The following is a 71,912-nucleotide window of genomic DNA, read 5'->3' as shown; positions in this document are numbered from 1 at the left end:
CTTCCTGCAGTGAAGTCTGGTGGCACTTGGAGCAGTGACTGTTCAGCATCAGAAGGGAGAAGCTCTTCTGCCTGATCTCTGTGCAGTTGTCTGTGGGAAGACCCCCAACTCTCCCTGAGAAACACAGCAGTAGGCAGTCAGTTGAAAGTGGCTGGTTTTGGCAGTAGAACTAAGAGCAATCACACAGGGTTTTTAGGTTGGGATTTTTTACCTATTGAAGCTATGAAGCAGATTGTGTTGGGAATTGTGCTGCTTCTAAGGGAAGCTCAGCTACAGTGACAATAGAAGAGTAAATGTAGCAGCAAATTGTTACCTCAACAAGAGTGCCACAAGGTGACATTTTCACAGGGCCAATATTTTGATAAAATGTGACCTTTTAATGTTATGACACCCAGTGACTGGTTATTAAGGTACACGTTTAAGCAGTCATGCACAGTGTCTCTCGCTTGGAGACAGGTTTAAAAGTTGCTAGAGAAACCTTGCAGATTTGATGGTGGCTGCCCATAAACTGAAGCCAGGATCAGAGAGCACTTACTCCCAAGGTCCTTAAAGAAAAAGGATTAACATTGATTTCGGGTGTTTTGGCTTTTTCCACTAGTGCAAGGTCTCCTTAGCAGCATCTCTGTCTCGTCTCAGATGTTACTTACCTAAGCTGGTCAGGGTCAGCACTGCTTTCAAAGCAATTGATATGAATAATAAAGTAATGGGGCACAGCACTGGAGTGCAACCAACCTCCAGCCCCTGCTTTTCTCTTCTTTTTTTCAAGTAACACAGATAAAGAAGAATGTAGAAAATAATGACTTTACTGGCAGCGTAAGATCTGACTAGGGATAGCTCATCTGTTAGTTTAATATGTAAAGCTATAGCTATTCCTGCTGCTGACAAAGAGCCAGCCAAATATGATTTAGCCACTATGATATGTGACAGCTCTTACTAGGAATAGGAGGAAGTAACCAGAGTCCTGGTGGGGAGGCAGAAACACTGCAGGGAGCAGGTTTTATGGCTGTAGCAGCAGCCTTGCACTCTGACGTCAGTTTTCTGTCCCCGTCCATTTGACCTGTTAGGAGTTAAATGGGTTTTGTGCACAGGGGCTGTTTCTTCGTGCAGTGTTCCCTGGCAGAGAGGATTTTGATCTTAGAAGGGTTGGAGAGGTGAGAACGTGAGGTGCAAAGCACTGCTATATTCCAGCCTGATGTAATGACAGTCACTGTGTTCTTTAACATTAATTTAATGTAATAACTCTTTTCACATGAGGATCCATAGATGTTTTACAAACACTTAGTAACTTAATTTCATGCTGTACCATGGTGGAAGTTCATGAGGCTCGTTGTAACCATCATCAAAGCACAGCCTGTCCTAGGGAGGCATTTGTTAAGGGTGTAGAACAACTCTAGGCTGCTGAAAAGCAGAAAGCAAAGACACCACTTTGCTCAATGTGGTGCAGAGTGAAGGTAAGCAAATTGCTGTAATTACCCCACAGAAATCATAGATTTGTTTGAATGTGATATTGGTAGCTTTGAGGAATAGTTCACAGTATGGATTCAAAGCGAGCCTTTCTATGCCTTTCCTTATTCATTTACTTGAATAGTGATTCATGTAGATGTGTTTGTCACTTGTTAGTACAGCTACAGAAAAGCTATCCTGCTCTTTGGGCAGAGCTATGTATTCCTTTCCTTCTGATGTTTCCTTGTCCTTTACTCCACTGTAGTTACCGAGTAGGTGCTATTCCTTGAGTACACAGTGCAGAATCAAGCCTTAGGTGAAGTCTGTGCTGGCGTGATACAGCAAGGCTGTGCAGTGGGAAGGCGAGGAATATTGTTCAAAGCACACCAGAGGAATGATAAGATCCTAGGCTGGCTTCCAGCTTTAACATAAAGATATCAATTTGCCCTCATTTTCCCTAGGCTAGCTCAAAGCTTGTAGCTTTAGTAAATACAGGAGCGGTGCTGTTGTGTCTTTAGGCAGTTAACATTAGATTCGGGTAGCTCTGCACAAGCAAGAGAGCCTCCAATGCTGTACCAGCCCAGGCAGAAATTGCAAAACAGCTTTTTGTTGATGGTGACCAGTATCCACCGCATCCTCCAGCGTGTTCACTCCCTGGTTAGGCTGAAAACAACCTTGTGTCGCTGGATAATAACATTCCAGTGAGGAAAGGAGGTGTCAGGCACACGGGCAGATGTGCAGGGAGAGGCAGCTGTAGAAAACAGCCCTAAGAACAGAATGAAGTTATTTCAGGTGCCAGAGTTTTCTGGTTTGATCGTTTTGGCAGCTGCCTCTCTTCACTGGACACTGACTGCTTCTGTTTCACTAAGTTTTAATAAACTGAAATTGGACAAACCTGATTTAACTTTGAAGTTTGCCCTTCTTTGAGCCGGGGCTGGACTAGATAATCCCCGGAGGTCCCTTCCAATCTAATGTCTTTATGATTGCATGAAACACATGGTGTTGTTCCTGACTGATTTCCCAGCTGTGTGTGAGGATGCTCATGGATATTCTTTTATTCCTAAATATTTCTACCTGAGACTTAAGTGGCTTTCTGGAAATGTTTGCACAAGTAAACCCAAGTCCAATATCTACTTAGAGGGAATGAAGAACAAAAGGAGAAAGGGCAGGGGCAATGAAAAGTTAATTTAAACATGCAGACTAATATTTACAGAGCAGCTGTTGCACTGTTTACCCAGATTTACTAATTATGGGCCAGAACCTGCCCCTGTTGCTGACAGGGGATCGCTCTGTGCAGCTGTGTTGGTCTGATGGGTGGGATGCTGCCAGCTCCTGTGTTGAGCAAACTGCCTGCTATGGGCTTCAATGGGAGGTGAATGAGGATCCTCTGAGCTGTTCTCATTGACCAGCTCACACCTCTTATGAAGCCAGGTTGAGAGCTGGGTTGGCTCAGCCTGGAGAAGAGAAGACTCCTTAAAGGGAGACCTTAGAGCAGCTCCAGTGCCTGAAGGGGCTCCAGGAAACCTGGAGAGGGGCTTTGGACAAGGGCCTGTAGGGATGTAGGAATGGCTTTAACCTGCCAGAAGGAGACTGAGATGAGCTCTTAGGCAGAAGCTCTTCCCTGTGAGGGTGCTGAGGCGCTGGCACAGGGTGCCCAGAGAAGCTGTGGCTGCCCCATCCCTGGCAGTGTTCAAGGCCAGGTTGGACACAGGGGCTTGGAGCAAGCTGCTCCAGTGGAAGGGGTCCCTGCCTGTGGCAGGGGTTGGAGCTGGAGGAGCTTTAAGGTCCCTTCCAACCCCAACCAGTGTGTGACTCTGTGCTCCCTGTGCTGGATGTGATCCTATGTGTTCCTGGTGGTTTCCTTAAACAGTGATTCTCAAAGTACAACATTCTGGAAACTTCAGCACTTGCTTGAAAATCTGTCCCTGATTGTCACAAATGAGCAGTTGGACGCAGGGATCTGATCTTCTGTGGGAGTCCAAGTGGGTATGGGGGAGCTGGGTTTGCTCCCACTGACTGCATGCAAGGAAGGGCTGGAATCTGGCCCTTACGGGGAAATTCTCATCCTGAGGACTGAATGTGTGTTGCATACGTCGGAGCCCAGACGGTGGCCACCAGGCTCTGAATGGAGCTGTGTGTGTATTTCTGTGCCTAGAGCGTTGCACAGGACTTGTATGCTCATGAATAAATAACTAATAAATAGCAGAGGCATATGGGAGAGCTGGAGCTTGATGTTGAAGGAAAAAAATTGAAATATCAGAAGATAAAGATGGCAATGGGCCCCCTGCAGGGAAGCCTCTTTGTCTAATGACCTTTCCAGGTTTATGATAGCAAATACAATACCCAAACCTCATAAATCATAGTTCAGGAAAACATCCGGAGGGCACGCTTTGACACTGTTTGCATATTCAAATGTTACCCCACTCCTGAAAGAAAGACAAAATGGTTTTTTTTCTCAAAAATGTCAGCACAGGCTGGATTAGAAAAGATAATTCCGAAGTACTTCCAGAGAATAATTACCACTGTCACCTACTTGCAATGGAGTTAATGAATGGGAAGAGGGTTTTTTATTAGGGAAAAAATGATGATTATTAGAGTAATTAATCAGCTGCATGATGACAGCTTCCCTGAGAAAATAATCTCCAAAGGGCAAGTAGCTACAGTAGGGCATTTTGTTGATAAAGCACCAGAAGCACAAAACATTCTTCTACCATTAGATGTGAAAGTGCTTCTATGGGAGGAATTACATTATGTCCTGAGTGCCTCTGGATCTACTGCACTTTGTGAGCTGAAAGATTCATTATCTCATTGGTTAAATGTAAGAAAATTTCATAACCTTCTTGTCTCCCCAAAATAAATAACACTGCTTTTTCTTCCACCTCCATTCTCTTATCAGTTGAAGCCTCAGCCCAGGAAAGCAATTAAGGATCTATTTATGGCTGCAGATCTGTGCCCCATAGTGCAAAGGGATTTCTCCACTCTGGGAAGTGAAGGTGTAAAGGGACAGACCTGTGGCTCCTCTGAGCTGGTGAGCCGAGGAAACAGAAACCAGCCATCGGCATAGGCAGGGCAGGAGCTTCCTGAGGGCACTGAGATTTCCCAACCTTAGGAAGGCCAGAGCCCACTCTTCTTGGCTTCTCACTTTGAGACACTAAGGCAGCAAGCAGAAAATTAAAATGGAAAAAAGTGGAGCAGAATTTGGCTAAACTGCTGCAGTTCAACACAGGCACATTTTAGCTGCCAGCAGTTTGCATTCAGGCTTCAGTTACAGATGCTGAGCTCACATGCAGCAGCTTTAAGGTCCTGTCTCTAGCAAGGACATGCACAGCAGTGACAGTGCCCAAAGCCATCCCCTCTCTCCTGTCCCCCCTCGCAGAAGTCTTGTCCTGGTGCCAGGAGCCAGAGGAGACTTTCTTTTCCTCCTAAGAGACAGATGGAAATAGAAAAGGGCCTCCAAGGCAGGAGGCTCATGCTCAGGACTCCTCGTGCTTAGAGACTTTTCTTTGTACATCAGCATCCGAAGTAAATTCCCGGAGCAATGGTGCTGTGAGGGGTTTAGATGAATACTTGCATTTCTGCATGATAAGTGATGCTCTACCTCCTTTTCTATGGGCATAATTTCTGCAGGGCACAGTTTTAATGTCCAGGCATCTCATTTACCCCAAGTCGCATCATGCCCTGAAGGATCAGCTTCTTCACCTAAGACTCTGCTGCTGGTTCTCCCAGTCCCTGCTCTGTTAGATCCCCAGTCCCTCTCTTGGCTCAACTGTGCTCCCTTCCCATTGCTTGCACCCCTCAGTGCTCCCAGTCCCTGCAGGCAGCAAAGTTTGGAAGCCCCTAATGGGATCTGCGCTTAGGTGGCTGAAGGTATTGCAAGGAGCATGGTATGCAGCCACTCGATAAAATTCAGTGCAGGGCTCACTTAAATTCCCCTTCACCCTGTGGCAGCATCACTTCAGATTGTCAGGCTTCCCTGCATGTTGGAGAAATAAGGATTTCTGAAGGACACAAAGCGGTGCCCGCTCTGCACAGGTGCATTGCACGTGCTGCCAGTGCAGTGCTGGGTTAGGTTTGACCTCTGCTGCTCTCCAGTTTCTCTTTTCTCTCCTAATAGATTTTAAGTGGTACCTTCCAGGTGCAGTTGACAGTGAAGTGAGGAAGAACACCCGCAACTCCGAGCCGTTCAGGGGCTCTGTTTGCATCGTGGATATTTCTTCCAACTAAAACAACTGTGTGTTCACAGCAGACTAACTACTGCAGAGGATAATGTATGAACAAATGCCAAAGGCAACAGCTCACAGATATATTATTTACATATTTATTAGAAATTCAGTACTGCTTGTGAGAGCAAACTGCTTCTGCCTTCAATTCCAATAAGTAAACGACCCAATGGGCAAATAAAAGGGAAACATGCAGTGCCACAGTTTACACAAGCTAATACAGTAAAACAAAACATTCTGAACATGAAACCATTTTGCAAGATAGGATAAAACAAAATGCTACCTGTATTCTTCCTCTTGGTTAAGCACTCAGGAAGTAATAATTGCAAAATGATTTAATTATAGGTGAGATCAGTTCCCTCACAAGCTACCAGAAAGATAATGAATCCGTGTTTATCTAAACTACAGTGTGGTTCAGTTTAAGCTGCCCTGCAGCAATGAGCATCACTTCTGCTTTAACTGAACTTCTGCTGGCCTTTCCTTCACCCCTTTGGTTTTTTCCCTTCTATGGGTAGTTCAAGGGTGAAAAACTAACAATAGCTGCTAGCTGTGATCAGAGGAGGAGTCCTCTGACTGTGGGAGCAGCGAGAAATCCACGTGTGAGCCCTGCAGTAAGGCTGGGAAGGAAGGGTTTTATGCCCAGGTCTGTCATAGAATCTTGAAACCCCCCTCAAGAGTCGTTTCCAAAGCAGTGAAGCTGCCTCTTAAAGCCTTTATTTCACAGCCCCTCTCAGTAGTTTTGACCTGCAGGAAGAGATTTTTTAATGTAGGTATAAATTTAGTGCAGAAAGAAATGGGAAATTTCATGGAAAGTAGCCTCAAATTTTAGAATTTGAAAACCTCAAGAATTATTTTTAAGTTTTTAAACTCCCTCTCTAAAATAAAAGCTGAGAAGCTGAAGTTATCCGGATTTCATCATTTCCCATAAGTGAGAAAAAGCCAATCCATTGCCTGACCCTTAACCTGTTTAGGAAAGGGTTTGTATCTCAGATCTCTTGTTGAGAAAGAACATTTGATACTAACGGGATCAGGGACACAGGATAAAGATGTGTAGGCTTTCAGTGTCTTTTCCAAACGCTTGCTTGAAATAGTTCCAGGTAGATAGGGGTTATAAAACGATCAGGAAGAGGAACAAAGGTTTTGTAAAGGTTATAATAAATGTAAAAATGTTTGGAAGTGTTGGCAGTGCTAAACCCCATTATTTAAATTCATCAGATGTCACTTTGAAGGAAGCTTTCAGAAACAGGCTTTACATGTATTCTTTTCTAAGGGAAACTCATAAGTAATTGTCAAATAAAGAGCACCCCAGGCTGTAGCCCCTACTAAATGTCAACCCTTCCAGACTAATAATGCCCCGCGGCGTTTCAAAATGGAAAATGTAATGCAATAATAATATGGGACTCCCACCAGTATGGAAGCCCACAGCCCTGCTCCTGAAACGTGGCCATGCAGCCAAGGACATCAGAGCTTCCAGAGAAAAAGCTCCCAGGCTTTTCTTCTGGCAGCTGGATTCGGGCAGAGAAGTCATTGAAGCTCATTTAAAAGAGGCACTCGGTGTCAGCAGAGGGTTCTGCTGGGACTGCAGCTAACAACCTTTCGGGTATTGGGAAAAATGATTAACAGATGTGTCTTCCCATTTCCCAATATATCTCTTTTGAATTGCAAAGTGGCCTCCTGCTTATTTTGAAGTACAATATGTCTAACCTTCCAGGCATAGCTTATTGCTAATTTCCTATGCCACTCTGAAGCTATGATTTATTTAACAAATTTCCACCCAGCAAATAAAACAACATTTGTTCTACCTGGGGGGTAGTTTTCAAATATCACAGCACAGCCAGGCATGGCTGCAACAGTTGGCAAAAGAATGGTGGTCAAAATGATGAACAGTGTCTTATTTCAAGCAGGAAAAAGTAAAATCACCTCCCAAAATAAAGCACTGCATCTTCAGCTATGATTCTCTTGGGCAGATACAGCCATCCTGAAGCCATCACATTTTCAACCATATTAGTGTCATTTACATATATTGACTTAGGGTATGATACCAGATGTTTTCTGTACCAAAATGCTCACAAGGAGTTAGCTCTGATGTCAGCACTGAGAACAGGTTTGAGCTTCAAATTAGGCAGCCCCCTAATAGAACTGTACTTTCCCCACCCAAGTCTGAAAAGTTCTCATTCTTTGGAAGGGTTATTGATTTACTCCCTCTCTCCAATGCAGAATACAAATGCCCAGGTCCTTAGTTGGTTTGGACTTTCAGATTTTCCTCTTCTATACTGAATGCAGGATTGTCCATCGTTGCAGTGCTGGGATTGGGGCTGGACCCTCTGAAAGATGATGCTCTAAAGGTTTTTGTAATGGCAGGAGGTGTACGTCGTGGTGAGAGTGGTGGACTTCGTGGTGTTGTTATTACTACAGACAACTTAGTGAAATATGCCATGTCATGGTTTGGTAATGAGAGATGTGAGTTTATTGATCTGAGTGATATGACTGACTAACAAGTATAAATTAGGAACTAATTTAGACTCAGAGCCTGGCTTACATGAGGCAGCGTCAGGCAGCAGGTTGCCACCCAAGTGGTGCTTATCTCCACTATTTTACAGCTTTTTCCAAGCGTGTTTAGAGTAGCAGCACACAGGGTGTGGGGCAGCCTGCGCAGCTCCAGACCCTCGTGTCTTCTCCCTTTGATAAGGAATAGAAATCTCCAGGGATGAAAGCAATGCAGAAGGGCAGAACATGACTTTCTTTTCCAGTTAAGTTCAATTGCTGCCTTTTGAGATGTCACAGTGGGTAATAAAATACATTCCCTATTTTCAGAGCTGAAGAAAAAAGCTTCCCCAAAATAAACAGAACTGAAAGGAATTTTCTTTGGGTTTTATTTACTTTGGATTATTAAAGTGACAAGTCTGTGCTCTCCATGTGGTGCAGGGGATTAGAAGGCTCCAAGGACGGTGCTCAGGCCCCAGTGGGTGCTTAACTTCCACAACAAACAAACACATTTCTCTCCCTCTGTATCTCTCGTGTTTGCTTTGCAGCAAGCAGACATGCCGGGCAGGCTGAAAGCGAGGAGTCATGGTAGTGATTTCTGAGTGACATCTGAAGAACTGAAACGTTGCTCCCTGCCCAGGGATTAAAAAGGAGCTGGGCAAGAAAATCGTCATTGCTCTTTACAGGATTGTGGGTTTTTTTCTCTCTAAATAGTATTTTAAATTTATAAAATATTCAGCTTAGGCAAATGTAGTCAAATTGTAATAGACTTCACTAACTTGCAGGGGAAAGAGGCTGGTTGTTTACTCTCTGCTGTGTAAATAACTCATACAAAAAGTAAGAAAACATATATCCTCCTCCTCTCTTCCTTACATCCTCTTCCCAGTCAGCATAAAAGGCTTTTTAATAGACTAGATTGAAGGGAGCTTGTGATGGGGAAACACAATGAGGCCATGCCTGAAATCCACCCTTTCAGTGGAGCTGCAGACACATCTTAATGCCCTGGGCTCTCGCCATGGCTGGACGCCCGCTGCTGACTTTGAGACCATGCTTGCTCCATCTTCCTTATGTGGCTGAAATGACTTCTCAGAGCTTCATTTCTTTGCCCTTGCTTCATCGTCAACTGTGTGCCTGATTTTGTGAAAAATGTGAGAGCTGATGTGAGTCAGTTGTTCATGTCAGTGGGATGAGGCATTCATTATTGTTTGATTGTGTGCAGAGAAGGATTATGCACCATATTTATAAGATGATGACAGTGTGATTAGTCAGCCTCAAGAGAATTAAATGCATGTTTCATGGGCTAAATCTTGTATCAGTTTTTACACAAAGTTTTCCTTGTATTGGGTCTTGGGGTGCAGGAGGGGTGCAGGGCAGAAGGGAGGTGCCAGAGGACATGGGTTTTGTCATTGGACTCTGTCTTCCCATGGAGATGTCCTGGAGGAGGACAGTTCATGGCCTGCCGTGCTTTGGAATGCGGACCTGTCTTTTGAAACCCATCCAGAGCTAAATAGCTGCTAAAAAGCTTCTTGATGTTGACATCTTTGTCTTGCTGTTGCTCTCTGATTGCCTTAAAGCAAACATCAGTGAGCTCTGCTCCCAGTGATTCCTCGAGAAGTAACTGGATTTTCAACCAAGTGATCCTGAGCCATCAGCTCGGTGGCTGTTTGCAGAACTCTTGTCTGGTTTGTAACAGACACGCAATGACACACACCACAGCTTTCTGTTTGTGAAAGAGTCGATAACGTTTGTGAAGAATTATTTGTTTTCCCAAGGACACCTTTCGTTTCCGTCTCCACGGGAGCTGGGAATAAATTGTTCCTTGCCATCAGCAGCTGACCTCTCTGCTTGTTTAAAAAGTGGGCGTCTTCCGAACAAAAACCCACCATTTGCTAAATGAAGCAAAACACCATAATAGGTTTAATGATGTAGATTTATCTCCTAACAGTTGTTTTGAGATCACAACAAATCATTAAAATCATTAACTCTCCAAGCTAAATTAGATTACAGATCTTGGAGAATGTCTGGCCACTGCATTTGCAAAACAGAGCCTCTTCCTGCCTGTGCGAATCATTAATTCTGCTCAGATTCCTCTGCAAACAATGAACCAATTCAGCATATTCTAAGTCAGATTAAACAAAAAAAGCCATCATCTTTGCGTGTGTGCATGTTTTGTTTCTCCTTCCAGACTATTTCCATCACCAGAAAGTATTTTCCTGGTGTGGCCAGCAAAGGCTGTGTCCTTCTGTGGGGAACGTTGTCCTTGGTTCAGTGTCCTGTGTCACTCGGCTGCACGGATCTATCTGAAAGCCAGGGAATTTGATCTCAGAACTACACAGTGTAATTAAGATACACTTAGAGCAACAACAGGCCTTGGACTGAAGCTTATTTATATTGCAGCTATCAATGACAATGTTGCTGTCACACAGTGTGGGTTTGAGTGGGAGATAAGTAGGCAGAGATGGAGGGTTTGGGAGGTCCATGGCTGATGGCTTAGCACCATCCCTTCCTACAGGGAGCAAAAGAAACCCTGTGTTGGATGCTCTCCTGTCTTAGAGGAATGTGAAGCTCCTTATAGTTTCCTTCTCCAGGACCTGTGCCCTTGCATTGCTGTTTATACAGGCTGTGTGTGCTCTGCCCTGGTGCTGTGGTGTTCGGAGGTTTGCTTATCTCTGCATCCAGCCATCACGGGAGCAGCGTTCCTGGGATTTTCTTCTCGTGATTCATCTTTCTGTTTATTTAAGTTTTCCCTCTCCTCCCACTTCCACAATGGATTCAGCTGTAAAAGGCAATGTTTGCATTTCAGACCAAGGGATGGCTGGAAACCAGGCACATTTGTGCTACTGTTTTACTGCTCTTGGACAAGAAGTGAGGAGGTTGCTGTGAACATTAGGGCCATGTCAGGCTCCATTTGTAGAGGACGTAATGAAAAGAGGCCTTTGCAGTGCCCAGAGCGGAGCAGGACGGAGGGTTTAGGATGATGGTGGGGGCAGTGATGGAGTGAGCAGCAGCTGCAGGGGGACCACACTGGGAACCCCACCGGCTTGGCTGCTGCCGATCATCACCCAGCAGCCAAGTCGTGCTCAGATCAAACCCTGAGGGCTCCAGAAATTCATAACAAAAAGACTTTGGACTAGCTGAGAGGTTTGGAAAGGGATTAAATGGGAGTGTAATTTTCCTCCATCTGTCTGCCCCATGAGGTACTTCATGGCTGCCATTCCCGTAAGAACTGAGCGCTTCCCAGATCCCCTTTTGGCACCGGTTTCAAGCTGGCGCTCTCACCGCAGACAGTGCGGCCGTCACCACCGCCGCAGCGGCTGTTCCGTGTCCTCTGCTGGGTGCAGGGTACGGCGGTGCTGCGGTGCTGCAGTGCTGCGGTGCTGCGGTGCTGCGGTGGCCGTGAGGAGCGGGCGGGCATGGGGGGATCTGCGCATGCTCAGAGCGGTTCCCGCCAGAGCCAGGGGCGTTGGTGCGGAAGGAGAGGGGTGGCCATGAGGGGTGAGGGGAGAGCAGGGGCGGCCATGAGGGAAGATCACGAGGGGAGAGGTGGGGTGGTTGTGAGGTGTGAGTGGACAGGAGAAGCGGCCATGAGAGGTGAGGGGAGAGCAGGGGCGGCCATGAGGGAAGATCACGAGGGGAGAGGTGGGGTGGTTGTGAGGTGTGAGGGGACAGGAGAAGCGGCCATGAGGGGTGAGGGGAGAGCAGGGGCGGCCATGAGGGAAGATCACGAGGGGAGAGGTGGGGTGGTTGTGTGGAGAGATCATGAGGACACAGGAGGGGCGGCCATGAGGGGAAATGGTGAGGGGACAAGATGGGAAATCATGTGGGGAGAGCACAGGTGGCCATGAGGGAAAATCATGAGGGGAGAGATGAGGCAGTTGTGAGGGGAGATCATGAGGGGAAAGCATGGGTGGCCATGAGGGAAAATCATGAGGGGAGAGATGAGGCAGTTGTGAGGGGAGATCATGAGGTGAGAGCATGGGTGGCCATGAGGGAAAATCATGAGGGGAGAGATGAGGCAGTTGTGATGGGAGATCATGAGGGGAAAGCATGGGTGGCCATGAGGGAAAATCATGAGGGGAGAGATGAGGCAGTTGTGAGGGGAGATCATGAGGTGAGAGCAGGGGCAGCCATGGGCCCATGAGGGGAGATCATGAGGGGAGATGAGCGGTGGCCATGAGGGGTAGGGGCTGCAGCTGTATAGTGTGGGGCCACTGTGAGGGGCAGATGAGGGGCGGCTGTGACTGGAGATCATGAGGGGCAGCCATAAGTTTGCCCTTAGTGACATGGTTTAGTGGTGGGCTTGACAGTCCTGAGGTAACGGTTGGGCTCAATGGTCTTAAAGCTCTCCTCCACCCTACTTGATTCTATCTGCATTTCAGAAGAGCCAAACGCTCTGGCGGTCCTTGTGCTGCTCTGATGGTCCCTGACCGCCATCCCTGGCAGGGGCTTAACTTTCTCAGATGCCTGCTTGCCTTTGGGGAGCGTGTGCCTGAGTCTCCATTTGACCCATCTGAAGGGACAAGGAGCTTTGCTCACAGCATTGTTGTGCTGGAGATTATATGGGATCGTTGAAGAGCAGAGGACGAGGAGCTTCCCAGAACCACCTCTTGGAGATGGGCACCCTGAGGGTGAGTGCAGTCGCTGGTGTGCAAGGGAGCAGAGCTGCTGTTTAATCTGAGCAACCGCGCTGTTTGTGGCTGAGCTGACCGCACTGTGCAGCTCCACCGCAGGAGGGTTTCTGTGTCTCTTTGTTTTGCATTGGAGCCAAATGCCAAAATACCAGGAGAAAGTTGCCTCCAGCATTTTTTCGGAGTTAGAGGGGGAGCATTCTAGCTCTTGACATCTTGGCAGGGGTTCTCATAGCCCATATGTCAGATTCAGAGAAACAGTTCACATTAATTTTAAATGGAAATCTTAGACCTTTGCTAGGCAACTACATCTCTCATTGCAATTCTACCCACAATTTACTCCAAATAGGCTTGACAATAGCACACTAAAATGCGAGTGCTTCAGAAAAACAGAATCACACCCTTTTGAGTGAACAGCCATCCTCATTCTATTTGTCTTGTGGCAATTAAAATAAGCGTGAAATGTGCTTGGGCATGCTCTTGGTCTCATGCCCATTTTAAATATTAACTCCAAGTCTTTATTGCTATTATTTGGTAATAATGTTTATTATTGATAGGGCTGTAGTACCTGGGGGCCAATCTTTCATTATTCAGTATAAGCATACATCAGAAACAGTTCTTTTCCTCAAAGCGTTGCTGATCTAATTGAAGGCTAACACAGGTTAATAGATGGCTTAAAAATGTTTATTTCATACATAAAATAGCCTAACACAGTGCTTCAATCCCTCCTGCTTTACATCTCTGTCAGAAAGCAGTAGCTCTCAGTTTCTCATTGAATGTGTCAGGCTCTTGCTTTTATTTCCTCTCTTGTCATGATTCCATTTTGCTTGATAGGAAACCATGTTAGAAAAACCAAAGGGTAGGGGGCTTTGGAAAGCCATGCTAACAGTGGTACATCTGGCTGCTGGCTGCTGTACCAGCTCCTGTTTTTCTCCTCCAGCATGTCTGAGGCACCTGCCAATTGATCACCTTAATACATAAGAACTCCTTTAAAATAAGGTGCTGGCTGCTCTGCTGCTTGCTTTCTGCCCAGACGATTCCTCCACAAATCCAAAAGGCTGTTACTGCACGCAGCCAGTAGCTGACTAATTACAAGGCAAATATGTATGCTGCTTTAAGTTGCCAAAGCACATGAAATTGTCTCCCCTAAGGTTCAGCAAAATCTAAAGTTACTGTCTTTCCTTCTGTTACAGGTGCTGGTTTCTGTCTTGAGATAGCAGTGGGGCAGTTCAACACGTACGTGAGAGTAAGTTAAAAGCATTTTACTAGCATTTTGCAATAGATAACATTCTAGACACATCCTTTTACCAATGACATGTTTGCTTTCTGGATGCAGACCCTTTTCCACTACCTGCCTACATTACACGCATTGCACTGAGCTGATGATGTTCCTGTGTCACCTGTATTTGCATGCCAGCAAAGCTCCCTTCCTGTAAGTCCTCACCCTCCTGTACATGTAGCAAGCACTGTTCCTTGAGGGAAGAACCAGGAAATAGGCCCTTTCATGGAAGCAGTCATTCTTTTTAATTGTATTTGGCACCTGGTTACCGCAGCGATGGGTGGATTATAAATGCTTAGAAGATAATTAAATTTCATATTGAAAAGTATAGTTGGATGTAAAACCGCGATAGCAGGAGTAGTGTAAATGTGGAAATCAAAGTTTCCATATGTTCCTTTCTTCCACTATTGCCTCCACAAAACATAATGGCAGATCAGCATGTCACAACACAGAATCCACTGTGTCTGTACCAGCGGGTACAGACCAGCAGTTTCCATTCACACAAGCCAGTGAGAAATACATTTTCCTCTCCTTGCTTCCTCCTGCCTTTGTGTGAGTTTGCACGTTCCCATCTCTCATCTGGTGCACGAGGAGCAAAATCCTTCCTCCCTGCTCTGAGTTTCAGCCTGTTTGGGTGGAAGGATCTGGGGTGCAGAGAAGTGGATTTTTGGTCTCACACCAGTGGTAGAAAATGTTTAAATTGTGCTTTAAAAGTTGTATTTGCTCTCATAGTGATATCTAAAGTGCCAATGGCTCTCTTGTCACATGTTCTCTGTCTTTGCTTCGAGTTGGCTTTTGCTCAGTAAAATAAAAACGAATATGAAAACAGGGATGAAAACAGGAGGAAGATATGTGGAAGCCCAGCAGAAAGGAGGACAGGAGAGAGTGATGCTGAGAGCTCCTCAGAGGGAGACGTGTAAAAGCAGTCAACAAAAATGCTTTCTTTTTAATACCCAAGGCATTAACGCTTTTAAAAAGTGGAAAGTAGTCATTATTTTAATACACGTGCACTTGCTGTGGACTCAGAGAGTCCTGCTAAATTTGGAGATGCAGCATGGCTATTCAGAGTAATTTAAACTTTTACAGGCTCTGTTTGAAATTCTGGGCTTTTTAAAGCATGTGGTAAAATTCCCTTTTGCTTCACTGAGGCCAGATATCACTGTGTCCTTTTATCCTTTTAGGACAATTTTAGCATAAAGGTTTGAGATAATTGTGAAATCATCCGCTGAGTTACTTTCTAGCATTTTTCCCTACAGCACAGCGCCCTGTAATGGGGTTGTGGTAGGGAACTTCTGTTTAAGCAATGAAGACATTTTGCCACCCCTTGAGATGCATTTTTGCAATCCCAACTATTTACTGCCAGTATTTTTAATCCATATTCAGCCTGGTTCCCTAGGGATTTGCACTGATCTTGCGAAAATGTGGTGCACTTAACTGTTCGGAAATGACGTGACAAGAAAGAATCGTAGGATCATGGAATGGTTTGGGTTGGAAGGGACCTTAAAGCTCCTCCAGTCCCAACCACCAGCCACCAGCAGGGACACCTTCCACTAGAGCAGCTTGCTCCAAGCCCCTGTGTCCAACCTGGCCTTGAACACTGCCAGGGATGGGGCAGCCACAGCTTCTCTGGGCACCCTGTGCCAGCACCTCAGCACCCTCACAGGGAAGAACTTCTGCCTAAGAGCTCATCTCAATCTCCCCTCTGACAGGCTCAAGCCATTCTCCTTGTCCTGTCCCTACAGGCCCTTGTCCAAAGTCCCCCCCTTCTGGGTTTCCTGTAGCCCCTTCAGGCACTGGAGCTGCTCTAAGGTCTCCTTAAGGAGACTTCTCTTCTCCAGGCTTACCCAGCCCAGCTCTCTCAGCCTGGCTCCAGAGCAGAGCTGCTCCATTCCGTGGAGCATTTCCGTGGCCTTCTTTGGACTTGGTCCAACAGCTCCACATTCTTAGTTTGAGGCCTGAGAGCTGGATAGAGCAAATAAGGTCACTTGGTTTCTATTTCCATTTTCTTATTTTCACCAGCAAAATTTCCTCTCTACCCTTTGACTGTTCTAAGTAGTGTGGGTGGATGCTGCAGATTTACAGGGGCTTCGATTAGTACTCTACAACTGTGCAATCTGGTGTAGAGAAAGTTGTCCTTTTGCCCCCAGCAAGTACTTGGATTCGGCAGTGTGAGCAGCAGAAACCCATCAGTGCATCTGTCAGGCTGACAAATGAAGTCTGCTTGTGATGGGGGCTGGTTATTGTGATAGATAGGAATGCCAGGTTATCTTTCTTAGCTACCTTGAATCATGAACTGGCATGAAATGAAGCTTACTGGAAAATGCAGATTTCCTGTCATTTGTGAAAATTAACTCCCCTAATTAACTTACACATATAAATGCACTTAGAATGAAGACATTAAGTTGATTATCTAGAAAATTGCTACCTTGGTAGACTCCCTAATGCCACCTCTAAGTATGCCAAGAATTAAATTGCTCTTGTGGCATTGTTATGTCACTGCAATTGAATGCTCACTGATGGAAGACACTGCTTCCCTTTTTTGGCTAAATTTAACCTTTAATTTCAGAGAGTGGCAGCATCTGAGCCCAACTCAGTTGCTCTAACCTTTCAGAGAAAGACTATCTCTTTGAAAATCTATTCCCATGCTGAATTCTTTTTAAATTAAAAAACCCCAACAACTTAATACTGCCTCGTATTTTAGGTATTTTGGAGATTAGATTTAGATTTTTGTCAAACACAGGCATGTTTGAGGTTGAGCAGCTCAAACGAGATATTTAAAACGTGGACGACCAAGAGGATATAAATATGCTGGAGACATTTCAAGCGTGAAGGTCTGGCTGTTGCTGCGGCCTGAGGAACAGCTGCATCCCTCCAATGTGCACTCTTTGCTGGTGCTCTTGTATTAAAATGGAAACATTTTCAAAAAAGAAATGGACCATCTGAGCCAACAAGGTCCAAGCAGGAGCAGTTGGGAATAACACCTTCCAGAAGCAGTAATGTGCCATTTCTTGACATTGACAGTGCTCACAGGAAGCAGCGTAGGGCTGAGGCTACAGTTCTTAGCACCACTACAGAGCAAGGGCTGAACTTCTGCTCCCAGTTATTAACAGATTGCAACCATACTTTGGCTTCAGTATGAAAATACTCATTTTTAGAGCAGTGACAGTAGAGAAATGATCGTAGTGACAGTTCCAAACTCATTCATAGACTTTCCTTGGTTTCAGATGGCTTTGACGGTTCATTCTGCATCTTGGGGGTAAGGCATATGTGTGTGCGCTGCAGACAGTGAAACAGAACCCAGTCCTGATGGCATGGCACTGCTCTTCCTCATTCCAGGACTGATGCTTTCCTGGAGTGCTTTGTCCATGTATGATTTCTGTAGCTGTGTTCTTTTCTTTGAAGAAAGAAAATCTTATGCTCTTTGGAAGGAAAAGAAAGCCTTGTTGGAATGTTTTGAAGTGGTGTGCCATGTGAGATTATGTCAGCTGTAACACATTGTGATGTCGAGGACCCGGAGACTAAGAACTTTCATAAATATATAACTTAGAATAGCCTGCTTTTTGATTTGGCTTCACAGTGAAGAAGCTACATGACACTGCCTGAACAATGGTGTTGAAAACCAAACACCCCTCATGCCTGGAGAGATTCATGATTTTCAGATTGGAATGAAATTATTGCAGAGTTTGGTATGTTGTTTATATGCTGTCAGCTTCAGATGGTACAAGCAAATACATATATTTTATGCAAATAGAACTTTGTGAGAAAAAAAAGCTTAATACCCTCATGGACCAAAGGAAAACCAGCAAAAAATTTACTCTCAAACCTCCTGGTCATGCTTTGCAAATGATATTGTGGCTCAAAGGCCAGAGCTGAACAGAACTAAATTAAACAGAAAGCCAAATTTAGGCTTTAATTTACCCAAGCTTGATCTGTGATTACTGGAAAAGTGAGGAGAGAAGAAAGGGCTGTAGGAGAGGTCCAGTTCTGATCCTTTTAAAATGAAGACTTGATTAAGAGCACAATTTCTTTTGACTTTAATGAATACAGGGATTGCAAACTGTTTACAAAAGGGCTTTAACTTCATTTAGCTCCCACTTGAGCATGTCTGTCTGTCCCCATAAAAATAAAAGAATTCCAGATATATCTGATTTCTCAGCCAGAGCTGTCATCACATAAAATGTCATCATGTGGCTGCAGTACAGAATAGATGAGGTCTCTTAATTTATTGGATACTCAAGCCAGTATTAATTGCTATCTGTTAAGAATTAACGTATTTCAACCCATCCATTAACAAACTTCAAGATGTTTTATTATTATTATTATTTGGCAATTAGCTGCTGTAATTATCTTGCTAAACACTGTTTAAATGGGTTCACTGTATTCCAAGATTTGCTGCTTTTTGCACATTCAGGAAGTCAAAATGAAGGATCCTTCACAAAACCTCTTCTTTCCCGTGGGTTGGCAGCTGTCCTGTGGTCAGAGGAGGGAGCTTTCCTGTAGGTTGCTTTGGTTGCTGGTACTGCAAGTAGCTGCTAATTGCAAACTCCTGGCATTTGCTGTTTGCTTTATTTTTCCCCCCTTAAAAGGGAACCCAAACAGTTCCTGTGTGGTTTAGCATTACTGTTGATGCAAGATGCCTTTGTTTTAAAGTCATTAAGAGAAGATCTGCTCTCAAAGAGTTCCTAATCTGTATAGACAGACTGACAAAGAAAGTGTTATCTTCTTATTCCTCTCTTTGTACCAGCAAACAGAAAAATTAAGTGGCATGGGCAGGTTAGACCATGTGTGTTCAATCTCTGCAGGGAATGCTGTATGGGTGACTATGGGGAGGTATGTTAGGCCAGTGCCCTTCTTTGGGTCCTTTTTCAGATGACCCTAAATGCAGCCAACAGAAACAAGTTCCTCTCCCAGCAGCAAACATCTGTGATCCACAGTCCCAGGCTCCAGACTCTCTTCATATTCCTCAGCAGTTCATGCTTCGTCCCCATCACTTCCGTCTTCTCATGCCAGCAGAGCATCTCTTCTTACATATCCATAACATCCAAAGCCAGGGATGCAGAATACTAGCTTGCAAACAAGCTAGAACTTAACACCTTAAACCCTGTGTTTTATAATGCCAATACACCAAAAATGGATTTTCGTTGCTTGAGAAGCTCAGCCCTAACAGTACTTCAATGCTTTAATTTTAAACCCTTGTTTATTATTATTATTTTTTTTGTTCATTTTCTTTTTTTTTGTCCTTGTGTGGAGTCTGAGCCATAGTAAGTTTTTATTTGTCTGGGTATCAGAAGACTGGCTAAATACTGTCAGTTGCCTCAGGGCTGTGGAGTATTTCGTCACAGACAGATAAGACCCAGTGTCACAGTTCTTCAAATGTCAGAAAATTAATTATGGACTCTTTCCAGCCCCTTTTCCTCCCCATTCAGCTTAATGTCATGTTTAGAGACTCAATGTAGAAAACTATTTCATTAGCTTCAAAGAACCAGTAAGAAAAATATTTCTCACTGGACATACGGGGCTCTACGTAGTCCACTGTTTGCCGAGTGTGGGATGGGCTGATACACAGAGAGAAAAGTCTCTTACTGCTTTCAGACCTAAACTTGTGTGTAATGTATTCCTGCAGTTCCAGTGAGATCAGACTGTGTCCTAGGCTCACAATTCTTTTAAAGTATATTGGAAATATTCAGTTTATAATTTGCTAGCCATAGTCATCAACAAAGCTGGCTCTGAAGGCTGCATCTGAGAAAGCCATCCCTTATCTTCACTGTAGCTTTGAAGGTGCTCTTGCTGCTTTCCAAAACCTGAGAAAAAGGAAGTCTGTGACCACTTTTACATTAACATGTAGTTTTCCAAGAGATTTGCCTGTAAATTAGTCCATACCCAGACTGAGTAGGAATTCCTTGCTAGAGGGGGTAGAAAATGACATCCTTTTATCTCCTCAGCATGGTAAAGATACACCCTCAGCTAAACACATGTATCTCCAGCTATTTCTCTGGGGAGTTTTTTTTTGTGTTGTCTATTGGGTGAATTTCTGACTCGGTCTCGTCAGTACAGTTCCAAGTGCTGCAGCACATCTGCCTGCTCTCCATGTTTTCAATCCTCCCTGATACTCATTCTTTATCACTAAATATTCTGCTATCAAGACTACACGCACTTGATCTCACTCCAGGATTTAAGAGTGCTGGTACACAGAGTTCCTTTGTATGAGATGAGACACTTAACCTTTCCAAAGAGAAGAGCTGTTTTTAATCATTACTTCTGATTTGCACATACAGAGCATGAAGCCTAAAATCTATAAACATTTCAGGCTCTTTGTGGAGTGTCTTTTCCTCTTGAGCACTGCATTTACAGGCCATTTGTTTCCATTCAAAGTTTGAAACTGTGATTTTGCTGCAGCCCTTCGACAGATGAACTGCAGCAGCAGAAGTGCTCAATCCATCATCAGAACTGTGAAACATGCCTCAAAATAAATAAATAATGGCAAACCGGTTTTGTTTGGATAGGATGCATGGAGAAGGGGGGAGAGCAATTTGTTTAATGGATTTTATTGATTTAGAGATTAAAATACTCAGAGGGTTAGATACACCGAGACCCTACTTTTCTACTGGAAAATCACAATCACTTACAGTGTCTTTGTGTAAATTCAGAAATTAAATGGAGCTAAATCTATGGCGCTGTCAGCTGAAAATTGGTAGGTCCTTGGGGGATAGGTGGAGCATGGAGGGATTGTATCTTGTTGAGTAGTTTGTGAGCTCTGTTGGTCTTACTGTCTTTTTGTTCCCTGTCATCTGTGCTCTGGGTGGGTTTTTAAAAAACAGATTGTTAAGCTGTTCAGCCTGGAGAAGAGAATGCTCCAGGGAGACCTTAGAGCAGCTCCTGGAGCCCAAAGGGGCTACAAGAAACCTGGAGAGGGGCTTTTGATGAGGGCCTGGAGGGAGGGGCAGCACAAGGGGGAATGGCTTTAACCTGCCCCAGGGGAGACTGAGATGAGCTCTTAGGCAGAAGCTCTTCACTGTGAGGGTGCTGAGGCGCTGGCACAGGGTGCCCAGAGAAGCTGTGGCTGCCCCATCCCTGGCAGTGCTCAAGGCCAGGCTGGACACAGGGGCTTGGAGCAAGCTGCTCTAGTGGGAGGTGTCCCTGCCTGTGGCAGTGGCTTGGAACTGGATGAGGTTTATGGTTCTTTCCAGCCCAAACCACTCTGTGATTCTGTGATTACCCAGTGCAGCATTAGTGTTTTGGTTACTCTGTCTTCTTAAAAGCCTGTTTTTCATCTGTGCTCAGGCCTCTGTGCTCAGCCTCTGGCTTGATCTCTCCTGGTTGCAAGGGGAGATGATGGCACAGGTGGGTTCAGTGGTGGGAGCCAGAGCTCCAAGGCTGCCAGCCCAGCCTGGCCTTGGTCATGGCATTTTTTAAGTGGCTTTAATTTGCAGCGGTGGCTGGTGTATCCTGAGAATGCACTTTGCATTTAAACTGCCTGTTTGTGCCATGTGAGTGCTTGCATGTGCCAAGATGGAGCTGATGGGCTTAACCAGTCATTGCCTAAATACAAGATAAAACTCCGTTTCAGTGCGCACATAACAGCTCTCTGAAACAGTTACAGTTTAAAGCATCATTCTAAGGCTTATGCAAGTTGAAATCCCTTGTCCAAACCTGCTCTACTCAGACCATAGAAAGTACCTTATGATCCTGTTTTCCAAGAACTGGATCTCCTTTCAGTGTTTAATTTCTGAGAGCATGTGTGCCAGCATCTCCCTAAGATGGAGATCAGATCTCCGACAGAACACAGATCCCCCTTCAGATGCAAAGAGAAGCCTTATTTATTTCAAAGGCAGGAACATCCAACTGTGAACAATCTTCTGAGTTGGTTTGGAAATCTGAGCCTAACTACAGGTATTTGGTATTTTGATGCAATTGCCTGAGCAATTCGTTCTTGTTTCAGATAAGGTGGTGGGAGGACAGAAAATTGCCCTCTACATGGGCCTCCAAATTTAGCTGTCACATTTAGTATTTGTGGATCAGACCCTTCTGTGCTTCTTTTTTCTTCTGGAAAATTGGGATAATTATGCTAGTACTGTGACATTTATGGCTGAAAAGCAGTGCACATGTATAAAATGTGGAGAAGGGTTATTATGTATCTTATTTACACAGGAGAGGAGTCCCAAAAGAGAAGTAAAAACCACATGAATACACGCCTGGATTTCTAATGAGCTGATTTCACTTATTGCATTCTAACTGAATATAAGTAACAAGATGAGATTCAGCAATAAATTCGCTCTGCCTGAAGAAGTTAAGAAACCAAGGAACCAAAGCAATAGATTTATTTTCCTTTTTCAGAGCTCTTTGCACCAGTCCTCCCTTCTTACTTCATGCAAGATCACACACCCCCTTCCTTTGCCCTGCAGACAAAGTGATCCTGGAAGAGACAGTGTAGATTATAAATTAGAGGAAGAGCTGCATCTGTCTTCTTACTGATGTTGTATTCTCTGTGTGGTCACATTTGTGGGCCATTTGTCCCACCTTCTTTTTTGTATCCTTTTCAAATCCAGCACGTCCTCCTTCCCAGCCTCTGAGTCAGCATAGCTACAAGGGTGATTAATCAGTTCTAGATTTTTTAAAGGAGAGGTGTCTTAGGATTTCAGTGGATCCCACCTCTGTTACACAAGAATATCCAAACTATTTTCAAGTAACTGAATACTTGCAAAGTGCTAAAGAGCACTCAGGTGTCAGGCAAGTTGCTTTCTACCTAGTCTTGCCCCTTTTTGGCTGGGATGGTCATCCATTTTTGTCATATGCAACTTCTTGCAAGGTGGGACTGTCTGGCAGCATGAAGGACAACTTTATAGTTTATCTTCTGTAGGAGTAAAGTGTTACAGATGTAAACCTTTATCTCCAAAGGGGCTGCATGCTTTTTTCTAAATGGAGACACTTTTGATAGTCAGGAAAGATGAACTATAGATCTGCCTTTGCCATTGACTTAGACAAGTTGCATCCCCTCTGTCTGTGTACTAAGCTGTGAAATTCAACTCTTTGGACTCCCAAAGTCTGAACTCTGTCACTGAGAACTCTCATCTGCCAGGTGAGAATTTGTCCCTAAGTTTTTAGGGGAAGGATGAGGAAGAGTATATCCATGATTGCAGTTTGTCTTGTATCTCTCTCAGGCATTGCTCAAACTGCAACCACAACTTATTTGCCTATATAAATGTACAGGAACACAGCACAGGTCCTACAACTCAAGCTACCATTCCTGCAGTGTTCAAGGCCAGGTTGGACGGGGCTTGGAACAGGCTGGTTTAATGGGAGGTGTCCCTGCCAACCGCAGGGAGTTGGAACGGGATGAGCTTTAAGCTCCCTTCCAAAACAAACATTCTGTGATTCTATATAATGATCTGTAGTTATTCACTGCTCTGCAGTGCTCCTCCTGAAGCAAATCCATGTGATTTCAGTATGATTGAGTCAATGAAAACTCTTTTCATTGCCCTGCATCTCATGCAGCTCCATGCATGGCTGGGAGCTGAGAACAAAGCAAATCTCATCTGCTGGTATCCCAAAGTGGCAGAAAGAGACACTTATTTGTGAGGAGGTGTCCTGGGTTCAGCAGTAGCAGTCATTTTTCTCCTTCTTGGTAGCTGGCGCAGTGCAGTGTTTTGACTTTCGGCTTGGGAACAGAGCTGATAACAAGGGTGTTTTGGTTTGGCCAAGGACTTTGTGAGCCTCATGCTCTGTCAGGGAGGAGGGGAAGCCGGGAGGAAGCAGAGACAGGACACCTGACCCAAACTGACCAAAGAGGTATTCCATACCACAGCACGTCATGCCCAGGATGGAACTGGGAGTTAGCCGGAAGGGCTGGGAGACTGCAGGGTTGGAGGAGGTATCAGTCGGTGCTTGCTCGGGCTGGGGAGGGCGAGTTATTGGTTGGCTGATGGTGAGGTGTTGTATTCTCTTCTTATTTCCTTTATCATTATTCTAATTGGTGGTAGCAGTAGTGATCTGTGTTATACCTTAGTTACTAAACTGTTCTTATCTCAACCCGTGGGAGTTGCATTCTTTTTGACTCTCCTCTCCGTCCTTCCAGGAGTAGGGGGAGGGCAAGAAGCGAGGAGAAGTGAGTGAACCAGTTGTCTGGTTTGGTTTAAACCACGACAGTTCTTTTTGGCGCCCAACGTGGGGCACGAGGGGTTGAGAAAACGACAGATCTGACTGGATTAATAATCATTCATCACAATGCTGATTTATTGGCTCTCAGAATTGTTCCTCTTGATCTCACAGTTTCAGAATGTTGTAACTTACTTAGAGCCGGTATTTGCTGTGTTAGTGTTTATCAAGTGTGGGGCTTGGGCTAAGGTTCTTGTCTCACTGTACTTTATGGCAATGACTTGTAATACGGCCGGGCTCCAGCAGCAGGGCGGGACGGACGCGGCCGTGGACTTGTACCTGCCCGTCCGGCTGCTCTTCACCGGCCTGGCCCTCACCCTCGCCTCCGTCTTGGTGAGTCCGCGGGGAGCCGAGGGGGAGCGGCCCCGGGAGCCGGCGGCAGCCGAACCGGCTCGGGAGAGCGGCCCCGGGGACCAAGCGGCGGCGGGAGCGGGGCCGGAGGCCGCGAGGGGACGGCTGCCGGTGGACGAGGTCGGGGCGGTCGAGGAGAGGAACGAGGCGGCTGCCGAGCAGCGGGAGAAGGCGGCGGAGGAACCGAGCCCCGCGGCCGAGCCCAGCCCCGCGGCCGAGCCTCGCCCCGCGACGGCCGAGAGCATTCCCCGGAAGCCGCCCGCCGAGCCCCAGGAGGATGCAGGAGACCACGCAGCATTTCCCAGCAAGGCAGAGGAGAAAGAGCTGGACTCGGGAAAAGAGAAGCTGGCGGTGGGAGAGCCGGCAAGCACAGCAGCTACACCAGCCCCAGTGACAAGTACAGCAGCATCGTGTGAGAGTTCTGAAGGTTGTGAATGGGCTTTGGGTATCCTTGGGACCTGCCTGCTGATTGTGATGGGGATCAGCATGTTGGCACACATACAGAGTGTGTTTTACCCACCACCATTTTGTCTGATCTCAAAAGTTAAGCAGAGTCAGGTTTGGGTCTTGTCTGGGGTTAGACGACGATATAGGAGGACCAGGAGATTTTCCCCAAAGCTGGACAGTCATGAGTGGCAGGGTGTGTGGGACAGTATGGGCAAGTATCTAGTCCAGTGGGCCCCTCCAGTGCTTTGGAAGTGTCGGAGATGGAAGGCAGCTGTATGGAGTCCCCAGCAACAAGCTGCAGAAACTGCTGAAGGGGAGGGTGAATTATTTTGAGTGGGCCCATGGCATTTCAGGCCATCAGAGCATAAATGCAACATAGAGATGGACTCGTGATCGAGGGGTGGACTTAGCAATGGACATTATTGCCCAGGTTATTCACAAGTGTGAACACTGCACCCAGTCTCTCCTGCTCTGGAAGACTGGTACAAGAGATGGAGCGTGACATCATGGACCAGATGGACGCAGCAGCTTTATAGCTACTGGTCCATGCACTAAGATAAGAGTGATGGTATATTGAAAATGTGGGATCTGAGCATGACATGAATGGTATGGAATAAGGGGTGGATAATGTCCTGGGTTCAGCAGTAGCAGTCATTTTTCTCCTTTTTGGTAGCTGGCGCAGTGCAGTGTTTTGACTTTCATCTTGGGAACAGAGCTGATAACAAGGGTGTTTTGGTTTGGCCAAGGACTTTGTGAGCCTCATGCTCTGTCAGGGAGGAGGGGAAGCCGGGAGGAAGCAGAGACAGGACACCTGACCCAAACTGACCAAAGAGGTATTCCATACCACAGCACGTCATGCCCAGGATGGAACTGGGAGTTAGCCGGAAGGGCTGGGAGACTGCAGGGTTGGAGGAGGTATCAGTCGGTGCTTGGTCAGGCTGGGGGGGACGAGTTATTGGTTGGCTGGTGGTGAGGTGTTGTATTCTCTTCTTATTTCCTTTATCATTATTCTAATTGGTGGTAGCAGTAGTGATTTGTGTTATACCTTAGTTACTAAACTGTTCTTATCTCAACCCGTGGGAGTTGCATTCTTTTTGACTCTCCTCTCCGTACCTCCAGGAGTAGGGGGAGGGCAAGAAGCGAGGAGAAGTGAGTGAACCAGTTGTCTGGTTTGGTTTAAACCATGACATGATTTTTTAAAGTCCCAGGCAGCAGAGAGTGTGGCATTGTCTCCAGTGCCATGTGCAAAGATTAAGCCTTGATAAGCTGTGGGACTTCCATTCTCCAGGCAGGTTCATAAATGGCAATGAGTTCCAACTACTGTACTGCAACACCACATAAAGAGAGAAAATGAAATGTCTCAATACTGAAGACATAAATGACAGTCTCCTGTAACCTGATTAAGAAACAAGAGGTGCTTAATCCAGCTGCATCAGGTTATAAATAAGACTGGGACTATGCCCCTGACAACCATTCAGGCATGAAGATGTTTCAGATCAAAACCTCTAGGTCTTCTGAGACGCATGTACTGAAACAATGATTATTGAATCCTCCAGATGTCTTTCTCATACTTTTTAATGTACCTCCTCTACTTTTCATTCACTGAACTAGGCGTGTGCTTAAACAGCTAATTTACATAATGCATTAAACATTTAAGTTTTGCTCTAATGGTCTTTTGTTTTCCCAGCCAAAAGATGTAAGAAATGATTGTTTTACCTCCACAGCAGTGAATACCAACTATCACTTCAAGTGATCTGTTGTGCGCAACCTTGCAATTAGGTGAAAACTTGAACAATACATGTGAGAAAAAGAGCTGGACCAGGCAGGTTTAACGTGTCTTATTTATACTTGACTAGAATAGCTTAAATCATTGGAGTATCAATTTTGTTCAACAGATGTAAGCCAGAAGGACCTGCCTTGTTTCTGATCTTGTAGTTCATTGTATTATGATCTACATTTTTGTATCTTATTAGTAATTCATAACCTTCTAGAGATGGGACAGTGAAACTGGCAGCACTGAGACTAAATTCCAGTTGCTCTGATAGGAGTCTAGTGCCTGCAAAGCTTTCCCCTGTTCATTTCCAAAATGAAAATCTATTTCCAAGGGAAATACCTTGAAACCAAAAATCATATCATATCACAGACTGGTTTGGGTTGGAAGGGACCTTAAAGCTCATCCAGCTCCAACCCCTGCCATGGGGGTCTAGGGACCCTTTCCACTAGAGCAGCTTGCTCCAAGCCCCTGTGTCCAAGCTGGCCTTGAACACTGCCAGGGATGGGGCAGCCGCAGCTTCTCTGGGCACCCTGTGCCAGCGCCTCAGCACCCTCCCAGGGAAGAGCTTCTGCCTAAGAGCTCATCTCAGTCTGCCCTCTGGCAGGTTAAAGCCATTCCCCTTGGCCTGTCCCTACAGGCCCTCATCAAAAGCCTCTCTCCAGGTTTCCTGGAGCCCCTTCAGGCACTGGAGCTGCTCTAAGGTCTCCCCTTAAGGAACCTTCTCTCCTTCAGGCTGACCCAGCCCAGCTCTCTGAGCCTGGCTCCAGAGCAGAGCAGCTCCAGCCCTCTGATGTGGCTCTCTGTTCTCACACCAGCTCTGTTTTCCAGGTTGCAACCCCTCGCTTCACCGCAGCTGATGCAGCAGCACCGCTTCCTGCTCACCGTGGATGCCTGCAGACCTCAAGGAACAAAGGTATTTCCCGGGAGCTAGCAGAGTACAAATTTCCTTAATTAAAATGGAAAAAGCCATCATGAAAATGGAGCAGAAGGTGTGAAGGAGGGAGGATGAATGGATAAATGTGTCAGGACTCTCCTGAAGCAGTTACCCAGTTCTGAGCAGAAACTGCTGCTCAGTAGCTGGTGTTTGGGGTTGGCAAGTGAGGCTAATTCAGTGTAATGAGAGGTGAACGGTACTCAAGACGCTTCCACTGCCACTGGAGACCCCTTACAAACGATTTTGCTCTTTCAGTCATTAATTTTTTATGAAGTTTAATAGGCCTGCAGCCTAGAGACCTGCCTGGGTGTTGATTAGCTTCATATTTTCTCTCATTAATGTAGAATCTGATTAGCCCCTGTTACAAGCGTTTCATCTGATTTGGCAAATGGCATTGTTCTGGTGTTAGGAACTACAAGTTTACTTCGTTGGAGGAAATAAAGCCTTTGCCCACTCTGAGCTTGACATCTCCCACATGCTCTTTAGATAGCACCTCTTGCCTGGGGGCTGTTGCTTGCTGTTAATCCCTCTAAATTGGAACCTTCTGGCCTGGTCTGCCCCAGGGGTATGAAGCCCAAACCCACCATTCATGCACCCAAAAAGTCTTTAAATCCCTTCAAAATTGCTAGTAGATGAAACTAAAAACAGTGTTGGTATAAACTAAATGTGGAAGGGCAGTTAAGGCTCACTGCGTAATAAGCTGGACAACAGTTAAAGCAGCATTGCTCTTGGTGTGCCGGCTACTGCTTGGAGATTCACTCACAGTGTGAATAGTTTGCTGTGCAATGGAGTGGTTTTACGTCAAAGAGAAACTGAGCCAAAGCAGGAGGTTTGATGGGAAGTCTGGGCTAAGATCACACAGACAGGGCTTTGAACTTGGGGCTTGCCTGGAGATGCTGTGATTGCTCTTCCAATCACAGGGACAGGCACCTGGACCCAGCAGGTAGCTAAAGCTGCTTGTCTTCTTTTGTGGGGGCAGAGGGAGGTCTTAAGGATGAAGGTAACCCTAAAGGGGGTGACAAGAAATCTGGAGAGGGACCTTTTACAAGGGCAGGTAGGGACAGGACAAGAGAGGATGGCTGTAAACTGACAGAGGAGAGATTGAGATGAGATCTTAGGCAGAATGGGTTGGAACAACCTGGTCTAGTGGAAGGTGTCTCTGCCCATGGCGGGGGCTTGGAACTGGATGAGCTTTAAGTTCCTTTCCTATCCAAACTAGTCCGTGATTCTCTGTTTTTCTGTAGCAAGCACAGCTTGTTGTGATCTTTTATGAGTCATTGATGCTTCTAAAGCTGTCGGGGGAATGGCTTATAACTGGAAGAACTCTTACAATCCCTTTTTCTGCCTTTGTGAGAGGAAAGGAGGACTATGGCAATATCTATATAAACAGGAGGTTCATGCAGGTGGCCATGGCTTTTTGCTCCAGTCCTGCTTTTGTTCTGCCTTTGTGAAAAGTAAAAAAAGTTTTATGAATGACCTGAGCAATTCCAGCTAATGGCAAGAGCTAAAAAACACCCATTGATAATCTCAGGTGAATAATATCTCAACAGACTAAAGGAGTCTTTTACCTGTCTGACACTATTATAGATGTCGTTAGTTAACCAGGAAAGTCAGGGGTTTCAGAACAGGCATTAAGTAAGATTGCTTGGGTCATTATTAATTATGCAGAGTCTCCATCTTCTCCTGTCAGAACACAGGATTAAATAAACACAAATGGATCAAACTGCTGTGCAACTGAAACTTTATGTTAATATAGCAAAATGCACGGCAGGAGGTGGCAGTTTCATTAATCTCTGGTGGATGGAAGTATGAGGGGACTTAAAGAAACATTTGTTTCTGTTCACCAGGTAGTGAAATTGGAAGTGATATGTACACTTGTTTTAAAGGATGGTGCTTGGCCTGAAGAGTCTACACTCCAATTTGACAAATAATTTAAGAGAAACGACATGAGAGGGATAAGAGACCTTGTGTCACACTGCTGGGCAAGTGCGAGCAATCCACTTTCCCTTGCTTTTGTTAAAAACTGGAGTTCAGACCTCATTTTAAACAGGAATACAAATTTCCTGGAAATGAAAAGGCACTTGGTGAGAGGGACTACCATATTGCCCAGAGTTTAGTGGTAGGAAGTCACTCTGAGTGTAGTAGCCTCGTGTTCAAGTGTCTGCTCAGCCAGATTTGGAGCAAGGGTGTGAGCTTCAGGTATTCTTATCCGTCAAAGTGCCTTAAACACTAAATTGCTGACTCTTTGGAGAAAGGCTGTTTCTGCCTGATGTGAAATTCTCTCCTGCTTATAAGATGGCAGAAAGTCAACAGTTTCCTGATGGCTAACTGTTCAGTGCATAGCACAAAAGGAACAAAAATGAAGACAAATCAAGTCCAAGGCAGCAGCAGTGGCTTTCCAAGCAGCTGCTCCCTGAACAGGCACGTGAGAAACAAAGAGAAAGGACACTATTTCCTTACATCTATAAACTGCTTTCTCTGCAGCCTTATATGTGATGGTGAGTGCTGTTCTACCCTATTTATCTACTTCAGCTTGTGGCAACACACACTTTGCCTCTGCTGCCAAGCAGGCTGGGTGTCAAATCAGTACAGATGTGCATAATTCAAGCTGGCACAGAAACTGATGGGTTTTGCATTGGACATGTTTATTTTCTTCTTGCAAGGCTTAAGCATGTCATTTGCTGTCACACATGCCCTTGTGAAATCTTGGCAAGAAATCAATTTGATTTTCAATGTCAAGAAGCTTTCTTTAATGTCTCTAGATAAGGTTTGTGTGTATTCTGTGCTGGAGGAGTTATGTATGTACCACCTGGGGTCAACAGCAGAAAGCTCTCTGTGAAATCCTCATGCACAAAATTTCAAACAAATCTCTGCAGAGATGTTGCTTCTTTTCCATCTCTTTCCAAAATGGACATTTTCACTCCCACCTCCCAGAATACATTAAAGGACTCAAAAAAATACATTAAGGACACTTCCATCCCTGGCCGTGTTCAAGGGCAGGTTGAAGTGACCACAGCAAAAGAAATGCCCAAACAAAAGCAGATACAAACCGTGCAGTGTAAAGTCATCTGGCTGTCAGTTGTAACTGTAGGAAAACTTGCAAAAGATCTCCCAAAACAAAACACTTCCACATTCCAGTGACATCACAGTAGCTGTGAATTTACAAATGCTGTTCCCAGGATTCCTGTTGACATCCTGGTGTTTTCAGCTGCGTCTCTTCCGAGGACTTTAATCCCTGTTCAGCCCATGTTGTGTTGTGTGATCCTCTTAGATCTCACAAGCTGAGGGGTGCCAGGGGAGGTGACTATTTGCATTGAAGATCTCTGAGGTACTCTGTCATCATTCTTACCATCTAGAAAATGAGTCCCCTCTGAGTTGGTGCTTTATTCTGTTCAAAGACATGCTCTGTCTTTTGATACAGACAAATTGCTGGGACGTGTATCCCATGACTTCATAGAAGCAGCAGCTCCTGGCTGTTCTGGAAGTCAGTTCTGTTGTCCTGAGTAGTCTCTAATAAGAGCAATTACATTTTATTTCCTTCAAAAAAGTGCAGTAAATTGCCTCATGTGCTTGTGTCTTTCCACCTTATGTTGGTGCTGGGATTTTGCTTATTCTATTGCTTTCTCACTGGGGGGTGAAGTAATTCCTCTATGAATTTGTTATGCTTCGGGATTAATAGAGACTAAATGAATCCAGTACAGAACAAATGCAGAATTGTCTTTAGAAGAGTGTGAATCTGTTCCACCACATGATGTACCATTTTTTTTCTCATTCTATTTCATTTTGCCCTTTCCTTCAACAAAGTAGTTCCAAGCTGTTGCTATTTATAAATTAACTGCACATATATTGGGTGTCAGACTGTAATGCTTGATAGAGGCTCCCCTGGGAGGCCCAGCACGGAGGTTACCCTTGTACATGGTCTCGCACCAGGAGAGGCTTGAGGCAGCATAGAAAAGCTGCCTGGGAAACTGTCTTAAGCATAAGCAGATGGCACCAAAATCTGATAGCACTTCCCGAGTGTGAAATTCATTAACTCCCCTCCCCACTCCCCAAATTAATATCTTTTAAGCCAAGTATTATAGGATTTCTGGTCTAAGTTTTGTGTTCAAATAGTTTTGCTCTGGAGAGCTGCTTCTCAGCCTGAAAAGCAGCCTAATGAGTCTAATGACTGTAAAGACACTGTCTCCCTAAATAAGTTTTAAGCACTTGTAACTCTCACCAGCTCTTGCAGGGAAGCCCCGGATCTACAGACTCACTAGGTCTTGGCAAGCAGCTACAAACTAAGGGGGAGAAAAGACTTTGAAGTTCAAATGTGGTTCAGTTTTTCCCTAGGTCTGTCATTTCCATATGTATTATAGTCAGTTCTGAATGTTTGTCTAAGTTACATCAGAGTATTTTATTCCTGATCAGTTTGGGTTTGACATGTGAGTACATATGAAAGCTAATGCAATTTCTGTGTCCTAATCCTTTCATATCAAAGAGGTTTGAGGAGGCAGTGACTCAGGATTGGGGCTTTGCTGGGTGTTCACAGGAGGAGCTCAGGACAAGCACATAGCAGGTGGCTGTTGCATTTCCTGCCAGGTCATAGAATCACAGACTGGTTTGGGTTGAAGGGACCTTAAAGCTCCTCCAGTTCCAACCCACACCCATAGGCAGGGACACCTTCCACTACAGCAGCTTGCTCCAAGCCCTGTCCAGCCTCGCCTAGAACACTACCAGGGATGGGGCAGCCACAACTTCCCTGGGCACCCTCTGCCAGGGCATAACCACCTTTACAGGGAAGAGCTTCTTCCAGATGTCATCCCCCCTTTATCCTATCCCTACCTGCCCTTGTAAAAAGGTCCCTTTCCAGGTCAGCAGCATCAGCCATGCATGGCTCTGTGGGGGCAAATAAACTCCTCAACATCTGATGCCAATTCCCATTTGACAGGGCATGCTGCAGGAGCAGAGACACTTCTCTGCCAGCTCTGTGCTTTTGCTGTTTACTGCCTCCCTGCCAGTTCAGGTCCCCTGGACCAAGGCATGACAGGCAGGGTTAGAGCCAGGTTCTAACTGCAGGTTATCAAGCACCTCTACTGTTCTGCACAACCACCTGAGTGATTCCCACTGCTTGGTGCAGAACGGTTTGTATTACCCAGAGAATGCTTTTGTACTGTCTTGCTGATAGGAGATAGATGGGTTATCATAACCTTCATAAGCATGGAATATTTTAAGCTAAGGGGAGCTGTTCAAGGAATATTAAAAAAAAAAGCAACAAAATATGATTTATAATACAGGAAAATTGTTGATACATCCAACAGGAAAGCCAGCAAATTCCTCTGTAGCTTAGCTTCTTTCATCAGAAAAATAAGAACAGCAAAGTGGCTTTTGCTTGTTTCTGTTTCCCAGTGGGGAACCTCATTCTTGTTGAAGAATTCAAGGATTCTCTTTATTTCTACTTGTACTGCTCAAGTATTATGAATATCAACAGCAGCTGAAGAGGAATTACAAAATCCAAGAAAAACTTGCTCTAATAGGACATAACAAACTTTCCTTCATGGTTATGACCAAATGCTAGAGATGTTTCTTTTGTCCCTTAGAGACAGATTCACTTATAGTATGGGAAGATACGGGTAGCTAGAAAGCTTTGAGTAAAGATGTGTTAGATCAGTTTATTTCCCTGTGGCACTGCCCTTGTTCCCCTTGAGCTCTAGCTGACATTAGCAGGGTTTTTGCAAGAATATGAATAGAATAAAAAAAAAAATCAGGATTTGCCTCCTGCTATTTTATTCCATGCATTCAGACCCAAGTGAAAGTACACAGGAACAAATGAGATTCTCTCTGCTGGCTTTAGTGGCTTTGGATCTTTCTTCACGTAGGAATTCCTGTATTCCTGACAGGTGCAGAAAATGTACTGGAGCTTCTTTATTCTTGTTACAGCTAAACTTTGTGAGCAACTAAACTTTCAGATAATTAAATCTGTAATCCCCCAACCATCTTCTATTGGCTTTACAAGTCCTGTTTAAGTGAGGTTGTGTGTCAGGTCACAGGTTTATGGTGAAGAGAAACTGCAGTGTGGGGGAACGTTTGTCCTTGTGTGCCACGGCTGCGCATTCCTCGTTGTACCAATGCCATTCAATAATAACTGTAATGTGCAAGGCATCTGCTGGGGTTTCTGTGAGGGTGTACAGTTAATGAGTCTTGCATGGATTTGGTTGCTATTGAGCATTAATTACTGACAATTACACAAAGCCTTTAAAAGGAGAAACAACAAATTGGAGAAGCTGTCAGTGTTCCATCAGCCATGGGTTTGGCCTTTTCTGGACAGCCACATACTATCCTTACCTTTGCAGGGATCTGTGGGTGTTGGTGGCTCTCCTTTTGAATTAATAATACTTTCCGATCTACAAAGATGCTTACCTGAAAAGGTTTGACTCAGCAGAATACTTGTCACCTCTCTTTATACAAGTGCTTCATTCATCTCCTGCCTAAATGCTTTGCTTCAGTTACTGTGAAGGACCTAAAGTGTCTTCCTCCTCACAGGAGATATATCAAGCACCGGTAACTGAATTGCATGGAACAAAGCTATACAGCAATCTGGCTTTGGAGGCAAAGCTGGGAAGGGAAACCAGTGGTGGTATCTCAGTCTTGCTAAATACTGGCAAAACCAGATGTCAAGTGTAGTCACAGCATAAAAGCAGCAAATACTATAGGCAAAAGTAGGGCAGAATTAAGGGGCCAGTGCTAGGACGTTGGTGCATGTCCTTACTGCTAAATACTCCATGTTGAGCATCTGGAGGCGAGCACCATAGGATGGCCTGGCCCTGGAGTGGACTCATAGATGCCCTGTGTCGCCAATTCTGGTTGTACACTGAATTCTAGACTGGGAGAGTGCTGTCTTTCATCATGAGAGCAGAACCAGCCTTCAGATTGTGACAAACCCTCAAACTCATTTTATTTGACAATTAATTTCCAGTCAGGGTGGTAATTTCTACTGCACTCTTAATGATCAGAAATATTTGGCAGATTAACATCATTTAGCTTTCATCTTCTCAAGGGAGATAAGAGGAAGGATTAAAGGGAAGGAAATTCTTGCTAAATGCTGTTAAGACAGTGCGTACAGAGTCTAGAGACATGAAATCAAGTGAGTGAAAACAAAGGAGAAGTTCAGGAGCTCTTGCCACTGCCGGTGGGATTTACCCTTTGTTTACTGCTGACAGTCCATCTGTCAGCTCCCAAGCAATGCTGAAAGGAGACTACACCTGTCAACACGTCTGGGAGGCAGAGATGGAGCAGATGTTGGAATTTGCACCACTGAAGCTAAAATTCATCATACCTAGCATAAAGCCGCTAATGGAGGTGAAAATGGTCCCTCTTTAGTTCAATGCTTGATCCTTTCCTTTTTTTCTCTCTTTTCTCTCTACTTCTGAGTGCATTTTCCCTGCCCAGCTTTGGCAGAAAGGAGTAAGTCACTGAAGAAATTTAATTTCACTAGTATTCAATCAAAGCAGAATAATGTGTTTAATATCTCTGCAGCATCAGGGAGGTGGAAGATTCATGCACTTGGAGGAGGCGAGGGAAAGAGATACATTAATGGCAGTGCCTTGGTTCACTGCAGTATAAATTCACCCTCACACACATGAAATGCATTAAGGAGAGCTACAGTACAAATCAACAGAGAGCAAGGAAGTCCCAAGTCAAAGGAAGAACAGTATCATGTGCTATTATGTTATTACCACTATATATTCTGATATGTGTTATTAATGGCAAATAAATGCAAGCACTAAATAGGAGGGATTGGCTAATAACCTAGTTTTCCACTTAGCATATTCTATCTCCAGGGCACTTAACAGATATTAACAGGCTAATCCTCGCAATTTCCTGAGGGATGCCATGTATAAGTGGTGTTATTCCCCATCTACTGCTGGGGAAACCGTGCTTGGTCTATGTGCCAGCCATGACATTAGGAGGCAGCCTGCTTAGACCTACCTAGGCCATCAGGTTCCTCTCATCCCTCTCTCCAGTCTGGCTGCTGGGTTGGTATTTGTGCAGAGGAGGGATTGTGACAGAAGCTGTTAGAAGCCAAAACTGGATGTGAAACTCTGTGCTTGCTGTACACATAGACCACCATGATTGTTGTGACTCTCAAAGAGACGTGAGCAGAGTGTTTTAATGACAGATGTAAGTTGTATTTGCATGAACTCTTTGGGAATCCATAACATTTAAGAGCGGATGTCAATGGAATTGAGTGCAGCCATTGTGTAATAGCCCCTCACTGCTAGAAAAACTGCAAGCAAAGCCGAGGCATGTGGGTTTTGTTATAAAACAGAAGCTATTGATCCTGCAGCAGCATCCCGCTCCATAGGCACTATTCCTATTCCATCAAATGACTGATGTAGTTTTAATCACTTTGTCTGATAGCGTCTGGTGCAAGAAAAATGATATTCTTGATTTTAGTCTTCCATATGGATTGCAGAGTCCTGACGGGCTTTCCAAGAGTCTCAGGCTAAACAACTGCCGAGTGGGAACCAGCTTATGTGTCACATGCTGTCTGCTGTTAAGTACAGGCACACACACATCACTCTCCTCCAGTTAAACTGAGTAGAAGGTATAAGGATATATAGCCATATTTAAAGTGGAATACTTCTGCTGTCAGACAGAAATGTGTATTTATGCCTGAGTGTTCCTTTACTGGGGACATTCTCAAAAATCACTATGAATTTCAGCTTGTGGGCAAGTTATGTGCATTTAAAAGCTATCACTGCAAACAGATTCAGTAGTCATCATTGTAACTGCCTTTCACAAATTCCATTTTTACAACAGCAAATGATTTTCTCAATAGTAAAATTATTTTTATTAGTTGTAACCTGACATTTCAAGACAGTTACTGATTTGCCCTATCAATAAGATCAGCAGCACTGAAGTTAACTGGGATTTACATTTCTAACTTAATTATGAGCTTACTCAATTTTATTCAAATCCTTAGTTAAATAAATAGCTTTGGATACCACCAAACAGCATCTTGGTGATGCTGCTGAGTTGTAGTCTGGTCCACAAGGAAGACTTGAGAAAGCAAAGGGGTTGATGCTCCTTGGGGGTAGTACCTGCTCTGGATGAGACTAAATCATGTGTGATGTGGCAGTTGCTTCAATACTTTTAAGGGTTTTACCCCAAATCTTTTCCCTCTGGGTCAGGGTGGGATCATTCCCTCTGGTGGCCTGTTCATGGCTTTAGTGAGTACAGTCTAAGCCAGGTCCTGATTGAGTGTGAATTCTTTTCACATGTTTCACATCTTCTCTGTCCCACCTACTGCAGTGCTGTCCTCCTCTACCATGTGGGAAAGCTACACTGACATGCTCCGCTCATTTAAATCAAACTTCTTTTCTTCAGCAGTAACAGGATAATGGCCATTTTCCTCCCAAGACAAGAGTATTAGACATTTTTCCTAAGATAATCAGCAGTTTTTACTTCATCACTGTTCTACCAGTAAAAATGATCTGATCCATTGCCCTCATCACAGATATCTTCTGGTTCTGTTGATCAGCTTTGTGTGTGGTACAGGAGATGAACAGCCTTGTATCTGAGAATTCATTTGTACCATGAGCTGAGGAATGCTGTGATTCCTCCAGCTCTGGGACATCAGGTCAGAGCCCTCTGCTCCAACAAACCCAGCTGTGTCAGCCCTTTTACATGGGAAAAGAGGTTGCTGGTATTATGGTGTCTGTACAGTAATGGCTTAGCCAAAAATAATGGTGTTTAGGGTGAGGGTGCATGGTTCTGGATGTGCTCAGTACCGGAGATGAAACAATGTCTAAAGAAAGCCAAAGCTTCTGATCATTTTAATAGATTTAGGTATTAGGCAGAAGTTCTTCCCTGTGAGGGTGCTGAGGCGCTGGCACAGGGTGCCCAGAGAAGCTGTGGCTGCCCCATCCCTGGCAGTGCTCAAGGCCAGGTTGGACACAGGGGCTTGGAGCAAGCTGCTCTAGTGGAAGGTGTCCCTGCCCGTGGCAGGGGTTGGGACTGGATGAGCTTTAAGGTCCCTTCCAACCCAAACCAGTCTGGGATTCTGTGATTCTGTGGCAGGCTTTTAGTGTGTCATTAATTTCACACTTCAGCACATACGGATCTTTATGATCTGTACCCCCAAATCTCCAAGGAAAAGCCACAGCAGCATCATGCCACCCTGCAAAGCCCATCTGCCTTGCCGTTCTTGGGCCGTTGTTTTGTGCCAGGACTGGAATTCCTCCATGCTCAGTGCTCGTACATGACTGCCCATCACAGGGAGTTGTAGCGTGGCCTTTCTGCCGGTTTTGTTGGCTGCAGAACAAAAAATAGAAAGAAAGCAGAGCTCCAAATGTAGCACTTAACTAGTGACATTCCCATTTGAACACTGTGTGGATGGAAATGGTCTCATTTAACCATTTAAAAGGCAGTGTTGGTTCTTGGACTGTGCTGGGAAAAAGGAAGTGGGAATGATGATTGGAAAAGACAACCACAGCAAGTGAACTGTGACTGTAGCTTGCTTCTTGAATGGAAGTGTTTAGAAGGTGATGTTGGAACATGAAAATCAATTAAGGAGAAATCATGTTCTTCACCTCCTTCCATGTTTCCTGGCATCCTGGTAGGCTTAACATCTGGGTGTCCTCAAGACATTTGATGCATTTCATTCATCGTACATGACATTTGCATACTGTGAACATCATACTTTATGCAGATGCATCTTGAATATTTCACAAATTATGATTGCTATTTAAATTCCCCATAAATAAACCCCAGAGGGACTTGCCCACTTCTGTGTGTGTGAAAATGCAAGGTCCAAAGTGACTCGTTACTTGCACTGGCACACTATAAATTCCCTTCATATCACAAGAAAATACAGTGTCTTTCATTTTATTTTCCTTCTAAAGCCATTAAAATTCTATTAGCTGTTTGTGAATATTATTTCATGCCATCTGCATTTACTCCTAAGTTGTGATAGCGACAGCTGCAATAATTTGTATGCATTTTCTGTGTACAGTTAGTTATTGAGTAACAGAACCTTCCTCCTGCCTTGCTATAGAAGATGGAGCCAAATACAGAGATGGTTTGTTTGTAAATCTAAATCCCTAAAGTACTATTTTATTTATCAGGACAACAGAAGGGAAAATGGAGGCTGAGGCAAGGGAAAATGTTTAATGTTATGTGACAAAGAGCAGCATTTCTCTTTTCACTTATTCATTTGTCTCTCAGTCACAGTTTGGAGTTAAAATGAAAGTGGACAGTGTAAGAACAGACACGTTTTATTCCGTCATGTTTTCACTTGTGAAAGGCTGAAAGCTTCTATTGTGTAAAATAGATATATATTTAATTGACTATCATTTACATATTGTAGAGTTGCAGAGCAGGAACTTGGACAACAAAATGCGATCCCCATGTCAACATCTGCTATGAAGTCACCTCAATTTCCATTAGCAGAGGACGTAGCCAGTAATCCTGAGCCAAATTAAATGTCTCAGCATTACAGAGCAATGAACTTGAAGAGCAACAGGTCAGCTGATAGAGCAGGGCCTCTGGTATGAGTGGCTGAACAGCCAAATACTCTTTTTCTTGATACTTCATGAGCATTCTTCATGGGTAGCTCCCCACTATGCAGATGACAGGGTAAATCCATGCATCATTTTGGCCATACATGAGCAATGCTTTGGATCCTTCCTTAGGAATTGTGTGAAAAGTCATCCTAGGGTAAGTGTCTTCCAAGGAGAGGTGTTTATGCCCAGGTCTGCTTGATTTTGTCAGCACAGAGGAAGAAGAGTGCCAAAATATTTTTTCAGGTTGATGCATTGAGAAAAGTGTGTCCCTCTCTTTTATGCTTATATAAAGTCTGGCTTGAAAATACACAGGTGATAAATGCTTCAATATTTAACCATGATTTACCTGCGGTGAGAAAAGGAAAAATTATGCAAATAGGGCCTGAATCAGAGCAATGAGCCCTTTATATTCTCCAGAAAATGTCAACATGTAATGTTTTATGAATTGCTCACTTTCCTTTGAAAATAAAACACTTCTCGTTTTAGATGTGCTAGATTATGCCTGAACATAAATTACAGAGGAATGGCAGCCAGATGAATATGGTCTGTGAATGGTATGAATTCAGAAAGAAATGGGATCTGTAGTTAGAAGAACCTCCTGGTTTTCTGACTCCCTCCAGATCCCAGTCCCTGACTCACCTCAGTCCTCCTTGGACAGGACCTGTTCAGTCAGTGGCAAGTGTAGGACTAATGGAGAGAAAATAAAACTGCATGGATCTGTTTTCAAATGGCATTGCAGTCAAGAGGAAAGCTCTGAAAACGTACCAAAGTCCCTGGAATGAAAGTCCTATTTATTTGTGCATAGATAAAACCCATCTTTCCAAAGCTGAAAAGCAATATCATGCAGAATTTCCACTTCTCTCATCTCTAGTGTTTGTACTGGTTCTCATGGCCCTCAGAAGGGGCTCAAACATCAGAGAAAACCAAATTTCAACACATCACTTAGAATAATCCTGAGTTGAGTTATCGGTTGAAACACCTAGTTCCTATTAGCACTTTTCATCAGCTCTTCTGGAAAGCTTTGATGGGGTTCTGGCCATTTTCACCAAGAAAAGCAGGTTTGTGTCACATACAATGATTCACTGTTCCTCCTTCTGATAAACTGCTTGCTTCTTACATGGAGCATTAAGAATTCCTGTTTAAGGACAAGGGAAATGAAAGAAACCCCAGCAAAATCAGGACCTATCCTGCAAGGAGCTGCTCAGTCTCAGGCAGCTCAGTCTGCCTTTACATTACATTATAAGATCTTTAAGGAAGACATAGAAATTAAGAACTCCAGGAAACAGCTTTCCCAAGCTATGGAGGCTGCCTGCAGACTGGGCAGTGACCTCCAAAAGCAGTTCCCTTTTCTGTCATCCTTTTCTTAGGAAGAGCTATTGTAAGATGAGAATGGGGGGCAGCTTCATACTACTTCTCCCTGATTCTCTCACTTGGCCAAAAGTTGCTCTTAGCCTTAACATGGATTTAGAAGTTTGAAAGCCTCCTATTTGGCCTTTGCTGTTACAGCTTTTAAAGGCTACTTAGAGATAAAAATCAATGGGAAATCAGCACAGCAGATGCTGAGTGACTCAAAAAATGAAGTTGTTGATTGCAACCCTGAGACCTCTGGCGCAAAAATAACTCGGTAGCTCCTTCAAGACGAGTCTTGGTAAATCAAGTGGCAGAGAGAGACTGAGATCACATAGCTGGAGTTATTAGTAAAAACGCATTTTAATTTATTAGTGTAATGACATGGAAAGGCCTTTAAGGGAAAGAAAATACCTTCTGCAGGGTAGGTGCCTGCCTGGATCCCATGCAGCCTGGCAAAATGAAATTATTCTCTATAGCTGATAGCCCTCAGACAAGAAAAGAAATGTCACTAAATCTTGGAAACTGCTGTTCTTCAGCTTTATGGGTTCATTAATGGGGTGATGGGCCCTGGAAGAGAAATTGTCTTTTGTGTGATTGCCATTAGAAGGTTTGTTGACAATGAGCCTTCTGACCTCAGCAGGCAGTGAGGCAGCATGCTGCACCCTGTGTGTACAGGGTAATTATGGCTCTGATACCTTTTGGTCTAAGCCAGAACAAGAAAAAGTAAGTCCATTTAGTAGCCTTGAAGGTCACCAGTTTTTGCTGTCTTTGTGAGATGTCTTAGATTTTGTCACTGAGATGAAACTTGAAAGATGATTCTGTTCCATCTGCAATAAGAATGAGCGTTGCAGAGAGGCTGCTATTTTCCACTTTTGGTTGCTCATATTAGGTAGGGTGAGTTCAGAGTCAAAGATCAGAGGCTGTAGAAGGGCTTCTGGTATGTGTGAGCAGGGGTAGGAGGGGGACAGGAACTGAGGAGGAGCCTAAAACTGAAGAGGGATTTCTGCCCATTTTCCTGGGACATGGACAGCTCCCGTTTTAACCATCTTCCCCTTTTGTCAGGAGAGGAGAATATGTTACTGGGAGGTTTGCACTACCAGACGTGGCAAAAAAGCCAAAAGCTCTTATTCTGAGCTCTCAGAGCTATATGACTTGCTTCAGTCTCTTCCTATTATATTGGCTTTCCTTCCTGCCACAAACTGTTTGGTTCACAGAGCTAAAATTACTTGGAGATACTGTAGAGAAATGAAGGTCTAATGATCTCCAATTTATTCTTGGTCCCAGTGGCAGTTTAGCCTTTATGACACAGAATATTTTTAATTAGTTTTTGAGTTTCTTCTTTGGAAGACCACAGGCTCCAGATGGTGGGTGATCTCATCACCTCTCCCTCACAGGGGCTTTGGCCTCTTTCGCTTGCCTCCAGCTCTCCTGTGTTCCAGTGCAGGGTGAAACAGCAAACTGGGAGGAAGGGATTAATGAGAAATGAAAAGCATCCAGTGGTAGAAATGGTAACAGGCTCTAAGCTTTCCCAAAGGGCCTGGATTGGGAAGAGGGCACTGTTATCAAGGAAGAAGAATACAAACCAAACAAAAAAGCCCCCCAAAAAACCCAAAAGCCCTCACAAAAAAATAGTCTCTCATCTACAGAAGAGGAGAAAGGCCGGGACTGAATTAATGTGGATCACACAAATACATCATTGCCCTGAGTAAGCACTGTCATCCACTTCTGTGAGCACCCTTTCCAAGGACAGATTCATGGTCCTCAGAGAAATTAGACTCAGTTGTGGATGGAATCTAATTTCATCCCTTGTCATTAAACAGCTGCAGTCCAGATTTTCTGTCCTACCCCCCCCCCCCCCCCCCCAGCCTGTTGTTACAGGTGGGAGAGCAGTGCTGCTGAACAGTTGATCATTCTGGTGTTTGCTCTGATTTTCCATGAAAAATAGGAAAGTAGGGCTGATCTTAAGCACATTAGTATCTCTGTGTGCTGCAGGGAGAATATTCCTTTTAGAATGTGCTGGGTCAGGCAGGTTTAGGTGTTACCCTTCTCACGTACCTGCCTGCCAAGGTGGCAGTATCTGCTCTGTAGTGCTTGACTTAACATGTGTCAGCATCAATAAGGAGATGATAACAACTATCAGTTAGTACCAGCTTGCACAGATACAATCTGAAGCGAGTCTGTCATTTCCTAACAAACTTGCCAAGATGTACACTAATAAGAATATAGTGATGCTCCCATGGTGAAATGAATACCATTATCTTCACTGTATCCTTTTCGCCTAGGGATAGTTTATGTTCAAAAGTAAACCTCTCAGCAACAAAGACAAGGGCACAGTGCTTAGTTCTCAGAAACGATGATTGGGTCACAGAATCATGGAATGGTTTGGGTTGGAAGGGACCTTAAAGCTCCTCCAGCTCCAACCGCTGCCACGGGCAGGGACCCCTTCCACTGGAGCAGCTTGCTCCAAGCTCCTGTGTCCAACCTGGCCTTGAATACTGCCAGGGATTGGGCAGCCACAGCTTCTCTGGACACCCTCTGCCAGGGCATAAATAACCACCTTTACAGGGAAGAACTTCTGCCTAAGAGCTCATCTGAGTCTCCCCTCTGGCAGGTTAAAGCCATTCCCCTTGTCCTGTCCTTACAGGCCCTTGTTCAAAGCCCCTCTCCAGGTTTCTTGTAGCCCCTTTAGGCACTGGGAGCTGCTTTAGGGTCTCCCCGGGGACTTTATATAGTTTGAGTAGTTCTCTCTCTTAGAAATCTTCCTGCTGGAATGCTTTGTCCATGTTGTCTCCTCCACATCACACCAGGCTGTGGGCTTCTCAGCATTGCAAACTAAAGAAACTCTGTCCTGGATCAGTATTTCAGTGTGAAACCGGCCAGGGAAAAGGAGGATATGAACAGCGTTCATACTTCAGTAAATGGCCTTTTTCCACAGTCAGTAATGAGCCAGTATCTCAGCAGGACAGCATGTTATTTTTATCATGAAGGTCCCATGCCCCTTTCCTTTAGATTATTGCTCTGATTCTGCAGTGCTGAAGTCTCTCTATGTGATTCAGCTGTAGAAAGAGCTGGCAGTCCCAACAACCAAAGATCACCTATAACTGAAAGTACATTTTCAGTTAAACCTCAAATCCAATGTGCTAAGATATTCTGAGAATCTAAACACTTATTTTGGTGCCAAAATGGAAACTGAGCTATTTAGAAGAGCTTATCTTTGAATTCTGAGTGTTGGAAACTTGGCTTTCAGTATACCTCACATTCAGGCCTTTGGTATTTTGCTTCCACTGGAAACCAAATAAAGCACCAGCACCTCCAGAAAGTCCCACGTTGCTTTGAGGCTGAAGCCTAATTTATAAATATTGATTGTGTGCTGGAGGCTCAATCTTGCAAGGTGCTGAGTACACACAGATCTTTCCGATGCCCTTTGGACAGCCTCAGGGGAAAGACACTTGATAAATGCACACAATACAGTTATTCTAGCAACTAGAAGTGCCAAGTATTGTTATTGTTATGGCCCTTCAAACACGAGTACAGATTTGTTTTGAAAGCACACATACAGTGGAAGCTGCAAGGTAGAGGTTTAGTACATTAATTATGCCTCAGCATGAGGGCTCTGACAGATTATGGGCAGGCTAATTAAAAGTTTTTAATTAAAACACATGGTCCATGCAAAACTCAGACTGGACATGGAAGAGCTGGCTCTGAGAAGCTTGGAAATAGCTTCCTGAAGGTACCTAGAACTACACCGAGCCCAGTGTATTCACTGTCTGCATCAGCAGATCATCAGATCAAGCTGACTGGCAGATCTTACATGTGTTAGCAGCAGACTGAGTGCTCCCCCTCAGTCTCCACAGCAGAGATGATGCCTGCCCCCAGAAAGAAGTTGTCTTGTGATCTCATTTGCTTCCATCTCAGAATCTGGATGGATTGAGCGCAGGGAGTGCTTAGGTCCTGCTCCTGCCACACTGAGCACTGGCTCTGCATGGAAGGGAGAAATGTGATGTGTCCCTAAAAGCCCACAAGGACAGTGAGACCCTGAACCTTAATGCTGTAGGTTTTTTTCTACAGAGATGTTATCTGAAAGGGTCTGTTCATAATTCTGGAAAAGATTCTAAACTCAGAACTGGGAAATGCTTCACTTTTTGAAGTGAAGCTTCTGGTTTTCCCCTCTTCGTTCTGTACCAGAAAGCACAACATTTGGGTTGTAAAGACTAAGTATCAATTTATGTTTTATCATGAAAATCTTGGCTTTCAGCCTCTTTCTATAGGTTCAACTAAATCTTTTCAACTGAGTTATGATTTATATTTACATAAATTACCATATGAAACTTGTTAATATTTCCTGACTATCCTTTTTCCTCGTGCTATTAGACAAGGTTCTGCGCTTTTGTTTGGGACTCAATGTCAGCAAATCAGAATTCATGACTCTGATCAGTTGGGAGCACTGCAAAGTAATTTATTCCCTGACATACAGTCTGGGTGTCAAATAATCCGTCCTGAGAAACGCTATCTGAAATCAGCAGAATTTTATCATGCAAATTACAGGAAGTGTTCTCATTGGGAACAGCGGGAAGTTCCTGATTCACTCTCATTTACACATTGAATGAGCTCAGACTTGCTTCGTGGAAGGCACTGTGCTGGGAACACCGGTCTCAGGTTTTGTATATAATCACTAAGAGCAGGAAAGGATAAGAAGAATTTCACCTATTGAGAACACTTCATTCTTGGATTTCATCTATGGCATAATTCCCTGCTGGTATAGGTATTTTATCAATGAGTTAGGCAGCAAGCTCTGTACCTCTCCATTGAAGTCTGTCTTCACTGTGGATGCTCGATTGGTTGTGTACACGTCACCTCTGGAGCCGGGAGGTTGGGGAAAGACAGAACAACGCCCTCCCCGTCTGCAGGAGAGATGCTGGGGACACGCTCTGCATGAGGCACCAAGTCCTGCCACTGGCTCATGCAGAAAGCAGGATCTCACACAGAAAGCAAGTGTTAAATGGTAAACATACTATTTTTATCGACCCTGGTCCTTAAAATCAAAGAATTCTGTCTGCTCATGCCTTAGTTTGAGCTCCACCCATGTTGCTGTCCTGTCTCGTGGGCTCTGAGCATGGCACACAGCCACCCCCACTATTTCCCTTTGTCTCCACTCCTCCCTGTTACCTGTAGCCAGAGAATAGATTTCTGAAGGGAATATCCATACAAGCAAATGGAAGTGATGGAGCCCAAGCAGCCCTGCGCTGGCTCTCCAGGTGTCAGGACACACCACTGAAGACAGAGGAATGCTGCAGCTGTAGTTGCCTGTGCTTTGGCCTGGCATAAATCAGCTGTGCTCCCTGAAGAGTCTGCCTGTCCTTCCACAGCTCCAGAGGCAGCAGCCCGTGTCCTGTCTGCCCCATTCCTCATCCCACCTTCCCGCTGCACTGCCACTTATTATGTGGTAACTAAAAATGGAGACCCAGAGACTTGAGTGTTATTGTGAGTCACTGGTTCAGCTGGGTCCTTTATTATTATTAATGATGAAATACTGAGGCTGGGCTGCTAATGAGTCTGAGCTCCCTCCTGTGTGTTTATTTTTCTTCCCCCTTCAAACTGTCATTTCAGAGTAAATTACTTTTCCCTGCGTCTTTGTCAGGCAACACTGTACCAGTACATCCACCCCCAGCTCACCCTCTGCTCTAATTTCAGGCTTATTCAGTTTCTCTGAATGCAGTTTACTAAGCAAAGTACTACATATCCTCCCATCTGTCTTACTTAAGTGGCACGATGTGCCTCAACAGCAGATAGAGACATCATTTTTATTACGCTCAGTTCTGGTTCTTGTTTTTGCTCTGAATTATTTACTAAGGCATTACCGGGGTGGGGGGGTGGGGGGAGCTATGGGGCTGGAGGGAAAAAACAAGTAGCATTTTTAAAGTGTGGGGGGAGAAATAGCATATAATTTTTCAAGCATCACTCAAAAACTCTGCAGTGATTTTCTTGCCTTTGTTCATCTCGTGTTAAACATTGTTTGTGTCAGGCAAACAACCCACGTTAGATGGAATTTCACACCATTCAAAGCATCAGTGTCTCCAGCCTTAATGTGTATTATGTTCAAACATGCAACGTAATCCATCAAAAACCCCTGCAGACCTTGTGCTTTCTTCCAGATTTATCTGTTTGAAGCCTCCCTCTCCGTGTACACAAGTAGCCAACCTTCTGGCGGTGGGTTTTTTCCTTTATTTGGATGCAGCAGAGCAGATTCTCAGGCAGTTTGTGCTATCACAGCTCCTCTGGCCGCTTGCCCATGGATTTAGCCTGGCAGAGGGGGCTTGCCTGTTGCTGGCTGGAGCCTGCAGTTGCAGGCTTAACTGGGGGTGGGATGGGGCATGTGTTACCTCAGGGTCTGTTCTGAACACAGCCTAACTGACCAAACCAGACTCATCTCAGCTCTACTGTGGTGTTTTGCAGGGCAGGACAGCCAAGGCTGTCATTGTACTACTAGTGGAAGGGCAAAGGGGGAATGGCTTTAATTTGACAGAAGGGAGATCGAGATGAGATCTGAGGCAGAAGCTCTTCCCTGTGAGGGTGATGAGGCGCTGGATGAGCTTTAAGGTCCATTCCAACCCAAACCAGTCTGTGATTGTATGATTCTATTTTGCCAGGAGGAAAGTACTTGTAAATGAAGCGCAAGCTTTGCAGCAAGAGCAGACAGCTCCTGGAGGAGCCTGACCTGGGGCCAGCAGTGCTGCTGTTGTGCAGGTGTTGCCAGCTGTGACAAGGAGCAAACCAATGTGCGAAGGGAAAGCTTTTGTTTCATTTGCAGATGTTAATAAAAGCAGATGGAGAAACAACAAGATCAAACCCACTCCAACAGGGAAGAAACTCTCTGATTTGAAACAGAAGAGCAGTTTTTCCTCTGAATAGAATACAGAAATAAGTGGTGTTAGATTAACACAGATCTATTTACATTGAGTTAGAAAACATTACTTAACTATTAAGTTACAACTTAAAGAGTGGTGAAAAATATACCTGTCTTCACTGAGAAGGTTTTCCTTTCCAAGCAATCTCCAGTGAATTTGGAATCCCGTCACACACAGGGAGTCTTTCCCTGGATTTGCTAGAAATCCCTATCTCTATTTCTGATAGAAGTAGCTGGAAATACGGTGCCGTGTTTAATTCTGTTTTCCCTTCAGATTTGTTTTTTGAACCCAGCCTTCCCATCTCCGTTCATTTTTAGCAGTGCACAGCTTCATCTGTCAGCACTGGGTGCTTACCATTGTAGTGTACAAACATGGCAATTTCTGCAAATCAGAAAGCAAAGCCATTAACATTTGAAGTGGAACGGAAATTTGGAGTTTCTGCTCATTAAAGAGTTTGGAAATGTAGGAAAAAACAACTTCTCTCTCCCTTAGTCCAAACCAAAGCTGCCAAATAATATCCTCTTATCAACTGCTGTGGATGAATGGTGGCATGTTTGCATGTTTGTGATAACGATAATGATCACTTTTTGTTTTATACACTGATCCTATGGACCAGGCTAATCTGCAACTTCTTTTTCTAAGCACTTTGTATAGGGCAAAGGATGCACAACCCAGTGAGAGGCACCGACCCTGCTGGAGGTTTTTGCATGATCAAGCACATCCTAATTGAGACACACTTCACTGGAGGATGTCCTAGAATTGCCCCTTGCAAAGAGGGTGCCTTGTTACAGGGCTCTCTCCACTCCTGTTTTGCAGAGGTGGATGCACATATGCTTAATTGGTCTCCAAATGTCAGGAGCAGTTTGCAGAAACCATCGTTAGTCTTTCGGCAAAGCTGCAGCTTCCCGGGAAGGGAGAAGGAGTAGAAGGGGTGTCGGGGGGAGGAAAGGCTTTGTTGGCCGTGCTGCTTGAGTGAAAGATCGTGCTTTGTGCTCAGAGGCCAGCTGTCTTCTCGCCTCCTTTCTCACAACTTTCTTCACACCTCTATGTGAGCTCTTGCCAGACTATCTCTGTGAGAGGGAGACGTGTTTGTCCTGGTGGTACATATGCTGCTGGCTCACACGCATCCCTGGGACCTGCCAGGCTGCACCAGCACAGGTCTGGGGCCTGGTTGGATGGGGCTTGGAGCAGCCTCCTCTAGTGGAAGCTGTCCCTCCCCATGGCAGGGGTTTGAAATTGGATGAGCTTTAAGCTCCCTTCCAACACAAACCATCCTCTCATTCTATCAGTGATGATTCCGTGGTCCCCAGCTTGTACTGAGCCTGGTGCACAAGCCTGGCCTGCACACCCATTGGGAGTGCACAGGCTCACTGAACCTATGGATGGGACATGGATTCCATTGTGGACCTGGGCAGGATTGATGGCTCTGCTCTGACGCCAGCGTGTCAGAGCAGCAGATGTGCCTCATGTCAAACCAGTCTCAAGTCTGCACTTGAACTATTGATGATAATTTTTAATAATCAGTTAGACAAATATCTGCAAAAAATAGATTAAACCAGTCCTTGTTTGAGGGGGCAAAATATGGACCATGCTTTTAGTAGCCTTAATTTCTACAAATCATTTCATAATGAGGACTCCTGAAACAGGGCTTATCCTCAGTGTGGCACAGGAGATGCTCCAGATGTGTCCTGAATCCATCATACCTACCCTTGATTAGGTCAAGGTAGATAATATGGGACTTGGGACCATGGTTTTAGCACATTTTAATTTCCAAGCTCCAAAACTTCAATTACATATTTTAATGTGTGTGATTTAGGAAAATATGGTCCATTCCATCTGCTTTGCATTAATTTGAATGACTGATTAAAAATACAGGTTGAAGTATTACAGCTCCTAATACTTTCTCCACATGGCTAGCTCCTAATGGAGGGAGAGAAAATGAAGAATAAGGCTTTTTATCCATTTCCCTAGGCAAGCTTTGCCATAATCCTTTGATTTCTTTAGAAATGTGTATGTTTATAGGAATTTTATTTGTTTAGCAATTTCCTTTTTTTTCTAAATCTTTGCAGTAATTATTTCATATTCTAAAAATATGTAATTTTATTCTTTAGAAAAAAATTCTTTTTCAATGGTTTTAAAAGCTCTCCTTTTCCCAGTGAGTTTCAGCTACTTTCCAAGCACCTGAGCCTGGTATCCTCCTGAGCATTGGTACTTGTATTGCCCAGAAGCCTCAGCTGCATTCAAGCCCCAGGATAACAGATCATTTTCTCTCATTTCCCCCAGTGCATTGTTTCTGCTTGACCTGCTTTTAGAGACCAGTTTGGCCACTGACTTCTTGGCCTCATCCTCTGAATTGAGGTACTGATAATGGCTATGTCATTTGGAGTAGTGCCTGAATATCAGCTCTGGTTAACATCACAGGTTTAGCAGCAGATAAAGGGGTGACTCAGGTGAGAGTTTTAAGCTTCTCTAATTGACTTGGTTTGTTTTTCAAATCTACAGGTGCTTAAAATTCCTGTTAACAATTAACCATTATAATGTATGGAGCCTGTATGGGAATTGCTGTCGAGTCATTCCTGCTGGTGTATTCAAGTCCCTGCAGTTGGGCTGTAAAGTCAGAGAGCTGGGGGCTTGTGGGTGCTGTTTGTCTGAGTAGGTGATTTTTCTGCTGAGTAGTGTAGCTCAGGGAGAGTTTTCCTTGCAGAACAGATCCTAAAGTAATAGCTCTGAAAAGCGGTGAGGAAGAGGTTGGTGACTGAGCAAGATGGCTTGAAGCCTTGTGTTTTCTGCATCTGTGTTAGCCAGCAATGATTCTTCTGGAATGGAGCCGTCAAGGACTGAACTTGTATTCTGTGAGGAAAGCCTTCCATTCACTTCAACCACATTACTGCAGGAGGTATGTAATTCTGCTTGTCTAATATTCCCTTTCTCCATGCTGGAGAAAGGATTTGAGAAGTTGTATGGATTTTACCCCTGGCTGAAGTTAAATGTCTCTATGGAACATAATAATGTGGAATCTGAAACAAATTGGAGGGGTGTTGTGTCTCTAGGTGGCATAAAGTGGCTGCTCTGATGGATCACCCCATAAACTGCTTTGCCCTCATCAGAAGGTTCTCTGGGCTGTTGTAGCGTTGCCTTAGGGAAGTGTCCATTAATCTTGCCGGAACACTGGAATTGTGTGGGTGACAAAGATGTTCAGAAATCATGATGCCAGATAAAAATGCAGTTGTCTTCCAGAAGACATCATCAATTTGTCTTTGAGAGAGTAGCTATAAAGAGAGAACTAGAAATAGGAAGGAGAAAAGAGCATAACACCCAAAACCAGCTGGGTGAGTCAACCTGGAAACACAGATCTGGTCTCAGTAGGACCACCCAACCCTTTGGTTTTGGAGGTAAGAAAATATGAAAGGTCCATCCATTGTTACACCCCCAGTGCCAGAGTGAAGTGTGACTTGCTTTTACTGGTACAACTCCACAGGCCAATTTGACTCCTACAGATTCTGTGTATAAGTTGAAAGGGCAGAGGCAGCCTCTTAATGTCTCTTTTCTGCCATTGTTTTAGGAAATGTGTGCCTGTGCAAATATTTCACAAGCAATTTGGGACCACTCAGGGTGAATGATGCTTTGTAAAATATGATTATCTTTTGTAATACATCACCAACTCGTACTGCAGCATGATTTTTAACTTCCCTCAGGTTCTATAGCTAAGAAAATAAGCAGAATACTGAGTAGGGAAGATAAGTTTCATTAACAACAACATTGACATTGCATATATATCTTATAATTGCTATTCTAAAGGTGAAATCAATAGCTACACTTACCCAAGGACTGCAACATTGCTAAGAAATCCCACATACAAATTGTATTCAAGATGAATGTTTCTGCAGACTGGGAAGCTGCTGTTTGCATGAGTGAGCTGCCTGATCTGCTACGTATTGCTCATAAATCTGGGAGGAAAAAAAGTTATGTTTAACTCCTTTCCTACGAAAACATGGGCATTAGATTAGTGAGAGAAGGAAACATAACTGATGAAAGCTATTATTGCTGGCTTCAGTTCTGCTGATTTCATTCCTTGAATATTTCCAGTCTGCTAGCTTAGAGAATCCATCTATTTCTGACCTTAACCTTGCCACGGTATTTATTGTATTTGGGTAGGGAAAGGAAGAATACATGAAACAAACAAATTGGGGTAAAAACAAGATATCTACGTGCACATTCAGGAACCAGTGATCTCCTTCTCATTTTAGATGGCATATTCTAAATTTGTTAAGACACCAAAGCTCTGATGAGGTTAGTGTGAGCCTGTGACAAACGGCTCTGAGATGATTTGGAATAAACCAGGATTTGTTGTTGCAGTGCCTGTACCTTAATAGGGAAATTCCTTGGAAGAAATGAAAACTTGTGACTCTGCAAAGTCTGAGGGATGAAACCAATGGACAAGACATCCTCAGCTCTGTTTCCTGAAAGAGGAATGGGCTTTTGGATGCAGAGTGAGGGCACATTAAAAGAGCAGACCTGACTCATAGCGGCTGAGACACGGGGTAATACAGATATTCATCAAAGCTGTAGTCCTTGAACATCTATCACCCAGAACTCGGTACGATCATTTAAAGTGTACGTGTAAAATGGTACTGAGTTACAATGGTGAGTGTAAATGCCAACACAAGGTCAAGGCAATTCAAGTCTGTTGTGTCATTTGTTTTCAGGTGTGTTTAAAGTTGGGTGGCCATTTAATCTCCCTCTAGAGAAAGCAGTGATGTGGTTTGTGATGCAGAAGACTAAAAAGCTGGCTTCTGTTTAGATTCAGGGTCTGTAGAGGTAGTGCAGAAGCAGGTGGAGATCTCCTGACCCACCTGCATTAGAGGTAACCTCTTCTTGTCAAGCCCGTGCTGTTAATTGTCCATCTGTATGTTTTTGTTGCTTGAAACCAGCCATGTTGGCACTTGCATAAGTACTGTTACTGCAGTCAAAGACCTTGGGGCTTTTATTCCTATATATGGTATTGCTGGTAAATGTCATCATTTCTTGCATTGTGCAAATGCTGCAGTGTGTTGTGTTCCGCTATTTCAAAAGCGAGGTTAGAATGACATGACAAATGGGATATGTTAAGTAACACTATTAAATGAAAACTAGAGTTACAATGAACAGGGAAACAGCTACTGCAGATGAGGATGGAGAGGCAGAGAGGTGCTAGTAGCTGCTTTTGCTTTCTGCTGCAAGAATATTACATCTTCATTTTTTGCAATGAAGCCCTTGTGATAGGTCTGTGTGTCTCCATCTCGTGCTGTGATGCACTGTGTTCCCCTAAGAAAAAGCAAATGAAGCTGCAGTTCCTTTTCAAAACACCCAGTTCAGGTCTCGCAGTGTTGGTCTGCATTGACACCAACTCTGGCTCCAGTGTCTAGTGACGGATGACTTCAAAACACCTTTTACTTGCTTCCCTCTCCTCTGAGAGCTGCTGGGTCAACTTCCGAGGGGAGTTCATAATATTGACACCAAATGAGGTTTGAGGTGGTCTGAACTTTTATGCCAGAGAGATGGCACTGGCCTGGATAGTAGTGTTCGTTTCTGAAGTGATATTTGCCTTTCCTGATAAGCAAAAAGGATTCTATCTTAGGGTGAAGTTGTGGTATCCAGGAACTCAAATTAGGCATCTCAATTAGTTGTTCAGTAAAAGAAAGGCTGAATTCTGGCCACAGAAATGTGAACTAACTTCTTTGTGACTAAAGCTATGTTTTCAGGTCTGCTTTGCAAGGGTCTCTTACTGTAGATGCTCTGTGTCAGCAGTAAGCCCGATCAGAGCCTCACTGGAGGAGTATCTTGTATGCTCTGGCTGATGTTGAGAGCTTCTCATTACACTCAACCTACCCATGGCTGAGTGATGTCCCAGAGTCATTTGTCACTTCCACTGGAGGGTTTAGGAGAAGATTTTTTGAATGGAACTGAAATGTGTGAGCTAAACCAACCCGGTTGCTGGAATTCCTTCATCTTGGGGAGGGTAATCATGGAGGAGAAGATGGGAAGGCAGTATATCCTGCTCAGAGGAGGCATAGGGCTTAGCAGACAGAATGCATTTGTACTGGAGAATGACAGCTGATAATTCAAGAATTAAATCTGTGTTGGTGCTGGTGCTTCTATACATTTTTGTCAGTGTCTTGAAAGGCTGATGATGGGGAAATCCTGTCCATGGAGCTGTGGCTCCTTGTGTCTCAGCCTGCTATGAAGCTGATTTAGGCAGTCATTTAAGGCCCGTGCTCTCTTTCTCTAGCCACATCTGCCCAATTAAATTCCATGCACTGACAGTGATGCTTTCCAAAGCTGCGAATCAATTCTTCAATCACTCCCCATTCTTAGCTGTGATTAAAAACATGTGTCCCCTAATTAAGCTAACGAGAAATTGTTAATTGGCACAAAACCCCCCTCGGAGTGTGCTCATTAATGTCACCATCACTTTGACAGGAGAAGGAATATAAATGAAGGGCAGGCAGTCTTAGCAGGATTTGGAATGGGACTTGTGGGTACAGGGTCTGTGTGCAGGGGGGCAGCTGTCACTCAAGGGCAGGAGGTGGTGGGACAGGGCAGCAGCAGGCAAACAGGGATGCTAAGGTGGTGGTCTCTGCTAGTGCTTTCTCTCACAACATTGTGCCTGATTTGAGTCATGAAAGGGGATGCAATAGTTAAGGATTGGCTTCCCATTATTCCCACTTCTACCTTTCTCATTTTTGCTAATGTTAGAAGCAATGCCTGCCGAGAGCAGCTCATGCTCAGAAAGGCACCCGCTTGGCTTTTCCTGTGGAAAAGGTTTAGTTTCTCATCATTTGTGTTAGAGGCAGAGCTCAAGATTTCTGTGGAGACCAAAGCCCTGTATTGGTACTGGCTCTATGGACATAAGGGGATTGGTATTCCCTCAGGAGCCTGCAGTTAGGGAGCTCACTGGAAGTTCAGGAGACTCTTTTCTTCCTTGGTGTTTTCCCTAGAGAAGAGTGGGCTTTGTCACCAGAGTCTGGAAACCCTGTGCAGATCTTTTTGACATAAAGGAAGCTTTTGAATATGGCACGCTTAAAATGTTCAGCATCTCTCTGGCTTGGATTTTCAGAGTCCTGGTAGAAATGTTGTGGATAGCAGCAAACCTGCTGTGAGGATGTGTGTGGCTTGAGCAAAGTGGAGAAGCAGGGCTGCAAAGGGCTACAAAGAGGTGAAAGCGAAGGCCAGAAGAGCCACACACTGCCCCAGCTGCCTGGATCTGCTGCTCGTTGGTCAGTAAATTGCTCCTGTTTTAGTGCAGGAGTTGTAGGAATTGGCATCAAGGAGTCAGCATTGACAGCACGTGAGGGCGGTGATAAATTCCCTCTTTGGGAAGGCAGGAAGATGCTGGCTTTGGTGGTGGTTTGTTGGGGGTGTTTTGTGTGTGTGTGTGTTCATTATAGACTAAAGAGCAGCATGTGCATTATGGGAACAAGAAAGCACAAGATGGGAGAGGCATCAGAAATAAACATGTGGGCTGTGCCAGCAGAGAAACCCAGCCTTGAGTCAGAGCCTGTTCCTTCCTCTCACTTCTCATCTAAGCCGGGCTGTGGGATTAGTGCACAGCTGTCTGCATCTGCCTGGGTACACTTGGTTTACGATGATGCATTGCTTCAGGCGAGGTCTGAAGTCCCATTTTCCTAATTCTCAGATCCCAAAGGGACATTCAAAGAGTCAATGGCGATGTTTGGCTGCACAACTCGGCTCATCTCGGTGGCTGAAGGAATCCTAGTCCTGGCACAGCACTTGCTGCCATATGCAGCCTTGCCACTGATATTTTCCTTCATACTTTCTCTTCTCTGCATGTTCATTTGAGGTATTCCTGTTCCAAGCTCATGTTCTGTCCAATATACTTCCCAGGCTGTAGCAGCAGGAGTTGCCTCTGCTGCTTGAATGTTTGCTAATAATGCCTTTCCATCTGGATGCTCATCATATCCGCTAAGTGTATTTGTCATTTCTTCCATCCCATTTCCATTCTAACATAAATAACAGACAGATTGGAACCCACACTGTCCTGCAAATTGGCAGTTGCTATTTTGACCACACTGACTTATTGAGATATAATAATATATGCTCTTTTAAGGTCCTGCCCTGCAATGGGTAAAGCCCAAATGCCGTGGCAAGTGTCTGTCAATGGTGGTGACATGTAAACACTTTACATCTTAGCCATGGGTCTGGTCTGTTAGTGGGGAGATGACACAAAGTGAAAGCACACTGCTTTTATCATTGCTTGTATCCTGGTGCTTCAGGTTGAAGCCTTGCTAAGAAAATCTATCACTTCTATGCCAGATGTGATCACCTATTTCTTTCCATGGCTTGATGCACAAACATCAAAAGTAAAACCTTGCTGTACTCTGATCTTTTGAGGGATGTGAGGGACCATTTTGATTACTTCTGCACAGCTGAGCAGGGCCCAGATCCTTAGGTATGATTTGAGTAAACATACTCTTGGAGTTTGTGAGCTAATCCTATTTTTAGCGCTTCTGCGCTCTCATTGTAAGTGTATGGAATCTTCCAGATATGATGATATGAAAAATACTGTTATTCATGCATTTTTCTGTACACCTGATTCCCAGGGTCATGTGAGTGTGTCTGTACATGGGAGATGTATAACCCTGGGAGAAAATCCATGGTTGGACTGTTAGAGGTTATTTATCAGAGCTCCATTGAGTCACTTGTGTGACATTGCTGTTCACTTGGTTTGCAAGCTCTTAGGGTCAGAACTGCAGCCTCACCTCCCAGTTTGTGTAGTTCATGTGGCTACTCCAGGTCATTCATAGTACAAGGGAAGCACTGACAGAGGAGGTGGCATGCCGAGGAGTGCTATCCCTCTTCATTGCAGTGAAGCAAGGAGGAAACTGGGCTATGGACCTGTCTCAGATCTGAGCTTCACTGGATATTGATCTCTGTGGGGAATGGGAATTAATGTTAGGTTTTCAATTTATTACCTAAACTACAACTCTGGAAAGTGCTGATCTGAGAGACCACATCCTTGTTATACCCGCTGACTACACCCAGCTGGAAACGTATCTCAAACCTTGCACGACTGACAGATTTGTCATCAGATCTAGTGTGTTCTGTCTAGGTTGATAAGGATGCCACTCGATGGATCACTCAAGGAGAGGTGCCTCAAAGAGACAGGGAAGAGCTCATATTTCTGCTCACTGAGGTGTTGCTGACACAATTTAGCATGTGGTATCCAGCTCATTTAGAATTCAGTGCCGACTTCATCCGCATCATAAAGTGAATCCTGTTTTACAATTCCCTTGAACATTCTCTAAATGATGGCATCTGAAAACAAGCAGCACAGTTTATTTGCTGGAATTGTGCTTCTGAAATTAATTCTTATCGGTATAATCCAGGATCTCAGTCAGACACACATGAACACAGCGACTGCAGTGACTGGGAACTGGAAATCAATCTTTTCTTGTATAAGGTTGCTGCTGCCTTGAGCCAAGACCCAGGTGTCTCTGCAGTTCAGGCCTGATGTATCTCATCTCTGAAATCCCAAGACTACAGGATACAGGATGGATATAAACACATGTAAGCATTATAAATAAAGTGGAAGGGAAGCTTGGATTTGGGGGAATGTGTATGTTTGTCCAGGGAGTATCTACTTGTAAAGAATCAAAGCTTGTCTTTGGAGCAAATCAGTTCTACTGAAACAGGTCTATACTGGAATTCCTGCTTTAAAAAAGCTAAACCAAAGGTAAAAAGACTTGTATTTTGCTGGGAACAGGAATTCAAAGTAGGCTCGTTCATAGCTCAGAGAATCTCTGTGTTGGGTGGTAGAATTTTTCTGTGTTTTATCTCTGATTATTTTTCCTCCATGGTAAATTTTGTACCATTTCAGACCACTCTCATGCGAAGTGGGAGAACTGGGGTGTGTTATTGCCCAAATGTTTATGGCATAGGGAAAGGTATTCTGCCCAGTTCTTCTCAGGAGAGTTGTATCATGCATCATATGCTTTATCTTAGTGTTTCTTAGGGGATTTTTTTTTTACCCGTTGCTTGATTCCCCTAGTGGGGATTTAACTTGCCCTGGCCCTTTCAAAGTCTGATTTCAGCTTGAGTCCCTGACTTGCTCTTCTAGTAGTAATCTGTGCCTAATTATCTTCTACCTAATGCTGCCATTTCCCTGGCATGCGATCCTGGCCTAAAAAGCATATTCCTCTGTGTGTGTGGAGATTTATGACATGTCCCATTTGTAAGTCAATTTAGAACTTCCCATATTTTAATAATTCAGAGCCAGAAGGGGTTTCAGTGTGACACAGTCTTGATCGCAAGAATGCAAGCAGTTGGCCAGTGATTGCTCATCTGTGATTCAGTAAATGATGGATAACTGCAAGTTAATGGTGGGCCTCTGAACCGGGCATTTGTGAATGCAGCAAGTACATATCTCCTTTAATGTATTCTTTATAAATTATTTGCTGGGACTTTCAGCTCTGCTATGCAGGAGCCAAGGAGGGATGTGAAAAGAAGTCCTTAAACAGACAGAAATGAACCGCAGCGATGCTGCAAGGGCTGGAGCAGCTCTGCTCTGGAGCCAGGCTGAGAGAGCTGGGTCTGTTCAGCCTGGAGAAGAGAAGACTCCTAAAGGGGAGACCTTAGAGCAGCTCCAGTGCCTAAAGGGGCTGCAGGAAACCTGGAGAGGGGCTTGGGACAAGGGATGTAGGGACAGGGCAAGGGTTTAACCTGCCAGAGGGGAGATTGAGATGAGCTCTTAGGCAGAAGCTCTTCTCTGTGAGGGTGCTGAGGCGCTGGCACAGGGTGCCCAGAGAAGCTGTGGCTGCCCCATCCCTGGCAGTGCTCAAGGCCAGGTTGGACACAGGGGCTTGGAGCAAGCTGCTCCAGTGGAAGGGGTCCCTGTCCCTGGCAGGGGACTGGAACTAGGTGAGCTTTAAGCCACAAAACCTTTCTGTTGACCCACACCCCTCTCGAGTCTGTCTCACTGCTGACTCTAGATCTTTATTGGGTGCTCTCAAGTTCTCTTTGTGCAAGATGCTCCCTTTGATGGGGTGGGGATGAGCCCATGGGAGCTGGTCCCCACCGCTCAGTGCTGCATTGCTCTGCTCACGGCCCAAGCAGCTGGGAAACTGTTTCTGAAGTTTCAAAGAGAAGATGTTGGGATTTAGTCTTCTGTGACCAATGGATTACATGTGATTATTCCAAAATGATAATCTACATTTTCATCTTGCTTTGAAAACAAAACGAAAGAGGCAGCCCGTTGAATAGTTATGAAGAGAGAAGTGTTACTCTTTAATGCAACTTATTCCTGATTGCATGTTTGTTCTGTTCTGAGGAACTTGGGAAGTTGTGGTGGAAAGTCAGGAGGCTTTGATCAACGCAGAAAAAGTCTCAGCACTTAAAGTGTATCTTGATAAATAATAAATCATGTAATTGGTGATTAGTTTTTGTATCACAAAGATAACTTTGGTACAAGCATGGAAATACTCTGAAGAGCAGAAAGTTCTGGGTGAGGTAGGGAATCATTACTCTTTGTATCTGGTACTAGCAATAAATGTGACTGTGATGGGCAACTGATACTGCTAGGACTGAAAAAGAAAAACCCAACTCAACCACAGAACTCAGTAACTGTATTCCACCTTCTTCGGTCACTTGGAGGAATATGATTTGTCCAGTACCTGGGTATAAAACACTGCTTGAAGGCCTTACCTTTGAGCTCTCTTAAGGTCTTAGCTTGACTGTCTCATAGCTGCGTCCTTTCCTGTGCAAGCTGGGACATGCTGCTCTCAGAACTGGGCAAAGGAATCCGCAGTAATGCTGCTGTTTATTACCCTTTTCCAAAAGGATGCAGGTTGTACGTTACCATTTTTCATGCCTTTGGTAGGAACTCGAGTCCTTCATTTGATCTTGCTGTTTTCCTCTTTGTTGTTTTCTACCCTAGTGCATTATCAGCAAAACCAGCTTATTTTTCATGAAGACTCAATACTTGGGTATGATTTGTTTGCAATCCACCTAAACCTTTCTGTTTGCCAAATACCCTATACCCTTAATCCAGGCATGAGCTGAGCATTCAAACGTGGGGCTTATGCAAAGTCTCTCTAATGTCAGGCAGCAGGCCTGTCCTGCAGGGATTCCTGTCTCTGTGCAGGCTGATTTTCATGCAAACTGAGTCTGTTGTGATTAAAGAAAAAGAAAATTGGACATCACTTCTGTCCTCCCTCATCTGTACAGGCAAATTCCAAGCAACATTTCTTTACAGTTTCAGAAGATTTGAATGCTTGTTTCTTCTGTCTTGGTTCAAAACACTGAAATATAACAGGAAAAGCCCAATGCTATTCAACCTCAGGGAGTTTTGTGGGGGGAAAACCCCCCAAAGCCTCAGCTATCTTTTGAAAAAACCCTCCAGGCTTTTAGAAATACAGCCCAAGGGGGCTGGTAGAATCAATCAGGTTGGAAAAGACCTCCAAGATCATCAAGTCCAGCTTTTATCCCAGCACTGCCAAGGCCACCATGAAACCATGTCATTAAGGGCCTTGTCTTCACTGCTGATTATCACTTAATATTGTGAGTGCCATTATCAGCATTAAACATTAAGGCTTTTGAATCTAATTCCACTTTTTCTTCTGAAATCCTTTTATCTGCATGCTTAACCCTTAATGTGCGCTTGCTTAAGTGCACTTTCTCACTGTTATGCTGTTTTCTGTGGGTTCTAGGGTACCTTCTCTTAGCTATCAGGAATATCTAGTATGTCCTAATATCCCCTAATATAGAAATATCCTAATATTTCCTAACATCTCTTAGCTTTTAGGAGGAAACTCTTCCCTGTGAGGGTGATGAGACACTGGCACAGGGTACCCACAGAAGGTGTGGTTGCCCCATGCCTGGCATTGTTCAAGGCCAGGTTGGATGGGGCTTGGAGCAAGCTGCTCTGGTGGAAGGTTTCCCTGCCTGTGGCAGGGGTTGGAACTGGATGAGCTTTAAGGTCCCTTCAACACAAACCAGTCTGGGATCCTGTGGTTTTCTCCAGGGTGCTGCCACCACTGGAATGCAGGTGCTGCTCATTGAAACAAACACTGCTGGTCTGAAGATCTCTCCCCATCTGGACTGGCTGAATATTGATTTTAAAAAGTGGATTTATGCTTTTATTATTTTTCCTAGTGCTTGGTTGTCAGTACCTGCTGTGGCTGGCTAGTGACATAGCTGCTGGTCCTGGCTGTATAAATGGAAACGTTGAGCATATAGCAGCAGTCCAACCAACATCATAGGCTGGTCTTAATTCATAACCTGCCCTCATTTGTTCATATTGGGGATATAGGCTGACTTTTAAGAGTGTTACTCATAGGAGAAATGAAGGAAAAATTAATCCCTCTAGCATGGAAAAAAAGTGAATTGGTGCCTATTTGAAACACCTCATGTCTCATTTCTTTAACTTGTTATTCTGGATAGTGTTCTCAGAGGCTCTTCACACAAGGATCCCCGAGGTAAACAACCAGTATCTAATGTGATGATCAAAGTGCTTTAGTTAAATGTTTTCATATTCAGTTTGCCAGTAAATACACACTGGAGAGTGTGTCCCTTCACTCGGGTGGCTTGGAAGAGAGCAAACAGAGGGTACATCAACCCACAAGTGGCACAACAGGCCCAGCTCAGGGGAAATGTTCTTGGGAGGAATTTCTAAGCACAGACAGTGGATCTGTGGTTTTCAGCATGAACAAATGTTGCCAGTGTTCATGTATCACATAATGTCATTCTCTAATGACTTCAAACCTTCTGCGAATACTAGTGCATCTCCCTTTGTGTATTTACATACATATACACTCAGTCTTGAAAATAAAATCTAATTTTGTAGATACTGGAGCTATCTATAAAGGTAGATGCGTGTGCTGGGGTTTTTTTTTCCTCTTTCCCTTTCATAGTCATAATGCGTTTTGTGATTTCTTTGCTTTACAGCATCCTTTAGAATGACACATTCTATCAATTCTCTGGGTAGTATTGATGTTTTGCCCTTTCAAACATGTCATTTGATTTTCTGATGTTCTTCTCGTTTTCCATCTGTTTTCTTGTAATGCTTTCATTTGGTGGCAGTTTCTCATTGGCTCCTCAAAGGTTTATTCCAGGAGTTGCTTTGAGCTGCTTTTTTTTTTTCTTTTTGTTTTGAAGTGTTTGACATGCGACCCAATTCTTACCAAGCAGGAGTGGTGCATGGCCTGTTCCCACTGCAGTCTGAGGGGAGGATTTCAGCATGCAGAGCATGGTTTTTTGCTCCAGGTTCACACTGGTTTCAATCAAAGAACAATTTTTAAAAGCAAATGAGAAGGGAAAAAAGCCCCATTGAGATGTTTGATATTGTGAGCATGGTTTGGAGACCTTTCCCACAGAAAGGGAATCCTAGGATACTGGAAAATTGTAAGGAAGCCTGTGATTCCCTACTCCTCTGGTTTTCCTGTTGTGGGGACGATATTTGTGCCATCCTGGTGCTGGGCTGGTGTTTGTATATTAGAGATGGATCTTCTGAAGTGTAAGTGCCGAGCAGCTTCAGTCAGAAAATGAGCATGGTTCCATGTTAGGACCATGTTCTATGGAGTCAGGGATAAGCATGGACCTGTACCTGTCCCATTAATGACTGAGTGAAGGTTCACTTAACATAAAACCAGACTGAGCATTTCTATATAATCGTAGAATCACAGAATGCTTTGGGTTGGAAGGGACCTTAAAAACCATCCCATTCCTTGAGAAACAGTTTTCCTGCTGGCACAAGCTTCAGCCAGAGACCACAAACTTGCTCTGTTGCGAGGTCAAAAAAAGCCCATAAAGATTCTGAAATAGGTAGAAAATGCCCCCATGTGTGGAAACATCAGCATCTGGGTTCATCATGGCCATTATATACCAGTGAATATAATGAATTTGAGCAGGATTTTCCTCTTGGCCTTGTGAATGTAGCTTCCAACTGTTTGCTACTAAATAGCTCCTTTGGAAACCGATTCCAACTTCTGTTCAGAGTGTCTGAATGTGAAAGCCCTGTATGGATGAGAGGCGTTCCAGTCTGACTTCAACAGCCTACGCTGAGATTCCTCGGTAGTATAGGAAGGTACTTAGATAAGTCCAAGATATAACGTCCATATTAACTCCAACAGTTTTTCCAGGTCTAGACCCATCAAGGATGACTTAAGGGATGAGTGATGTTCAGCTGCATTAGCATAGCAGATGGAATATTATTCCAGCCTGGATGAGAGTTTACCTCCAGCCTCAGCAGATGTCAGTTTATATGAACGAGCAACAGCAACACACAATAGATTTTATTTTCCTTGTAACCTGTCTTCATTACAAAACATCTGCACACATTATATCCCATTCCAGATGTTTAAAATTAATGCTGTAGCAAACAGCTCACATTTTGCCTTTCACTGATAATTCTTTTTTCTTGTCAGCATAAAAATTAGGTCTGATAAAACTAAACCCCCTTCTGATGGTTTCAGTGGCACTGGGAGGAAGTCTATTACACTATCAATTCCAGTCCCATGGGGTGCTAAAAGGAGCAATAAGGCAAGACAGCTTGTCACATATTTATGAGCTTATGAAGCTTTTGCTGTCCCTTTTGTTATCCCTTCTCTTGGCAGTGCAGGGAGACTCTGAACCTTGAATTAATGCAGAAAGGATGAAGATCTCCTTTCCGTACATACGTCCTGGGTACTTGGCAGTTTGTAAATGTCACTATTGGAAACAGGGAAAAGAAGTTGTATAGTTGTAAGCCATCGAGGTTGTCATTGTCACAGGCTCCCTAGAAAATGTCTTGAGCAGTAATGAATAACAGATAAAGGACATTAAGATTAAAGGAACTTGTATTTTATCTTCTCAGAAATCTTGGATGCATTTCCGAAGGGTGCCCTGCAAAGTCTTTTTACACAATAAGCTGTAAATCCAGAAGCTACAGAACTTCTAGTTGGCCGGAAAATAGCCTTTCATGTAAATATGCAGGCCCTGAATAATGGCTGAGAAATTATTCAAAGAATAATTACAGCAATTGATCTTGAGATGTTTTGTGGCATCTTTCATTTTTCATTCTTCAAAGCTCTTTCTGTGGCACAGCACCTTATTGAAGCTGCTGAAAGCAAAGGAGCTTACTGGTCATTATTAAAGATGAAGAGTTCATCTAATTGGGAAGGGCATATGGGGCAGGGGGAGGAACAAGCACGTATATTCACATGGATGTATTCATACACATGCAGAGAGATTTATATAGACAGACATTCCTGTATGTCTGTAAGGTCTATCTCAAACACCCTGTAGCTGCACAAAAGTCCTCTTGGTAAATGGTATTGAGCTGCTCAGGTGATCTTTGCGTATGAATTTAGTTCTGGTCCAGATGAATGTGGCTTTGCTTGACCTCAGGGAGTAGATGCATCCCTTCCCCCAGGGGCTGCCTGGCAGAGCAGGCTTGTGTAGACCAGAAAAAGAAATATATCTTTGTTTAATTTAGTGTGACTTGATTGTTGACTCAATTGCAGGTCAGCAGCGTACCCAGAATAGTCGCATAAATCTTTTTCTCTGCCATGTGGGGGAGAAAACAGATGGACACTGGAGTATATTAATGTTCATTCTCCTTGGGAATCAATAGGAATCTATATTTTATAAATGGGTCTACTAAACCCAAGAGAAAATTCATGAAGCAGAGGTAGAAAGAGGGAGAGAATGAAAAGGCAGCTAATTCCTTTCAAACAACTGATTATTATCCTGGAGACATATGTCCATTGAAGGCCTGATAGAGCAGAAGGCAAAGCTGCTGCATTTACTTTCACTAGGCTGATTGCATTAGCTATGCAGACACATCAGGCCTCATCCTGTTATTCCTGGAGCACCCTCAGTTCTAAATGACACTTATCACCTCTAGGTACAAAGCTGCTGTTTCTTATTCAGCACCTACCAATAGCAATGGGAATCTTCTCTGACTTCAGTAAGAGCTGGATCAGGTCTGTGATGTTAATTAAATGTAGCATAAATGGAGAACACAGCAAAGGGAGCATGGGATAGGAAAGAACCAGAGCAAAGGAGAGGGAGGATGGTTTTCAGGTAGTCTTGATGGGAATGAGACTTAGTGGGAATAGGATTTGGGAGGCACAAATAAATGCTAGGGCTGAAGTGAAGGTCACAGGGAGGAGAGGAGAAAACTTCACGTATTCACAGAAGAAAAAGAATAATGATGAGAAAGAAGTAGAAGAATAAAAAGTGAACGGAAGGGAAATGCTAAGTTGAAAGAAAAATCAAATCAGGCAACAAATTGAGCTCAGAGAGAAGTGGAAACCCATCAGAAATAATGTTTACAAATGGAGCTGTTGCCCTGCCTGAAGTCAAGGATCTGTTTTACTTAGACTCAAGCCACACTTTTCTACCTTCTTGAAGGGTTTGTCCTTTTCTCTGCTGTTGCAGCCTCTGTGGGTGCTGGAGGACTCCCTCCTTTGTGCAGAGATCCCTCCAGAGAGCAGTTGTGTGGAGCCTTGTTTTTTCCCCTCGCTTCCCAAGGTGCACACTCAGCCAAATCTCTCCCTCCATCATTCATTCCCATCCCATTTCTCAGGGAGGATAAAAAAAAATAAAATAGAAAGAATCATTGTACATAAAACTAGCTCGATTTCCATAAAAAATAGAATTAGAGAACACTAGAAATGAGAAATATTAGCCTCTAACACCACACGCTTCATCAAACCCCAGCCTTGCAAGATGACAGCAGACATCAGTAATTGCCAAAGCACCAGCTTTATTTATAGATATGGGGGAGAGAAATGCACTGCTACAAACTGCAAGTATGGATAAACTATCCAGCTCGTGGAGAGAACCTCTGTCTTTCATTTTCAGTGGCAGAAACTTGGTTAAGTTCATAGTCCTGTTGGGCCACCCAAGATTAGTAGAAAATAATGTACTAATACTGTATGCAGATCCCATCTTTATGGTGCGCTTGGCTACTGTTGGAGAGAAACAGTCCTTGGGTATCTGCATGGATCATGGAATGGTTTGGGTTGGAAGGGACCTTAAAGCTCCTCCAGTTCCAGCTGCCTGCCGTGGGTAGGTACACGTTCCACTAGACCGGGTTGCTCCAAGCCCCATCCAATCCGGTTATAGGTAGAAGCAATAGGACCAGAATCCAGGCCTTACTGGCTCTTCTTTCAGTATTTTTTGCTATTTAATGTTTCAGAAAGTCATTATGGGAGTTTTGTTGTTTTTTTTTTTTGCTGCTTGTTCTTATGCCAAACCAGGGTCTTCAATGTACTATGGAAAAGGTGGTTCTGATGCAGGTGGACAGACACCTCTTGTCTCCTGGTGCAGCCAGGTGACCCAGGACATTACAAAGACTGTAGTTGAATTAAATCACTTTGTTCCATGAGGTGAGATCTGCCTGAGGCCTGAGCTGGTTTGGATTAAGATTTTAAGGGTCAAAAGAGTTGTATTTGGAGCACAGTGTGCTGCTTTCGGGCTGCAGTCGTGGCCAGACAGGATGTTTTTCACCAGCTTTCTCAATGCAGCTCCGTGAAATAGGACTCTGCTCAATAGAACAGTCACTTTAGAAAAGCTCCTGTGTAAGTGTCGAGGCCTCTCTACAGGCTTGTTAAGACTCTGACGAGTTGCAGACCAAGAACCTGTGCTCCTGATGTCTAAACTGTACCTGTGTGCAAACCCTGTAGTTCAGTCTTGCCCAGGCAGTCAGGTAGATATGGGTAAGAACGTGAATGAGCTGCTGCTGTCTGTACCTGAAGAGTGACCCCACAGGCAGTGTGGTGCAGATACAGTGAGGTACCTTGGAGAACCTCAGTCTGCCATGTGCAGTGTGAGGTTTGGAGACATGAAACTAGATCTGTTTTAAATTCAGGGCAGGCAGGAGCTCCTCGAACTTTTCAGATGGTTTTGTGCATCTGGCAAGAGTCACTGGCTCTAAAACCCACTGTAAATCCACAATTTAACGCAGCAATGGAAAACTCAGTTTGACCTTTTAAATAGCTACTAGGCTACAGATGTGTTTTGCCACCACAATGTAAATGATTTTATTTACAGCATGATAGGAACATTTGTTAAGCTGAATTCTGCAGTGTGTTTGTAATACTTGTGCTGTGGATTCCTAAAACAATCTGTTACCACATGTATGATAATGGATGGGCTTAATCAGGGAGTGGAGTACATTTTCCTCCCAGTGTAGCCTGTTAATAACCCCTGTTTAATTACAGAGGCCAGGGTGGTCACAAATATGTGGAAAATCCTCAGTACTCTTCTGCCTCTTCCACAGAGTGAGGAAGTTTCCTAAGATAAATGATTCCATTTTCTCCATGCATCAGTTTATTCATCTGTGTAATGGCAGTATTAAATCCACTATGGAGGACAATGACAAAGATGAATAAGGCAAAATTCCTGCCTGTGCCTCAAAGGTGATGGAAGGGAGAAGCTGCTAATCCTTTGTGGAAATCCTGGGCAGCAGTGAGGAATATGCATTCCCAGGGCCACAATACACCAACTTCTCCAGCTGGTGGAAAAGGAGCAGTAAAAGGGAGCCCAGTGCTGAGCTACTGGAGCACAGCAAAGTTTGGACACCTTGGTCTTTGTTAGCGGGTCTCATTGATGGGAGCTGATTATCTCTGAGTTACCATTTACATCTCTGAAAGTGATCCAAGTCTTTAATCGTTATCCTGAAATCACAGAGCAGCTCCAGACACACACCAGCCTCCTTGAAAGACTTGTCAAGCCAGAAACAGTAATTCACAAATTCACTAAAATTCCCTGCTCCAGCGAGCAGCGTGACAGCTCTGCCGACCGCGGGAACGTTTCTATTCAAACTGCTTTGGTGCTGGAGCTATAAATATCCCTGCAATATTTCCTGCTTCAGAACATAAAGACAGCTTTACAGTGCTGATAAAATAGAAATTACTTTCTCTCTGAGGTCTAGCTGGAATTTTAATGTCTGTTTTGCAATAAAGCAGCTCCTACACAATTCGATTTGAGGGAAGGAAAACAAACGGTCTAATTTAGTTACAGTAATGACTCCTCTTGCAGGGTTGGCCGCAGCTGAATCTGTGGTTGCAGCACTGTTACAGTTTGTAGTGGTGAGCACAGAGATGATTTTTATAGTAATATGCGTTTTTTCTTATCCTTTCAATACACATAGATAGCACTGCTTAATTACAGGTTTAGAAAAACAAGGACCGAGAAAGGAAAAGGTCATTAAAGTTTACAACCTCTAACAGTGTTTCTGTAAAAATGACTTGTCACAGCTGTAAAGCTGCTGACCAGAGATGACACAGAGTTAAAAAGGTTCTTCAATTGAAAAGCAAAATTGCAACTACTGGGCTCATCAACGTTGCCTTTAATTATTCCATAAATGTCACCCTGGCTCTTGTTAGCTCCTTCAAAGGGAAGGGAGAGAAAAATGAAGTCTCATTTTCTCCAGCGTTCACCTTTGCGTTTGTAGGCTGCAGACAGCAGGGTGAGGAAGAGACCTGGAACAATGAGATGGGTAAGGAGTGAAAAATAATGATTTTTCATTTGCGTCATGGCACAGGCAGATTCTCTTGAGTATAGGTGCTAATAAATAATCTTAAATGCTAAAGAGTGAGGCTTGATAATCTGGCACACTGTGGATGTTGCAGGGTGAGCCACAAAGCCCCAGGACTCCCCAGGTTTGAACTGGATTAGCTTTAAGTTCCCTTCCAACCCAAACCAGTCTGTGTACCTGGGAGATGCCTTGAGAGACCACTGCTGGTGCCTGGTACAGGACCAACCTGTCGACAGCTGCTTCTGTGATGGTCACTGTGGGGTATGAAGATTCATTTCCAGTTGTCCTATGTAGGCTGTCCCTGAGGCGAGATCTGCCTGGTGGATGTTTCAGAAAGCAGTGCCTTGAAGCGCACAGCCTTCTCCATGGCTGGCTGATAGGTGGGATCAGCTCGCAGCTGGGGTCCTCCTCCTCTCTCATCGTCGCCCTGGGGTTGCGAAGGGGTTTGAACTGTGAGGCTGAGGGTGTCTAAGTGTGGTGAATGTAAGATGGTGTGTGCCTTGAGCCCATCACCCAGCAGTGCCACTTCACAGATGTCTTTACCTTGCTATACTTGGACACAACCCGAGTTGCATATATCAAGCTCTGTCTATTTTTCACTTATATTGAGTGTAACTGGATGCTCTCACTGCAGGGACCCATCATGCAGAAGTCCCTTCCCACCCACTCCCTCCTTTGGCACAAATGATGCTGGAAAAGGTGCAGAGCAGTTGTAAATAAGACAAAAATGTGGACGAAGTGGCAGAGGTGGGGCAATGTGTCAAAGACAAGAAATACTGAGAAGAGACGGTTTGTTTCTTCTTCCCTTCTCTGCTGGGTTTATTTGTTGACTGTTTAGACTGCAGGTTCTCTTTGCGTGCCTGTGAAATGCCTAGCATGCTTCCAGGGCTCCATAAATAAATAATAACTATTTAGAATCTTCTAAAAGATACATAAGTGTATTTCTTTTCATAAACAAGCTGAAGTTAATGGAGAGCTCAATGTTTTTCTTTCACTGACAAACCAGCAGTAGGACTGTTGTGTGGGACTCCAGTGAAGTGAATTGCAAGTGTTATACATTACTTCTTTTAAGGAATTAGAATCTATAGTGCTGCAGTGAATGCTGGTTTTTAGATATTTAAAATAAAAATAAATCCCTGTGTATTTTTTCTCCTTTCAAAAGGAAATGTGTAACAATGGCTTTAGGCAGCGTTACTTATATCAGGCAATCACTACAGGATTGCGTTTCTCATGCTAAATGTTGTATTTTGTGGCAGGGAAAATAAGTCGGATGTTACAAAACCATCTTGAACCGAGTTCTGTTCCCAGAAGTCTCTGCTGAAACCCAACACGTAATGGCTTGGGGGAAGAACAATCTAAACCATGCACAATTCCAGGCAAAAGGCTTTTTCGGTGGAAGTGGACTTGCTGATTGCACTGCCTGATAGATGGAACGTAGGTAGATGGGGTTTGTTCTGGAATGCTTTAAGCAAAACATGCTCCTGAAAGAAGCATTTTTGTGTTGAAGGAATGTTGAGTAAAGTGTGGCAGAGATGTTCTTTTATAGAGGAAAAGCTTTTATTGTAGAATATCTATGAGTTTATTAGATCTTTTTGGACTGGTCACCCTGCTTTGACTCTTAAGGGCTGTAACCATGTCCTGGGGTCTCACCAATGTTCATTAAAACCAGATGTCTGTAATTTTCCTGGATGGACATCATCCACTGGAAAGAGCTTAAAGAAATGTAGATTGAGAATGTTCCCAGTAAGAAGAATGACATAGAAATGTGTGATGGGAGAAGAGAAAGCAGCTTTTTCAAGCTTACCCCAAAATAATGCTGGAATCTGACCCCAGATTTGGGGTCCAAGCATGCTCAGAATTTACAGTGAACCTGAAAAAAGGAGGAAAAATACCATATACCTGTGTTTAAAATCCATTCTGGTCATACCCTGGCAAACAGATGTCTCATTCAGAAGTTGGACTTGCATGTTAGTTGAGGATACTGTAGACCTGCCCATGGAGAAGGACTGAATCCTGTTTTTTTTTTTTCTGCCAGTCCTACTCAATATGGATGTTCAAGGCTATCCAACCAGAATTGCATTTAGATTACATTACATTATACAGTAAGTGGCAAATCATCACTGCTGCCTTTGACATTCAGTGTAATAACATTAACCATGATGAATTTCCTTTTACTATTCATGTGGCCTCCATACATTATTTCAGCTGGATTCCATTGTAACATAGCATTAATTAATGTCTGCTGCTTATCGAGTGTTACCCATTTCTACCTCCCATCCCACTCTTTAGTTCTTGAAGAATTGCACATAGAAATGCTGCACACTGTCACTGATGTCTGGCAAGCTTCAGAGGATGTAAGGAGTCAAGTTCCATTTCTGATGCCAGTTGCCCCCCTCCAGAACGGACTTATACAAATAGCTGCTTTTGAGGTTAGCATTGAACTGATGTTGTCTACAGAGGCTAAGGCTATTTTGAAGAGCAGTCACAAGCAGGAGAGTGGCTCTGTAGATGATTCAGTGAGTTTCCTTATTGATTCCCTTTCTATAACCTTCCAAGTGCATCTTTTGTGTTCCCCCCTTGGAGCTGCTGGATTACAGTGTATGGCTGAAATGAAACCCAAAGGCCAGCTCCAGCAGTCTCCCAGGCTTAGTTTTCAGGAGAGTGTACCCACACAGAAATGCTCTAGGGGACCAGAAGGGCTTATGTGAGGCTCTGCAATGAGCAGGCACATCTCCCTGCCTGGTGAACTCGGAGGTGATTACCAAAGCACAAGCGATACCTTTTTTCCCCCCGCAGTTTAAAGTAATGAAAATCAAAGTGCAGTTGATTGAAGTTCTACTTCCCCCCTGTAATGTCTGCACAAAGCCCTGTCCTCTTTGTAGTATGTTGAATTTGGCTTCCTTTACTGTATTAATTAGTTCGTGGTCCTTTGACCCGTCCTACCACAAGATGTCATCCTTCCGACAGGTAGGGACACGGTTCTTGTCACCACGGCTGTCTTCTGCTCTGGGAATCCCAAGTCTGGACTTGGTATTTCTGTCATGTTGTCCTGCTTTGGAGGACCTCTGCAGTCACTCTGGAGTGACTTATGGTGGCAGCTTTTCTCCAGAAAACAAAGCCATTTCATCCCAATGACTGATTTCCTGCAAGGCTTGAGAACTCATGACACCAAAGGAGAGGGTTTTCTGTCCAGAGAAACAAACATCAGATTCCATACAGCAACCAGAGAGCAAGAGTTAAACCATGCAAATGACTCTAATAAGCATAATTTAAACCCATGGTTTTCTCTTTATGGCAGTTTCATATTCAGTGTTTTATGTTCTAATTTTCCACCTTTTAGTCTTGCTTCTTTCTTTTTCGCTGCAAAGCCGTATCTCAAATGGGAGGGCAATTACTAGGCAAGCATGTAGTTCTTTAATTGAAACACTTATAGGTGTACACTTAAAAACTATAAAGACTTTTATGGAATAGCAATGCCTTAATAGGCTCTTGTGTATGTACATTGTAATCTAATTCTTTACTCTTTCAGCATTGCTAGGGGAAGCTCTTAATTTACGGTTACAATGAGCAATAAAGCAATAATAGTAATCTAAAGGTGCAATATCCCTTGTTTAGGGGGCATTTATGGTTATGTATTAAAACTATAAATATATCAAGATGCTGCAGAACTGATCTATATAAAATGAAAGATAAGATCTCTCCCCTTTAAATGTGCTTATTTTTTATCCAGCAGAAAAGCAGCCAAATGGTTCTGGTTAATATCAAATCCCAGTGCTCAGAATGAATGGCAGCAGAGGCTACTTAACAGGGCCTGATGAGGATTTAACTGACCTCCTCCCATCTCTCCCAGTTTAATTTTACCATGTGTGCAAGGCTGG

General features: G+C 44.1%; 2 long non-coding RNA genes across 2 annotated transcripts; both read left to right on the top strand.

The window, feature by feature from the left end:
- Positions 1-12,614: 12,614 nt before the first annotated feature.
- LOC133278830 (uncharacterized) lies at positions 12,615-27,677 on the top strand. Its single transcript, XR_009746702.1, has 3 exons — positions 12,615-12,775; positions 13,969-14,021; positions 27,607-27,677. It is a non-coding gene; the product is annotated as an uncharacterized LOC133278830 (long non-coding RNA).
- A 22,748-nt stretch (positions 27,678-50,425) lies between these two features.
- Positions 50,426-71,628, top strand: LOC133278837 (uncharacterized). The gene is made up of 3 exons (XR_009746704.1): positions 50,426-50,905; positions 70,324-70,550; positions 71,002-71,628. It is a non-coding gene; the product is annotated as an uncharacterized LOC133278837 (long non-coding RNA).
- Positions 71,629-71,912: the final 284 nt, after the last annotated feature.

Source organism: Pezoporus flaviventris, unplaced genomic scaffold, assembly GCF_033815535.1.
Source record: "Pezoporus flaviventris isolate CSIRO_AGI_PZ_B2104156 unplaced genomic scaffold, CSIRO_AGI_Pfla_v1 ptg000069l, whole genome shotgun sequence".
In the NCBI taxonomy this organism is placed as follows: Eukaryota; Metazoa; Chordata; class Aves; order Psittaciformes; family Psittacidae; genus Pezoporus; species Pezoporus flaviventris.
Note: the sequence above shows the minus strand (reverse complement) of the source record. Positions and strands in the feature narration are given on the sequence as shown.